Source organism: Lynx canadensis, chromosome A2 (genome assembly GCF_007474595.2).
Source record: "Lynx canadensis isolate LIC74 chromosome A2, mLynCan4.pri.v2, whole genome shotgun sequence".
NCBI classification, from domain to species: domain Eukaryota; kingdom Metazoa; phylum Chordata; class Mammalia; order Carnivora; family Felidae; genus Lynx; species Lynx canadensis.
Genome location: NC_044304.2, coordinates 136,572,859 through 136,644,947, shown reverse-complemented (window position 1 = coordinate 136,644,947; position 72,089 = coordinate 136,572,859). Strand labels below are relative to the sequence as shown.

The window sequence follows — 72,089 nt, the reverse complement described above, 5'->3', positions numbered from 1 at the left end:
AATAAGCTATTCAGTAGAACATTTTATCCTCCAAAGCAGGGTGGGGGAGAATACCATTTATGGTCTCATCTTTCACTTTCTTTACATATAACTGAATTTCAACCACAACCCTCTAATACTTCCCATATACTCAGTGACTCAAACAGTTTTTTCCCTGGTTTTTCTTCAAATTTTCCAGCTACTTTTAGGCATTGCTTCCAACTATGGATAATTACTTTCTGATTTTATCCCAGGTACTTTGCCACTTGCCATTAGCAGTCTTATTTGTCAAATGAACAATATATATTTATTCCAACTACCAAAGTATAGTCTATAAGTATTCAGATTATTGAAAGTAGATGGAATTTTACTAGCAAAACTGTAATAAATTTGATGACAAACAGTTAAGAGTGCCAGGAGCTATCAGATCTGAAAGGAATTATCTTATAGAGTATTTTGTTGTCTAATTCAGTACAGTGTACATGCTATCTAAATGATGCCAAACAACATGCAAACTCCAGCCAGGAAGGAACATCAGTGTGACATAATAATGTGTCCCAAAATATAAACTAAATAACATCAGGTTATGCCGTGATAACCATTTCAAGTTCAATTAACCACAAATAATAAATCAGGCAACAAGTCCTCCAAATATGTTCATGTGTATGGGATCAAATTGTGTGGGTGTACTTATTTATTCACCTGTCATTTTTCTTTGGCCTCAAAATATAGCATCAAAATTTTTTGCAGAAAATAATGCTGAGTGGGGTGCTTGGGTGGCTCAGTAGGTTAAGCATCCAACTTTGGCTCAGGTCATGATCCGAGGGGTTCGTGAGTTGGAGCCCCCCATCGGGCTCTGTGCTGACAGCTCAAAGCCTGGAAACTGCTTGGGATTCTGTGTCTACCTCTCTTTTTGCCCCTCACTCACTCATACTCAGTTTTTCATTCTTTCTCAAAAATAAACATTAAGAAAAAAAGAATGCTGAGTAATTTTGACCAAATATGATGTATCATAATACTCAGTTTAGAAAGCACCGTAACAATTTCAAGGGCAAAAAGTAAAGTCATCAAATCTTACAAAACTCTGCAAGATAATTCTGATCCTAGTGTTCTCTTTGTTGTAGTCAAACAGAAAACAGTCTTCATTATTAAGCATTCATCTATCATTAGCAATAATTACTTTTTTAATTAATAATTTTAAGTTAATTATGTACTACAGAATAAAAAGCAGACTGATGTCACAGTAAGTGACAAACTCTGCTGCCAGGCTCCTTTGTGTTATTATGCAAATCATGTACTTAATGCTAAAAACAGACTGTATGGTAATTGTAGAGATAAAATTTAATACACAAAAAGTTATCTTGACCATTTTATATTCCATTTACTGAAATTTTTTTAACAGAGATAATAGCAATTCTGCAATCGGTCTAAAGCATATAATTGTAGGAACAAGGCAGATCTTGAGAGAGCACTAATAAATACTCCTCCCCACAGAGAGAACTACATGGAAATAATTTCAGGAGTTGAAATATAACCCACTTTTAAAAACTTTACAAGCTCTTGGGGCGCCTGGGTGGCGCAGTCGGTTAAGCGTCCGACTCCAGCCAGGTCACGATCTCGCGGTCCGGGAGTTCGAGCCCCGCGTCAGGCTCTGGGCTGATGGCTCAGAGCCTGGAGCCTGTTTCTGATTCTGTGTCTCCCTCTCTCTCTGCCCCTCCCGCCGTTCATGCTCTGTCTCTCTGTCCCAAAAATAAAATAAACGTTGAAAAAAAAAATTAAAAAAAAAAAAAAAACTTTACAAGCTCTTTAAAACCTCTGACTTCCAAAGATTCTTTCCTCTTTGTCGTATCACTCACATTTCATATCACTAAGTATTTTTTTTAATTCCCTTTCAACAAAGTACTTTCATTTTAAGGAATTGTATTTTTTTCCCCAGCCAGATGATTCTAGTTCATCTGTTAGATGACTACAAACTTTGGCAATGGCTAAGAACTACAGAAAACACAAAGACCGCATATGACATAATACCTGACTTTGAAAAATTAATACTCTTGTTGAGGGCAATATGTATGCATATTAAGTAATAAAGATTTTTTTAAGCAAATCAAAGATCTATAACAGTCAATGTAATCGGATTCCAAATATATTTTAAATAAAACAATCTCTATGAAAAGTTAACAAGATGAGAAATATGTTGTTGGAAATTATAAAGGCAGGCTTTATGGAGCATTTGGAACTGTAAATAATCCTTCAGTAACCAGCAAATTACTTCTAAGTGAAGAAGGGGAAGAGAAAACATTTGACGTGTGAGAGGAAAGCAGAGACACACTTGAAGTTCAGAGATAAGGGATGATTTATTTGAATTTATAAACCATCATGGCTAGAATGTTGCTGAATAGTGAAAGTGCAGTAGGATAGCTTCAGAGAAGAGTTGAGTATGACTGGATTAAAGAGTATGATCTCATAGGAAATGAAAGATAATAGCAGGTTCTTAAATGAGAAAGTCACTCTTTTATAGCAATGCTTTTGGCATCACTTTATAGATTTCATTCCAAATAATTTCCACGTAATTAAAATTGAACCCTAGCTTTTATTAATTTCTGGTTGTGAAAAATACCCCCAAAAGGAAAATTAATTTCTTCTTCAATTATCTATTTAGAAACATCTATTTCGGGGCGCCTGGGTGGCTCAGTCGGTTAAGCGTCCGACTTCAGCCAGGTCACGATCTCGCGGTCCGGGAGTTCGAGCCCCGCGTCAGGCTCCGGGCTGATGGCTCGGAGCCTGGAGCCTGTTTCCGATTCTGTGTCTCCCTCTCACTCTGCCCCTCCCCCGTTCATGCTCTGTCTCTCTCTGTCCCAAAAATAAATAAACATTGAAAAAAAAATTAAAAAAAAAATAGAAACATCTATTTCAAGCATACTTGAATAAAATGAAAGACATGAGGTTCTATGCCAATTAATCTAGTATATAATCTTCTAAAGAAAGTTAAAAGTTCGAAAATTATATAATGAGATATATTTTTCATAAAATTGACAGAAAAACACATTAAAATGTATAAATGTGAATATTCTGAGACAGGGAGAATAAAATCAAAGTAAATAAAATATATCCTCAGGACTTCTTAAAGGAAGAGAAGAGTTTCCTTCAGAAGAGTTGTATAAGCAATGCCTAGTCATACAATATTCTGAATTGCCTTTAGATGTTATTGCTTGTGTTTCTGGAACTGAAACATTTTTATTGAGAAATTTTTTAATGGAATGACTATTCTGAAATATGATTATGTACTCTTTGGGGACTTTTTTTTCTTTTACAATATTTTATTCACCTATTTTCTGTCATTATTTTAAACACGTAATTACTCATTCCAATCTTAAAATGACAACATATATTAATAAAAAGTTTTTTATATAGACATTAGAAATAGATTTTTGACACATTGCTAAATGGCTCAAAAAGAAACATATCTAATGGACTGGCTCTCAAGGTATGGTCCTAAGACCAGCAACAGCAACCCCACCTATAAATTGCTGAATGAAAAACTATGGGGATAGGACCCACCAATCTGTTTTCATAAGCCTTTGTGGTAATTCTGATGTAAGTTAAAATCTGAGAACAATTTACATTAATCTGTTATATCTATATGCTGTTTTAGTAAGATATTCATAATGTCTCATTTAATGATGTTTTATCCCTTCTTGAAAAATTATTATAATGTGGTTGTAATCTATTAGTCTTTTTTCCATAATAATGCATTTTATCTGCTATACAACCCTTTTATGAGAAATTTCAATTGGCATTGTACAGAGTTGTTCTAAAAGTTTATGAGTAACAATAATATGCTAAAAATACAGGAAACGTGCAAGTTATAAGGAATACAACAATCTTGATCAACATATTACCTACACAGAAACATATATGATTCTCTTACAGAAGATAAATGTTGGCTTAAGCCAATACGACTAATATATATATATATATATATATATATATATATATATATATGACAAACATATATGATAGTATATATTTGCCAAAATTAAATCATATACTTGAAGTTGTTTAATTTTATCTGTAAATTATATCTCAGTAAAAGTGATAAAAATTTAAAGTAATAGTTTACCACTACACATAGCTCCTCTCTCCCATATTTATACATCTCCATAGAAATTCCTTTTGTCTTGAGTTAAATGTTATTTCTAAATTATATCATAAATTTATCAACCCAGTTAAGCCAAGCAAAGGCATCCCTGGAAACATTCCAAATTTGATAAATAATTTAGATTTGAATATGATAATAGCAAAGTAAGCTGACCTAAACAAGTTAAACCCTAGCCATTTCGGTGGAATCAGGAAATTTTTCTATCTCTTACTGATGCTATCATAATGAACCCATAAACAGAGAGATCAGCACTTCCCTTAATAAGAACAGAAAAGTTCTTACAGTACATAAATTGTTTAAGCATTGTTACCTACTTTGTGACACTAAAGATGTGCCTATAGGAAATGCATGGGCTTTTAAGTCAGAGGGACATGATATTTAAGACAATCTTCAACATGCAATAATTTTGGTTGAATTACTAAATCTCTTTCAGCCTTAATTTTCATATTTGTATGTTAAGACTAAATACATTAACATTAGTGTAGTACCTAGCATAACAGTAGGTACTCAACAAGTGGATAACATCACTATTTTTCTTCAGCTGGTGCCATGTGAGTCTCTAGTTCTTCCCATCTTCATTAATTCTGATATAACATGATTAGCAATTACATTCTATTCTTCTCCCACATCCCCAAATAGGGATGACCCAAAAACATGGACTGGTAGGCTTGAAGCAAGGAGGGGAGAAAGCAGGTAGGTAAGGACAGTTCTCTGCCTTCAGTATTTTCCGTGCCCGAATTCCAGTATCGGACCAATGAAATGGGTTACTGCTGAAATTGCTGCTGGGACCCTGGAAGTCCCTGGCAGTCACTGGAATCAGACCAGTTTCCTTCCAGAAATAAAAAGCTGCTTCCAGGCAATGCCCATAGATAGCCAGAACTTGAATGGATGTAATTCACCTAGCCAGACCCTTGGAAATTCCAGGGGATAGTTGGACAGGCTCACTCAGTCTTTTCATTAACCTTGCAATAACTGCATCTCCATATTTTACATAATGAAGCTTTGTGGACACTGCTTATTACATTATGATGGAGTTTTACTCTAGGTGATAATATATTAATCATCCCTTTTTATTTTCTGTTTCTCTGATGCTTTCACATCTTGGGGCCTTACTGACCCTAGAGAGACTGCCCCTCCCAGGACTAAGTTAATTCCTAGAAATGGTAAAAGTTCACCATTGAACATTGCTTTTATATGCAAAATAAACAATCCAGAGCCCATACTCATACCTCCGTCATAGGGTTGTTACACTCTAAACCACTATTCTTCTGATCTATTCACCCCAGGGCCGAGTACCAGAAAACTAGAGACAGTCTCTATACTGGGAGCACAGTGAAATTATTTAAACTAGCCAATCCTAACTCTGCTTATCTTGCCTTGCCTTACTTTTCCCAGGGAAACCACAATAACGGTTCTTGCCCACATTTCCCCCTCATTCCCTGTGCCTCCTGACTAATGCTGGTGCTTCCCCATGTGGTTTCCTATATGCCCTGGTATAATTCCTATTCTTGGGAACTGTGAGTAACAAACTTTTCAATGGCAATGATCTCATGATCTGCTGGCCTCACCATATCTGAATAATAATAAAATCTACATTTTAAAACAAATAAAGTGTGACAAGATATTTAACCAGTATCTCTCAAACTTCAATGTGCAAAAGAATCACATGGATATTTTGTTAAAATACAAATTCTGAATCAATAGATTTGAAGTATGGACTTGCATTTCTAACAAAGCGATGCCAACACTTCTAGTGAATAGACCACACTTTCTAGATACACCCAGTTTCAATATTCTGTTTTATGTGATTTGGGGGCTATTTTACCTCTTCACAAATGGTTTCCTTCCTTATACAATGAAAAAAAAAATTTAAGCCTACCTAAAAAGCTGTTCAAGGATAACATGAGGTAATATGGATAAAACAACAAACAATTATTAAATTCTAAATATACATAAAGCTATGAAAAGTATAAATGACCATGTAAATTATTTAAGAATATAAACTATGTCTTTTCACCCTTAAATTCTACTTCAATAGCAATTTACATTTGGAATGCTTGTTACAGATTTTTTAAATACCTGTTTATTAAAGTAAATATCCAAAGATCACTTCCCTTTGACATCGTTAATATTATTTGTTATTTTCAAATGAAGTTGAAACTAATAAAATTAAAGCTCTTGAAACAGATAGTATTGATAACCCTCAAATTCGGAAAGATCTTTTTAAAAATTAAATGTGTTTTTAAGGTTTTGTTGCCCAGAGCATAAAATGATTCAAAGTATAACTACAGTTAACCCTTGAACAATGCAAGGGTTAGGGGCGCCAAACCCCCACGCAATCAAAAATCCACATATAACTTTCGACTCTCCAAAAACATAACTACCAATAGCCTACTTGACTAGAAACCTTACCAATACCAGAAGGTCAATTAACACACTTTTGTATGTTATATGCATTATATACTCTATTTTTATAAAAAGATTTAAAAAACAAATTTCTAAAACATTTATAATATTACAATTATTTAATGAGTAAGTTCAGAAGCGCAAAGAGATTTTAAAATATTTTGTGCACTATGGGGTGGTTTTCTCCAAAATGTCTATAGTTCTGCAAAATGAAAACATTTAAATCTTTATGTTCTAGGTAGCAAGTATTAAGCATTACCCCATACTAACTGTAATGATTTAATTTTCCTGACTTGTTCTGTAATGAATTATAAAAGTAGCAGTAACATACTGCTCTTCAAAACAATGAGAGCATATTTATGACAGAGAAAACTGTTTAATTAGTCTCCCTTTCAAGATTAATTACCTGTCAATTAGTTAAATAATCCTTCTGAAAACACATTTCTTGTGGTAGTCATTTAAATTATAAGTATTATAAATTAAAGATACTAGGTACTATAAATCTTGAAAAAGTCAATGTCATATTCATTATGTTGAAAAGAAAAAAAAACAGTCTGCATTTCAAGAAAGTACTCAGAACCTGTATTCAAGAGAAAATATTTTGTAAAGGGTTTGGAGTCCCTAACTTTGATTAAGTTGTACATTAAGTTTAGTTCTTAATTAAAAGGTGAAATATTTCCTCTATAGTGTAAGGCCATTCTTCATTTAATATTGCTTAAAATATTGCTGTTTTGAGTTTTGAGAATTTTTTTCCTTTCTGATAAGAGGCCAAAGAGAGTATAGTGAATTCGAACCATCAAAGCATTGAATATTAGTGTTGTAACTCAAAGATGAAAGCTATTTTTAGATCTTCCATTTCAGTTCTGCTTAAAGTGATTATTAATTTTCAGTCTGTGGGGACTTCTATGCAATGTAAATGAATGTAAAACTCATTCATACTATTACAAAAAATTTTGCCTCTAGAAAATATAAAACATAATTCAATAAATACTAATATCATTACTAAAGCTTAAATAAGGTATTTTCCAATAATTCATTATGCATCAAGCCAGCTAAGTCTAATGGTAATTAGGTTCCAACTGCAAAAACTAAATAACAGATACTATTTACCCATTATGTTTTGTTCTGTTAAATGTTTAGGAAAAGCTCTTAAAATGATACAGTCAGAAAGCAAAGATCCCAAAGTCAGGTAAGGACACTACAAGAAAACTACAGGCCAGGGTACCTGGCTGGCTCAGCCAATTGTCTGACTTCAGCTCAGGTCATGATCTCACAGTTCGAGGGTTCAAGCCCTGGGTTGGGATCTGTGCTGACAATCAGAGCCTGGAGCCTATTTCACATTCTGTGTCTCCCTCACTCTCTGACCCTCCCCCACTCGTGCTCTGTCTCTCTCTGTGTCTCAAAAATAAATAAAAGTTAAAAATTTTTTAAATTAAAAAACAAGAAAACTAGAGGCCAATATTCCAGATGAATACAGAGGCAGAAATTCTCAGCAAAATACAAACAAACCAAATTCATTACTACATTAAGGTGGAGGGGAGGGCACCAGGGTGACTCAGTTAAGCGTCTGACTTCAGCCAAGGTCATGATCGTGCCATTCCTGAGTTTGAGCCCTGCACAGGCTGTGTGCTAACAGCTCAGAGCCTGGAGTCTGTTTCAGATTCTGAATCTCCCTCTCTCTCTCTCTGCCCCTCCTTCACTCATGCTCTGTCTTTCTCAAAACATTAAAAAAAAAAAAAAACTAAAAAGAAAAAAAAAAGGATCATATACCACAGTCAAGTGGGTTTTATCCCTGGATTGCAAGGATGGTTCAATATACCCAAATTAATAAATGTGATATACCACATTAATAGGATGAAAGATAAAAGTCATAGGATACTTTCAATAGATGAAAAAAAAAAAAAAAACATTTGGCCAAATTCAATAACCATTTATGACAAAAACTGTCCACACAGTGGGAACTGAAAAAACATACATCACCATAACAAAGGCCATATATGACAAGCCCACAGCTAACATCATAATCAATACTGAAATATCAAATCTTTACTTCTAAGATCAAGAACAAGGCAAGTATGCCCACTGTCACCACTCCTATTCATCCTAATACTCTAAGTCACAGTCTGAGCAATTAGGCAAGAAAAATAAATAAAAGGTAGCCAAATTAGAAAGGAAAAAATCACATTATCTTAATCTGCAAAGTGACATGACCTTAGATATAAAAAATCATGAAAGCTCCACCAAAACACTCTTAGAACTAATCAACAAATTTGATAAAGTTTCAGAAAACAAAATCTACATACAAAACACAGATGGAGCCATGGCCTACAAAATCCTCCAGGAAAGCTGGGCTGGTAGTTGGCTTACAGTGTCCTTTTCTTAAAGGTGGTGAGAAAGGTCATTTGCAGATAAGACAGGAATTTAAATTTTGATGGCCTCCTAAAGAACATAATTCACCCATCTTTATAAGTACTGTTCTTAAAATCTAGTGAAAGCAGCTTCCTTCAGTGAGTTTCCTAGTAATCTGAATGAATAGCTAAACAATAAAGGCTTTTAAAGATTCCATACAAGATTCATGAAGAAAACTTGTAGCAGAAGTTCAAACCTTGAAATTAATCAATTATTGGGATGACTGGGTGGCTTAGTGAGTTAAGCATCTGACTCTGGCTCAGGTCATGATCTCATGGTTTGTGAGTTCAAGTCCTGCACTGGGCTCTGTGCTAACAGCTCAGAGCCTGGAGCCTGTTTCAGATTCAGTGTCTCCCTCTCTCTCTCTGCCCCTCCTCTGTTTGTGTTTTGTCTCTCTCTCTCTCAAAAATAAATGAATATTAAGAGAAGTTTATAGAAATTGATCAGTTATTTATGGTTTATCCTTATAAAACAAATTCAAGAAAATCTATATAGATAATTAAGAACAGTACTGCATTTATGAAATAATCAGGAAGAAGTTAATAATGGCTGTTTTATAATAAAAGTAATCCTTGGAAATAATTTATGATAACAAGGAGGGATACTAGCAGGAAAATTTATCAAAGATTTTGTAAAAAACCGAAGAGATTACTGGATTTTTTTTTTCAGTGTAGTTCTAGAACTCCAACAGATGCTCTTAGGTAATATTGGAATGCATAAAAATGTGCACCATGATTACTCTTGTGTTGAGTAGGTTAATTTACATCTTTGTGATTTTCTTTCTCATTCCAAATTCCAACTGTTCATTGCTGGCCTATAAGAAAATAACTAATGTCTGTATATTAATCTTGTATCCTGCAACCTTGCTATACTTGCTTAATACTTAGGAGAGTTCCCTATAGATTATAGATTTTCTCATAGATAATCATGTTTCCTGTAAACATTATTTAATTTCTTTTCAATCTGCATGCTTTTATTTTTTTAATGTTTATTTATTTTTGAGAGAGAGAGAGAGAGAGAGAGAGAGAGAGAGAGAGAAACTAAAGCAGGCTCCATTCTCTGAGCTGCCAACACAGAGCCCAAAGCAGGGCTCAAACCCATGAACTGAGAGATCATGACCTGAGCCCAAGTCCAGCGCTTAACCAACTGAGCCACCCAGGCATCCCAAATCTGTATACTTTTAAAAACAGCCTCATTTTGTTATCGATTCCTTATTAATTGTGGTCTGAGAGCATATTTTGTATAATTTCTATTATTCTAATTTGTTAAGGTATGCTTTCTGGCTTTGAATGTGCCTTATCTTTATGAATATTCATGTGAGCTTCAAGAGATTGTGTATTCTTCCATTGTTTGATGAAGCATTCTAGAAATACAAATTGGATCAAGCTGTCTGATAGTGATGTTCAGTTCCACTACAGCCTTAAAAGTTTTCTACCTGTTGAATCTGTCAATAACCAACAGAAGAATGTTGAAGTCTCCTATATGGTGATTCAACCATTTTTTTCTCAGTTCTACCCATTTTTACTTCATGCATAGTGATTCTCTCTTATTAGTTGCATATACATTAAAAATTGTTGTGTCCTCTTGGACAATTGACCCCTTTATTATTATATAATGCTCTTCCTTATCCTGATAATCTTATTTGTTCTGAAATCTGCTTTGCAATTACTATACTTACTCCAGTTTTTTTGATTAGTGTTACCATGCTATACATTTCTCCATCTCTTTTCTTTCACATTATTTGAATATTCATATTTAAAGTAGGTTTCTTGTAGGTAAGATATATTTGTCTATGGTCAGTTGATCAATTCTGATTAAATTGGTGTAGCTAAACCATCCATATTTAAAATAATTATGGCTATATGTATATAAATATTTGTAATAGTTTACTTCTTGAATTTGATGCCCCCCATTTAACTGATATACGATTCACAAGTAAATATTGCATATATTCAAGGAGCAAAACATGATGTGTGTTGTGTGTGTGTATATATGTGTGTATATATATATACACTCACTCAGAAGTGAGTATATATATATGTATTTATATACATATATATATGTATGTTGTATATATATATATGTATGTATATGTACATATGTATATATGTATGTGTATATATGTATATATGTATGTGTATATATGTATATATGTATATATATACATGTTGTATATATGTATATATATGTATATGTGTATATATATACACATATGTATATATGTGTATATATATACAACACACATATATATATGTATATATACACTCACTTAGAAGAGTATATGACTGTTGAGTATATGGTCATGAGTTTGAGCCCCATGTTGGAGATAGAGATTACTTAAAAAAATAAAATCTTAAAAAAAATGTGTATCCTTTAATGAACATCTTCTCCCTTCTTTCAGCCTCTAACACCTGATAACCACCACTGCAGTCTTTGCTACTATGATTATGACTTTTTATATTTCATATGTAAGTAAAATCATAAATTATTTGTCTTTATGCTTGGTTTATTTCACTTAAGATAATGTATCCTAGATTATCCATGTTGTCACAAATGGCAAGATTTCTTTTTTAAAGACTGAATAATATTCTATCATTACTGTTCTTTATCCATTGTCCATTGACAGGCACTTAGGTGGCTGGTCATTTTCTTTATCCACTGTCCACTGACAGATACCTAGGCTGTTTCCATATCTTGGCTATCGTAAATTATCCTGCAATAAACATAGAAGTACATCTCTCTCTTCAAGGCATCGATTCTACTTCTTTTGCATGTGTACCCAGAAGTGGGACTGTTTTTTAGTTTGATGTAGCCTCACTTGTTTATATTAGCTTTTGTTACAAAAGCTTTTGCTGTCAAATCCAAAAAAGTCACCACCAATACCAATGTCAAGGAGTTTCTAGACATATGTTACCTTTTAGGAATTTTATGATTTCAGTCCTACATTTAATCACCTAATCCACTTTGTTTGGTTTCTGTATATGATGTACGATAAGGTTACAATTTCATTCTTCCACATGTGGATATTCACTTTTCCCAACACCATTTTTAAAAGGGACTATCCTTTCCCCTTTGTGTATTCTTGGCATCTTTTTCTGTTTAGTTAACCCTACATGGAAGGATTTATTTCTGCATTCTCTATTCCATTCCATTGGTTTATGCATCTATTTGTATGACAGTACCATACTATTTGATTAGTATGGTCTTGAAATATATTCGAAATCAAGAAGTGTGCTACCTGCATCACTGCTCTTCTAGCTCAATATTGCTTTTGTTATTCAAACTCTTTGTCATTCCATTCTATTCCATTTTAGGATTTCTTTTCTTTATTTCTGAGAAAAATGCCATTGGAATTTTGATAGAGATTATGTTGAATCTGCACATCAATTTAAGCAGTAAGGATATTTTAACAACATTCATTCTTCCAATCCATGAACATGGGAGATTTGTGTGTATGTGTGTGTATTATTGGAACATGGGATATATTATTTGTCTCCCGTCATTTTTATCATCAATATTTTATAGTTTTCAGCATACATGTCTTTCACTTTCTCGGTTAAAGTTATTCCAAAGTATTCTATTATTTTAAACATGTTGTAAATGGAATTATTTCTTAATTTCTTTTCTGGATAGCTCATCATTAGTGTAAAGAAATGCAACTGTTTTTTATATGCTGATTTTGCATGCTCAAAAAGATTTTTTTTTAATTTGGTAAAGGTTTTTTAAATTCAAAAAGAGAAAACATCCACACTAGAAAAGGCTGAATTTATTCGCTCTGAAGAAATATATTAAAGAAAATGGAAGATTAAAAAAGTAAATCTCAAATACTGATAGAAATAGATGTATCCTCTATAAAAACCTGGACTAACTGGCTGAGTCATTCATATCCATTCAGTATTCAGAGCATGAGATAAAAAGCAGAATATAAAATTTTTTAAATCCCAAGATTCTGTCATTTGAACCTTACTGACTCTATGAATTTGTTGGTTAATTTTAAGTTTTATTTTTATTATTATAGTCTTTACAGTTTTCTATATGTAATATGTCATCTGAAAACAGAATGTTACCTCTTCCTTTCCAACTTTGGTGAGTTTTATTTCTTTTTTCCGGCATAATTGCTCTGGATAAGATTCTGTACTACTACATTAAATAGAAGTGGTAAGACTGGACACTTCTGTCTTGTTCCTGACCTTACAGAAAAAGTTCTCAAGTTTCCACCATTGACAAGTAAGGTGTAATCTATGGGCTTGTCAATATAGAAGTATATTCCTTCTTTACCGCATTTGTTATTTTTTTTCATACAAGAGTGTTAAATTTTGTCAAATATTTTTTTTCTGCAGCTATTGAGATGATCCAAGGACTTTTTTTTTACTTCATTCTTCCATGTGCTGTGTCACATTTATTGACATGTGGATGTTGAACCATTCTTGCATCCCAGAGATAAATCTGACTCAATTGTGGTGTATGATATTTTTAATGTAAAGTTGAATTTGGTTTCTTAATATTTTGCTAAGGATTTTGCCTCTATGTTCATCAGGAATATTGGCACATAACTTTCTTTTCTTATTATGTTCATGCCTAGCTTTGGTATCAAGGTAATGCTGGCCTGGAAAAATGAGTTTGGTAGTGTTCCCTCTTCAATTTTTGGGAAAAATCTCAGAACTGATTATAATTCTTCTTAAATATTTGGTGGACTTGACCTGTGAAACCATGTGATCCTTAACTTTTATTTGGTGGGAAATTTTTGAGTAATAATTTAATCTCTTTTTTATTGTTCAGATTTTTCTGTCTTTATGATTCAGTTTTGGTAGGTTGTGTCTTTCTAAGAATTTATCCAATTCTAGGTTATTCAATTTGTTGGTGTGAATTATAATGTTTTATGTTTTATAATGTTAGTTTAATGTCTCTTTTTCATTTTTTATTTTATTATCTGATTAATTTTCTCTTATTTTTAAATTCTAGATTAAGATTTGTCAATCTTGTGGGGTTTTTTCACCTCAATTTCCTTGATCTTTTCTTTTTAAATTTTTTTAACGTTTATTTATTTTTGAGACAGAGAGAGACAGAGCATGAACGGGGGAGGGTCAGAGAGAGGGAGACACAGAATTTGAAACAGGCTCCAGGCTCTGAGCTGTCAGCACAGAGCCCGACGCGGGGCTCGAGCTCACGGGCCGTGAGATCATGACCTGAGCCGAAGTCAGACGCTTAACCGACTGAGCCACCCAGGCGCCCCAGATCTTTTCTATTATTCTAATCCCTATTCCATTTATTTCTGGTTCCTTCCTTCTTCTAAGTTTTGACTTAGCTTGTTCTTATTTTCTAGTTCTTGAGGTGTATAGTTAGGTTGTTTTAAGAACTTTTTTCTTAATGAAGCTCTTTATGACCTCTTAAAACTGTTTATATTGCTCTCTTAAAACTGCTTTTGCTACATCCCATGTGTTTTGCTATGCTGTGTTTTCATTTTAATTAGCCTCAACATAATTTCTTTTAATTTCCTCTTTGACCCCACTGGTTATTTAGGCATGTATTGTTTAATAACTTCATATTTGAGAAATTTCCAATATTTCTCCTGTTACTGATTTCTACTTTCATACCATTATGATCAGAAAAGACACTTGGTATGATTTCAATCTTCCTAAATTTATTAAGACTCACTTTGTGACCTACCATATGTTCTATCCTGGAGGACATTCTATAAGCACTTGAGAATGTACATTCTGCTCCTATTGGACAGATGTTCTGTAAGTTTATTAGGTCCATTTGGTCCAAAGAGTAGCTAAAGTCAACATTTTCTGATTAACTCTCTGAATAGCTATCCATTGTTGAAATAGGAGTACCGAAGTCCCTTAATATTATATCACTATTTCTTTTGTAGGCAGCATTAAGTTAGATCATTTTTTTAAACACTGTCCAGCCACTCTATGCCTTTTGATTGGAGAATTTAATTCATCTATACTTAAGTAATTATTTTTTGAGAGAGAGAGAGAGAGAGAGAGAGAGCAAGCAATCGAGAGAGGGGCAGACAGAAAGGGAGAGAATTCCAAGCAGGCTCCACACCCAGCATGAAATCTGACACACGGCTCAATCCTATGACCATGAGATCATGACTTGATTTGAAATCCAGAGTTGGATGTTCAACCGACTAAGTACCCAGGTGCCCTAAAGTAATTGGTTTTTAAAAAAAATAATTATTAATAGGCAAGGAGTTAATATTGTCATTTTGTTAACTGATTTTTGTCTGTTTTGTAGTTTCTTTCTTCCTCACTGTTTTTTGGGATTTTATGATTTTCTACACTGATATGCTATATACTTTATCTTTTATGTATCAACTATACATTTTTGCTTTGTTGTTACTATAAGGCTTACATAAAACACCTTATAACTCTATTTTATGCTGGTAACAGCTTAACTTCGTTCATATACGAAAACCCCTCATTTTTACTTCTCCCTCTTACATTTTATGATTTTGCTGTCACAATTTACATCATTTTGTATGTGTATCCATTTAAAAATTATTGTGGCTACAGTTATTTTTAGTACTTTTGTCTTTTCATCTTTATAGTAGAGTTAAAATTGGTTTACACAAAGTATTCTGAATTTGACTATCACTTATATTTACCAGTGAGTTTTATACCATATTTTTTCATGTTACTAATTAGCATCTTTTTGTGTCAGCTTGAAATACCCCTTTTTGTATTTCTTGTAAAGTAGGTCTAGTGGTGATAAACTGTGTCAGCTTTTATCTCTCCTTCTTTCTGAAATACAACTTTGCTGGGTAATACATTTATTTTTCTTTCAGCCCCTTGAATATATCAACCCATTCTCTCCTAGTCTGCAATGCATCTGCTGAGAAATCTGCTGACAATTTTATACGGGTTCCCTTGTATATGATAAGCCTTTTTTCTCTTTGCTGCTTTCAAAATTCTGTCTTTGATTTTTGAGTTTGGTCATAATGTGTCTTGGTAAAGTCTTTGGGTTCAACCTGTTTGAAGACTTTTAATCAAGTATCTAGATTTCTACATCTCTCCCAGATAAGGGAAATGTTCAGCCATTATTTCTTTAAATAAGTTTTCTCTCACTCTTTTGCTTTGGACTCTCCCACAATGCAAACGTTAGCTCCCTTTATGATGTCCTAGAAATTCCACAAGTTTTCTTCATTTTTGTTCTTTTTGTCTTGTTTCTTCTCTAAATAATTTCAAATGATTTCTCTTCAAGTTCACAGACTCTTTCTTCTAATTGCACAAGTTTGTTATTAAAGTTCTTCACTGCATTTGTAATGTTATTCACTGTACTCTTCAGCTACAAAATTCCTGTTTGGTTCCTCACAAACTATACCCTCCATCTATTTTTTTCCAAGGGCCCATTCATCTTTCCCCAAATCCTTTTACTCTCCCCAAAAGGTCGATATTCCCTTCCCCTTTTCCAATTAAGATGGTGTTTAAGTCTGAATTCTAAGCCACCTGAGAGAACTATTCATTTTTCCCTGGATCTCTCCTATGTAAACATGAAGTAAACATGTTAATAAATTTCTATTTGTTTTTCTCTTATTAATCTTTTATTATATGGGTCTCAGCTAAGAACTCAGAAGGGTAGAGGGAAAATTATTTCCCTCCCTTACACTATTAAATCTGTTAAAATGTTTTAAAAAAGAATCCTTAACTTGTTAAAAATGTATAATTAAGTGTAATATTAATTAATATTAATACTAAAGTGTATAATAAATGTATATTCAGAGGTGAAATAACATAATGTCTAAGATTTGTTATGCAAACATAAGAGAAGGAAGTGGGAAAAGGATAAAATAAAATGAACAAAATGTTGACACTCCTCTCCAGTTTTGGGGGCGTTTTTCAGTTACCAGTAATTGGCCTTTTGGTGTTACTCGGTTCAGGCTCCCTGAAGAGGAAATATAATTGACTGAGCCAAGCTGCCAGCCACTGGCTAGGGTCTGTGGTTTTGCTCTCATTGAGTTTACTCTATACCCACCCTGGGTCCGAAGAGCTGGGAGAAGTGGGTTATAAGGTAAAAAACCTGGCCACCTGGGTCTGTCCCTTCAAAAAGGGTTGAAGATGGAGGGCACTTGCTCGGAGTGGAAGACGCTGGAAGGAGACCCACTAATTAGCATCTCGAGCACTGTCTTCCTCAAAGTGAGAGAATGAGGTTTGAATAGGATCAGGTTTGCATGCTCGAGTTCAACTTCAAAAGCAATAATAGCAAGAATTTTGACTCATTATCTTGGCAGAGCCCCACATCTATTTGTATACCATCTCCTTTGATTGCTCACTGCTCACAAAGAGTGAATGGGGATCAGGAGTTACTGTCATACCTTTATAGGTAAGCAAGTGGCAAAGTGACTTACCCGAAGCACAGATCCGTTAGCTCTAGGGGAAACAAATAAATTGCATTTCTGTAAATCAACTAGACCCCATCATCAGAGAACTGTATCACATTAAAAGCAATTTTCTGGGGCACCTGGGTGACTCAGTCTATTAAGCATCTGATTTTGCTCAGGCCATGGTCTCACAGTCCGTGAGTTCAAGCCCCACGTCGGGCTCTGTGCTGACAGCACCCAGCCTGGAACCTGCTTCAAATTCCGTGTCTCCCTCTCTCTCTGCCCCTCTCTTGCTCCTTCTTCTGATCCTTGGATGCTGTAATTTCCCATTTCTTTGCTCCCAGGATCTCCCTGTCTTTCAGCTATGCCAGTCATCTCCAAATTCTGGGTAAGAGAAGAAAAATATGGGTTTCATGGGCATCATTCCATACAGAGTGGGAAACCCAAGTAATCACTCATTACACTCTCACCCATATGGGAGAAATTAAGGGTAGAGGATGTCTCCCTCGGCACTGATCTGTGGCGGCCTTAGGGTAAAGATATGGGTAAAGTGAAACTGTCCTTCCTCCCCTTTTCAGTACATGTATTCTCACATTTTTTGCTTCACTAACATGCTCAAACTTCTCTGCTAGAATCCCAGACTCCCAAAAAGGTATTCTGATCTATGAGTAGTTGTCAAAATCAATGTTCTGTGGAGGGATGACAATAGAAAACTCCTCTTATGCCATCTTGCTGAAGTCATTCCCTTGTTACCCTTCATTTCCCCTTTACCCTCTTTTTTCAGAATTCTCTGCATTTAATTGACCATTTTGTGTGCTAAATTAGCATATATACTGTCCTAGATTATAACGATTTCTTTTTAGCATTTTTAATGGATGTCCTATAGTTTACAATACATATTTTTAATCAATCTAATCTTTCAAGTAGCATTGTACTGCTCTCAATACTGACGTGTATCTTTTATGTAGAACCTTTTATTAGAGTATTTTAATCCCTGTCATTCATTTTATATATCCATATGCAAGAATTATTTAATATGCTATTATTATTGCTAAAACAAACAATTATGTTTTAGATCAGTGAAGTATAAAAAAATATTTTCTTTTACCTTCATTTATTCTCGTTTTTCCCTCTTTTATTAGATCCAAGTTTCTGACCCATATAATTTTCACTCTGCCTGCAGAACTTTTAACATTGCAAGTGAGGTCTGCTAGGAATAGATACTATTCACGTTGCATTCCAGTTTAGAAGGTTTCTATTAACCTGTCTTCAAACTCATTAATTCTTCCCTTGGCTACGTCAGGTCTACTGATGAGTACATCTAAGACAGTCTCATTTTCTGCTACAGAGTTTCTGCTTTCTAGTAAATCCTCTGATTCTTCATAAAACTATCCATATTTCTTATCTTGACCATGTGCTTTTACATGTTCTCTACTTTCCATTTGAGTCCAAAAGATATTAATCATAGCTTTTTAAATTCCCTGCCAGATAATTCCAACCTCTATGTCATGGTTCTCATGCCTAGTTCTCACAACTGCTTTGTGTCTTCAAAAGGGTTTTGTTTTGTTTTCCTTGTTAGTTGTGTGTGTGTCATTTGTTTTGCTTTTCAGCATGACTTATTTTGTTGTTGTTGTTGAAAGCTGGACCTGCTGTATGGACAACAGGGACCTAAGTTAACCTTTTTCTAAAACTGTTAAAAGGTGTGCAATGTGATGATTTAATATACATACAATGATCACCATAATCAAGTTAATCAATATCCACCACCTCACATAAATACAATTACTTAATGTGAGAATTAAAACAGGGTGCCTGGATGGCTCACAGTTGGCTAGGCATCTGACTTCGGCTCAGGTCATGATCTTATGGGTTGTGAGTCTGAGCCCCACATCAGACTCTGTGCTGACAGCTGGGATTGTGGAGCCTGGAGCCTGCTTCAGATTCTGCAATCCTCTCTCTGCCCTTCCCCTGCTCACTCACTCTCTCTCAAAAATAAACAAACATTAAAAAGGAAAATAATTTACATCAATCCAGGTAGAAGTTAGATTATGTTTATTTTAATGTTTATTGTAGCCTTAGGCTCCAGCAACTTCAAATTCCTGTAGTGTCCTTGTTCTTATCTCCACTGCTGATATTGGGCTCCCCTTTGTACTCTCAGAAAGAATTTGCTTCTTGCAGCTCTTTCACCTGCAATCCCCCACTATTACATTAGAGTTCTGTAGTCTGGTATAAGTTGTGGGTGAAAAAAGCATTCAATAATCACCTATTAAATCTCAGTTTTTCATTGGGCCTATATCTTGAGGTTCTGACCTTCACAAATGTTTGTTCAAAGGTATTGCTTTTATTTTTCCCCAGCCTTGGGTTCTCTTCTATGGCCCTAGCATTCTTGATTTATATTTCTGAAAACCTGACCCCTCTAACTATATTTTTCTTTTTTTCTCCCTTAGATGAGACAAGAAGACTGAAAGGAGCTAAACTGGGAAGGAATTTCCTTGGGATTCATGGTCAAAATTGAGCTGTGGCAGAGTCTTATTTTCTGGAGTAGGGACTTTCTTTCTTATTTTTTCTTTCTTTTGTTTTTTGTTTGTTTTTTATGAAGAAGGTTCTTGATGTATGTTTTAATGGTTACTCTTCCTGACTACCATAACTACTATTTTGGAGACCATAAAGATTTCTGTAGATACCTTTTAAACTCTTAAAAAGCAGTAAGGTCTTCATCTGCTCAATCATCAGCATCACAAAAAAACTAATAAATTAATGTAAGTTCACACACTAGCTTCATATAAGACTCTGAGCTCCTCAAGTTCAAAGATTTTATTTTATAATCATACCAACACTGAGAACTCATGTTAAATGAATATTTCTCTGAGCTATACTAGTAAATAAGAATCCAATTTTCTTCATGATGTTTAACAAGGAAATACCCTACATATGGTCATATAAAAATACAGTAGGATACAATAAGAATAAAGAAAAGCTAAAATACCAAGAAAAGGTTTTACATACTGAATCATCAAAAGGTTCACTTTATGTATTATTAATGTGAACCATATTCTTTATATGGAAATATAGGTCTACTAAAACTAAAAAAATTACATAATAGATGAAAGTCCAGGTACCTTGAATATTATCACAAAACTAAATCATGTTGAATTTGATCTTCACTAGCACTGCTGTAGATTAATATTATTTATTAAACATGTGACCTATAACATTTTGATTAATAAATATTTTTATGTTCTCCTTGATAAGGTTAGATTATTTCTTAAATTTAATTGCAAAATGAAACACATCATTCATTAAAACTATGTATTATAACCCTGAGGTGGAACAACTTCATACTTTTAATATAGATCTAGAGAAATAACTAATAAATTCAATGTGCAATACAAATAATTGAAGATAATATAATGAACTAAATAGAATGTTTAATTCACTCAATATAAAATAATGCATTGCTAAAATAACCTTGGGCTTACAGATTTGTTATATGCTCTATAACGGAAAGTGCAGTAGTGCCATCTCCTGGAAAATATAATGATCTAGAAGAGGAGGTGTAATTTAATATGAGCTCTTTATTTAATAAGTATTTCATATTAATCCAAACAATAAGGAAGGGAAGGAGAGAGAAGCCTGCAGATTTCTAACAGTTATTTTAATATCAATTGAATTTGAGAATAAATATTTCACCGTTACAACATTATGTCTTTATCCTTTAGAAACTTACATCAACATATATCACTAATTCCTTTGGTGTTATTATTATGAACATGTGTTGAGCTTACAAACATATAAGGTTAATCACCTCAGGTCATGAGATTAAAGCACCTGTCTAAAGTGAGTCAGACCTCTCACTTTGTAAAATCCCATCCCCCCTTTTTTAATCTTATAGCAATTATAAAATATTTTCAAATACAATTGGCCATAAAAGTAATTAGTCATGTGCTGAGAGTCTATGAGTTTATGGAGAATATTTCTCTTTACCTCCATGTCATTCCCAAACCTGAGATTTCTGTCGTTTGAAATTTTTTTTTTAATTAAAAAGACTTTAATAGCTTCTTTCGAAAGTTATTTTTGTGTATCATATTAGAAAAGTCATTTATCAACACTTGAATCTTCTGTGCTCAATGTTTAATCCCCTTCTTCCTAATTTTTTATCAATGGAGTCATTATTCAGAAATTCATTTTATTTTTTACTTCCCTTAATGTCTTCTATAATTTTTGCCATTCTGTACAGAACTTTTTAATCTTTTACATTATCTTAAAAAATATCAAACTACATACACAATAATTTTTTCAAATTTTTATTTAAATTCTAGTTAGTTAACACACATGGTAAAATTGGTTTCAGGAGTAGAATTTAGTGATTTCATCACTTACATATAGCACTCAGTGCTTATCACAAGTGCCCTCCTTAATACCCATCACCCATTTAACCCATCCTCCCACCCCCCTGCCTTCCAGCAACCCCATTTGTTCTCTATAGTTAAGAGTCTTTTCTTGTACAAATTACTATTTATGTTTCACTGTCAGTTTTTTGGATGGTAGGTATATTATTCACATTACTCTTAAGAGTATTACTTTTGGATAAATATCCAGTGATGGAATGGATGGATCATAAGGTAGGAGTATGTTCAGCATACTGCAAAATCTTACATAGATAAATCAGCAAAACAGACCCTTCTTTTTTCCCTGAACTCTCATTGCCTGTTATGTACATCTAATTTGTGGGAATGATAAAATTCAGTCCTGGGAATTAGTTATGCTTTCTTTATTCTGTAAATCTCTATTAAAAACCATATGAAAACATGGATCTTTTCTTATTTTTCTCTTTTACATCAGTGTCATGTCCATTATGAATGTTTAATAAATATGTGTCTCACAAGAAAATAATTTAAATACAGAAGTATTTTCATATATATTAGTTTGGCCTCTCATCCCTCTTAGTGATATGAGGTTCTTACCACTCTACCTCCTGCTGTTTTCAATATTTTCTGTACTGTCTCAGAGGAAAATTCAGTATTGCTTTTAAAGGACATGTGAATGCTAAAAAGTGAAGTCAAGTTGTTTTTCCAATGAAGAGAAATGAGACCATAACATGTCACCAGAACAATGGAGGTATTAAAATAAATAAACTTAATAGGTGGAAAAATATTTTAAATGCCAATTTTGAAACAACAAATACATAACAGATTTTATTGTGAGATAGAAATGAAGCTAAAAGGGAAGTTCTTACCTGATGCAAATCATCACTGAAACTTCAACATTTATTGTCCTTACTACCTGCTTTGAAGGTCAAGACCACATCCTGACCAATAAGAGATGGTCTGAAAGATAAGAACACATTCACCAAAAATAAGCTTAAATGTGTTTTCACAATTATAAAACACCTTTTAAAAAGTCAATGTACTAATTACAAGTATTTTTGGACATGAATAAGCCATATATATATCTCAGCAATATTTATAGACACAATCCTTGCATTAAACAAGCCAAATGACATATCCAGTATACCAAGAATCTTTCTTTCCTCACCAGATATTGTGAATAGGAATTATCAAACCCCTTTGGAAAATGTACTCTTCTATGTCAACTAGCAATTTTCAGTGTACATGAGTGTTTTAAAAAGTCTTTTGAGGGCAAAGATACTACCATAAGACACTATGCTTTGAACTATGATGCTACAGGACCAAAATCATATTTATTTAATTAATCATTATTAATATTTCATTATTTTAATAATTAAACTTATGTCTAAAATGGATTCATTTCTACTATTTCAAATAGTTCTGTTTAAATCATTTAATGGAGTGATTAAAAAATCTACTGAAAATCATGGCAGTTTATTTTTTATAACACAAGAGAGATGTCAACACCTTTAAAATTATTTTTAAATGGAATATGAGAAACACAATTATTTTCAAATACATAAAAACATCTCTAACATGTTTGCCATGTAATTTTTTTAAAAAGTGATTGAAGGTTAGTATCAAAAGTATTTAAATTGAGAAGCCAAAGTTTAATCAAATTTTAATTATTAAATATATATTCCAGATAATGGAATTAATATTAATAAATTAAATATGTATTATCAAAAAACACACAGTTTACGTTAGAGGCCATAATTCCTATGAAAGAGATGAGAAAAAAAGAATTCTATAAATCCAACATTTCAGAGTATTCCTTTAGATTATCGAGGTGAATATAAAAGGCGAATTTCAGGAGGCGCAGGAAGATGGCGGCATAGGAGGACGCTGGGCTCACCGCGCGTCCTGCTGATCACTTAGATTCCACCTACACCTGCCTAAATAACCCAGAAAACCGCCAGAGGATTAGCAGAACGGAGTCGCCACACCCAAGCGCAGACGAGAGGCCCACGGAAGAGGGTAGGAAGGGCGGCGAGGCGGTGCGCGCTCCACGGACTGGCGGGAGGGAGCCGGGGCGGAGGGGCGGCTCGCCAGCCAAGCAGAGCCCTAGAGTCCGGCTTGCAAAAGTGGAGGGGCCTGACGGACTGTGTTCCAACAGCAAGCGCGACTTAGCCTCTGGGAGGTCATAAGTTAACAGCTCTGCTCAGAAAGCGGGAAGGCTGGAGGACAAAGGGAGGGTGAGCTGCGGAGCCCCCGGACGACAGAGCTCAGTTTGGTGGGGAACAAAGGCGCTCGCCAGCGCCATCTCCCCCACCCATCCCCCAGCCAAAATCCCAAAGGGAACCGGTTCCGGCCAGGGAAATTGCTCGCTCCGCGCAAACACCCAACTCTGTGCTTCTGCGGAGCCAAACCTCCGGCAGCGGATCTGACTCCCTCCGGCTGCCACAGGGCCCCTCCTGAAGTGGATCACCTAAGGAGAAGCGAGCTAAGCCTGCCCCCCCTGCCGCCGTGCACCTTGCCTTCCCACCCCAGCTAATACGCCAGATCCCCAGCATCACAAGCCTGGCAGTGTGCAAGTAGCCCAGACGGGCCACGCCACCCCACAGTGAATCCCGCCCCTAGGAGAGGGGAAGAGAAGGCACACACCAGTCTGACTGTGGCCCCAGCGGTGGGCTGGGGGCAGACAGCAGGACTGACTGCAGCCCCGCCCACCAACTCCAGTTATACACCACAGCACAGGGGAAGTGCCCTGCAGGTCCTCACCACACCAGGGACTATCCAAAATGACCAAGCGGAAGAATTCCCCTCAGAAGAATCTCCAGGAAATAACAACAGCTAATGAGCTGATCAAAAAGGATTTAAATAATATAACAGAAAGTGAATTTAGAATAATAGTCATAAAATTAATCGCTGGGCTGGAAAACAGTATACAGGACAGCAGAGAATCTCTTGCTACAGAGATCAAGGGACTAAGGAACAGTCACGAGGAGCTGAAAAACGCTTTAAAGGAAATGCAAAACAAAATGCAAACCACCACAGCTCGGATGGAAGAGGCAGAGGAGAGAATAGGTGAACTAGAAGATAAAGTTATGGAAAAAGAGGAAGCTGAGAAAAAGAGAGATAAAAAAATCCAGGAGTATGAGGGGAAAATTAGAGAACTAAGTGATACACTAAGAAGAAATAATATACGCATAATTGGTATTCCAGAGGAGGAAGAGAGAGGGAAAGGTGCTGAAGGGGTACTTGAAGAAATAATAGCTGAGAACTTCCCTGAACTGGGGAAGGAAAAAGGCATTGAAATCCAAGAGGCACAGAGAACTCCCTTCAGACGTAACTTGAATCGATCTTCTGCACGACATATCATAGTGAAACTGGCAAAATACAAGGATAAAGAGAAAATTCTGAAAGCAGCAAGGGGTAAACGTGCCCTCACATATAAAGGGAGACCTATAAGACTCGTGACTGATCTCTCTTTTGAAACTTGGCAGGCCAGAAAGAATTGGCACGAGATTTTCAGGGTGCTAGACAGAAAAAATATGCAGCCGAGAATCCTTTATCCAGCAAGTCTGTCATTTAGAATAGAAGGAGAGATAAAGGTCTTCCCAAACAAACAAAAACTGAAGGAATTTGTCACCACTAAACCAGCCCTACAAGAGATCCCAAGGGGGACCCTGTGAGACAAAGTACCAGAGACATCACTACAAGCATAAAACATACAGACATCACAATGACTCTAAACCCGTATCTTTCTATAATAACACTGAATGTAAATGGATTAAATGCGCCAACCAAAAGACATAGGGTATCAGAATGGATAAAAAAACAAGACCCATCTATTTGCTGTCTACAAGAGACTCATTTTAGACCTGAGGACACCTTTAGATTCAGAGTGAGGGGATGGAGAACTATTTATCATGCTACTGGAAGCCAAAAGAAAGCTGGAGTAGCCATACTTATATCAGACAAACTAGACTTTAAATTAAAGGCTGTAACAAGAGATGAAGAAGGACATTATATAATAGTTACAGGGTCTATCCATCAGGAAGAGCTAACAATTATAAATGTCTATGCGCCGAATACCGGAGCCCCCAAGTATATAAAACAATTACTCATAAACAGAAGCAACCTTATTGATAAGAATGTGGTAATTGCAGGGGACTTTAACACCCCACTTACAGAAATGGATAGATCATCTAGACACACGGTCAATAAAGAAACAAGGGCCCTGAATGAGACATTGGATCAGATGGACTTGACAGATATATTTAGAACTCTGCATCCCAAAGCAACAGAATATACTTTCTTCTCGAGTGCACATGGAACATTCTCCAAGATAGATCATATACTGGGTCACAAAACAGCCCTTCATAAGTTTACAAGAATTGAAATTATACCATGCATACTTTCAGACCACAATGCTATGAAGCTTGAAATCAACCACAGGAAAAAGTCTGGAAAACCTCCAAAAGCGTGGAGGTTAAAGAACACCCTACTAACGAATGAGTGGGTCAACCAGGCAATTAGAGAAGAAATCAAAAAATATATGGAAACAAACGAAAATGAAAATACAACAATCCAAACGCTCTGGGACGCAGCGAAGGCAGTCCTGAGAGGAAAATACATTGCAATCCAGGCCTATCTCCAGAAACAAGAAAAATCCCAAATACAAAATCTAACAGCACACCTAAAGGAAATAGAAGTAGAACAGCAAAGGCAGCCTAAACCCAGCAGAAGAAGAGAAATAATAAAGATCAGAGCAGAAATAAACAATATAGAATCTAAAAAAACTGTAGAGCAGATCAACGAAACCAAGAGTTGGTTTTTTGAAAAAATAAACAAAATCGACAAACCTCTAGCCAGGCTTCTCAAAAAGAAAAGGGAGATGACCCAAATAGATAAAATCATGAATGAAAATGGAATTATTACAACCAATCCCTCAGAGATACAAACAATTATCAGGGAATACTATGAAAAATTATATGCCAACAAATTGGACAACCTGGAAGAAATGGACACATTCCTGAACACCCACACTCTTCCAAAACTCAATCAGGAGGAAATAGAAAGCTTGAACAGACCCATAACCAGCGAAGAAATTGAATCGGTTATCAAAAATCTCCCAACAAATAAGAGTCCAGGACCAGATGGCTTCCCAGGGGAGTTCTACCAGACATTTAAAGCAGAGATAATACCTATCCTTCTCAAGCTATTCCAAGAAATAGAAAGGGAAGGAAAACTTCCAGACTCATTCTATGAAGCCAGTATTACTTTGATTCCTAAACCAGACAGAGACCCAGTAAAAAAAGAGAACTACAGGCCAATATCCCTGATGAATATGGATGCAAAAATTCTCAATAAGATACTAGCAAATCGAATTCAACAGCATATAAAAAGAATTATTCACCATGATCAAGTGGGATTCATCCCTGGGATGCAGGGCTGGTTCAACATTCGCAAATCAATCAACGTGATACATCACATTAACAAAAAAAAAGAGAAGAACCATATGATCCTGTCAATCGATGCAGAAAAGGCCTTTGACAAAATCCAGCACCCTTTCTTAATAAAAACCCTTGAGAAAGTCGGGATAGAAGGAACATACTTAAAGATCATCAAAGCCATTTATGAAAAGCCCACAGCTAACATCATCCTCAACGGGGAAAAACTGAGAGCTTTTTCCCTGAGATCAGGAACACGACAGGGATGCCCACTCTCACCGCTGTTGTTTAACATAGTGCTGGAAGTTCTAGCATCAGCAATCAGACAACAAAAGGAAATCAAAGGCATCAAAATTGGCAAAGATGAAGTCAAGCTTTCGCTTTTTGCAGATGACATGATATTATACGTGGAAAATCCGATAGACTCCACCAAAAGTCTGCTAGAACTGATACATGAATTCAGCAAAGTTGCAGGATACAAAATCAATGTCCAGAAATCAGTTGCATTCTTATACACTAACAATGAAGCAACAGAAAGACAAATAAAGAAAATGATCCCATTCACAATTGCACCAAGAAGCATAAAATACCTAGGAATAAATCTAACCAAAGATGTAAAGGATCTGTATGCTGAAAACTATAGAAAGCTTATGAAGGTAATTGAAGAAGACTTAAAGAAATGGAAAGACATTCCCTGCTCATGGATTGGAAAAATAAATATTGTCAAAATGTCAATACTACCCAAAGCTATCTACACATTCAATGCAATCCCAATCAAAATTGCACCAGCATTCTTCTCGAAATTAGAACAAGCAATCCTAAAATTCATATGGAACCACAAAAGGCCCCGAATAGCCAAAGGAATTTTGAAGAAGAAGACCAAAGCAGGAGGCATCACAATCCCAGACTTCAGCCTCTACTACAAAGCTGTAATCATCAAGACAGCATGGTATTGGCACAAAAACAGACACACAGACCAATGGAATAGAATAGAAACCCCAGAACTAGACCCACAAACGTATGGCCAACTCATCTTTGACAAAGCAGGAAAGAACATCCAATGGAAAAAAGACAGCCTCTTTAACAAATGGTGCTGGGAGAACTGGACAGCAACATGCAGAAGGTTGAAACTAGACCACTTTCTCACACCATTTACAAAAATAAACTCAAAATGGATAAAGGACCTAAATGTGAGACAGGAAACCATCAAAACCTTAGAGGAGAAAGCAGGAAAAGACCTCTCTGACCTCAGCCGTAGCAATCTCTTACTCGACACATCCCCAAAGGCAAGGGAATTAAAAGCAAAAGTGAATTACTGGGACCTTATGAAGATAAAAAGCTTCTGCACAGCAAAGGAAACAACCAACAAAACTAAAAGGCAACCAACGGAATGGGAAAAGATATTTGCAAATGACATATCGGACAAAGGGCTAGTATCTAAAATCTATAAAGAGCTCACCAAACTCCACACCCGAAAAACAAATAACCCAGTGAAGAAATGGGCAGAAAACATGAATAGACACTTCTCTAAAGAAGACATCCAGATGGCCAACAGGCACATGAAAAGATGTTCAGCGTCGCTCCTTATCAGGGAAATACAAATCAAAACCACACTCAGGTATCACCTCACGCCAGTCAGAGTGGCCAAAATGAACAAATCAGGAGACTATAGATGCTGGAGAGGATGTGGAGAAACGGGAACCCTCTTGCACTGTTGGTGGGAATGCAAATTGGTGCAGCCGCTCTGGAAAGCAGTGTGGAGGTTCCTCAGAAAATTAAAAATAGACCTACCCTATGACCCAGCAATAGCACTGCTAGGAATTTACCCAAGGGATACAGGAGTACTGATGCATAGGGGCACTTGTACCCCAATGTTCATAGCAGCACTCTCAACAATAGCCAAATTATGGAAAGAGCCTAAATGTCCATCAACTGATGAATGGATAAAGAAATTGTGGTATATATACACAATGGAGTACTACGTGGCAATGAGAAAAAATGAAATATGGCCCTTTGTAGCAACGTGGATGGAACTGGAGAGTGTGATGCTAAGTGAAATAAGCCATACAGAGAAAGACAGATACCATATGGTTTCACTCTTATGTGGATCCTGAGAAACTTAACAGGAACCCATGGGGGAGGGGAAGGAAAAAAAAAAAAAAAAGAGGTTAGAGTGGGAGAGAGCCAAAGCATAAGAGACTGTTAAAAACTGAGAACAAACTGAGGGTTGATGGGGGGTGGGAGGGAGGAGAGGGTGGGTGATGGGTATTGAGGAGGGCACCTTTTGGGATGAGCACTGGGTGTTGTATGGAAACCAATTTGTCAATAAATTTCATAAAAAAAAAATAAAATAAAAGCGAATTTCTTTTGGAATATTTAATCAATATTAATTTAACATAACAGTCATTTATACCTTATGGTGAATTAGGTCAAAAACAAATAATCTTACCCTTTATTTATTGTCTATTTTTATTACTTATTATCTCTATATTCATCTATTACTATCTTTTTTCCCTTTATTTATTCTATCAAAATATATATACTCTTTCAAGGCAATGACTTCAGGTAGTTGTCAAAAATATGTATTTGTTCTGGTATTATGGTTAATTTTATGTGTCAACTTGAATAGCCACAAGTATATCCTACTGATTGTTTCTTTTTTTTTTTAAGATTTTTTTTAACATTTATTTATTTTTTGAGACACAGAGAGAGCATGAATGGGGGAGGGTCAGAGAGAGAGGAAGACACAGAATCTGAAGCAGGCTCCAGAATCTGAACTGTCAGCATAGAGCCCGAGGTGGGGCTCGAACTCACGGACCGCGAGATCATGACCTGAGCCAAAGTCAGACACTCAACCAACTGAGCCACCCAGGCACCCCCCTACTGATTCTATCTCTGTGGCTAACCCTAATACACCTGACTTGAAATGTATGCCAACTCATACCTAAATAAAATTGTAAAGCCTTCAAATTCACCTACTATTAAGAGGGCCTCTCTCTTTAGAAACATCAACACCACAGTGATCACCATTTGCTATCTGCATTCAAGCTTAAAAGCAAATCAAATAGCCTAATAGATATCAGTTCAAAGCCTGAGTTGAACACTTAAGTAATTGTGTAATCTTAACTTCATTATATCACCCTCAAGCCAGTTTCTATGTCTATAAAAAGAGGACAGGAACCATTGCTTTTGTGGCTTTATTAAAGGTTATACATTATTTAAGAACCTGAAATCCAATAGTGGTATGATAAATAATATTTTTTAAGTTTATTTATTCATTTTCAGAGAGAGCGAGAGAGAGAAGGCGAGAGAGAGAGAGAGAGAGAGAGAGAGAGAGAGAGAGAGAGAGAGAGGGAGAGCATGCACACAGGGGATGGGCAGAGAGTGAGGGAGAGAGAGAATCCCAAGCAGGTTCTGTGCTGCCAATGCAGGGCTTGATCTCATGAATCACGAGGTCATGACTTGATCCAAAATCAAGAGTCAGACACTTTAACCAAATGAGCCACACAGACACCCCTAAATAATATATTTTATTCATTAGTTTAATAATAGAATCATTATATTGCCAAAAACCCAAAGTTATTCTATTCCAAAAGGATGGCATTTTTAATCCACAGATAGTAAATATCATCAGATTTTTATGTAACATAGCCAGAATATATGTGCTAAGGAATTTTTTAATAAAGAATTATTGACACATTGAAAATTATATATATGAGATATTTGTATTCCCTAGATCATACGCCTCTCAAGTAAAATAAAACAATGTTTATAATTTGTTGCTGTAAACAACTTAAAAAATTTTATATTTCCTAATAATGAATCCATTGACCTAAAGAGCAACAATCAAGTAACTCCATTTAAATATGTGATAATATTCCACAGAAAATATTGTGACTATTATAATTAATCCATTCTTCTACAGTGTCATTGAGAATCTATGTTTTCCAAAATTGCTAAATGTTCACTCTTTACATCAAAAGAATTTGCATGATTTATGCATGTGTGCAGTGTCTAATACGGCTTCCTCCTAGATTTATGTAACTAATTTGAGACTTAAAAGCACAGTTACAGACTACCTATGTGAACTTCTCTTTGTGCTAAAAGTCTGGTGATACAACAGCACATGTTGTATACACTTTAGACAGTTTCATCCATTTAGCTCTATAAATTAATTGTGTAGCACCCCCTCAGAAACATTATTTTAAAGTATTCTGGAAATCTTTAAGGTTTTCTAGATTTTCACATATCTAAATCACACAGGATTTCCAATGTTTCCTGTCATATCTCATTCCCATCTACCTAAAACATAAGTTGGTGGTATATTTTCATCAATCTTTTCTCAACATACTTCAGAATAAGCTGAAACTATTTCTCCATTACTTTCATATGTGAGTTTAGGCAATAAAACATTGACTCTTAGAAAATCAATGATTTTGACCTGTGGGGGTTAGGGTATATTATAAATACAGAGACTTCAAATAAAAATATATAAGTAAGTATGTATATATGTGCAGATACCTATACACTAATTAAGATATAACTTTGTAAACATCAAGACTAGCGTATTCAATTGATCAATGAATGAGAATAACTTAGTATCTCTTAATGTTTACATATAGCAATTATTATATAAACCAAATTTGTTCATTCATTATGTAAATTTTTCTGTGTGCTTAACATGTACAATATACCATAATAGGCACTTTATGTATGTAAAGCTTAATAAAGTAATTTCCAGAAACCCATAATATGTAAGAATAAACAGAAATCTTAATAGTAATCAATAACAATCAAAAGACAAAAATTAGATTAGTATCATAAATCAGAATGATTAAGAAAAATTTTCACATAGTCTAATTGTCTCAGAGAATAACAGTGTGCAATAAAATGAGGTCAGAAACCTAGAAGGAAATCAAAGAGGACCACATTTTTTTGAGAACCTTGATAATCCAGTTAAGTCAGGTTCTATAAATCAGGCAATGAAAAAATTTCAAAGGTTTATAAAAACACAAGTGACATGGCCAGTATGGATCTTGCATAAAAATGGAGTATCTTGAGTTCAAGAAGTAGACAAGAGTTGAGACCAAAGAGAAGGAAGTCATTACAGGCTTTTTAAAGTATCTAAATGAGAAGGAGTAAAGGATTAATTCCATAGTGGAGCAATGCAAATCAAGAGAAAAAGACAGATTTGAGAGATGATATGAAGATAGAATTGAGAGGTTTTGGCAACTGATTACCCATTGGCTATCAGCCACATCCTAATTCTGTAAGAAAAAATATAATTGTGAAATACTAAATAGCAAAGCTATTAAAATCCCTACCTTCATTGAAGATACATGTTAGAGCCAAATGTATTCTTGAGGAAGATTATAAGATAATTTTAGGAATGCATTTACTTCATTAGGCTTTATCTACATTTTTTATGCAGATGATTCACTCAAGTGTTCCACATTTCTATCAAGAGTTTCCCAAATGTTTTTCAAACATTTAAAGCTGGACACTTTGCTCATATTTTAAACTCAAGAATCCCAAAATTTAGTTTTTCAGCACCCAACAATCTGCTCAGTGGATAATGCTCTCTAGCCCAATGAATTTTTTCACTGTAAATGAAACCATTTACATGTGTGCTTCCCACACGTGAACAAAACCAAGTAACAAAACTTCCAGTCATCAGTGATGAAAACTTGAGTGCTCTCTTAGACTTAACCCTCTACCTTCTCAAGAACTTTTAAGGGGCTGAGATTTTACCCTACTTTTAAGCTAACAGAAGACATGTTTCATGGTAACTTTGATAACAACAGAGGACAAGACTTCTTATCATTACTCACATCACAGCAAGCAGCATGAGCTTTATGTCCATTTTGGTCACCCATGCCCTCCAAATACAACAGAGATGACATGGAGTGACCCAGTTGGTAGCTGTATACACAGTAAATCTGTGTCATGGCTGAGCAATTCCAAACTGAGGAAATCCTAGTGTTTCAAGGAACTATTAGAAAACCTTGCTCTAAATCTGTGTCACGGCTGAGGAATTCCAAACTGAGGAAATCCTAGGAACTATTAGAAATCAAGGAAACTATTAGAAAACCTTACTCATCTTTGCATATAAAGAAGATACTATCTTCATTATCATGGTCAGGGATCAAATCTTTCCTCTGTCCTGGAGGGGGAGAGTATTTCTATTTTCTAAGGTTGCTTGCTTTACAAGCATCATAGTAAAGACAGTCCAGAACAAAAGCCGACCCAAGACATGCAGAAATGTCATGAAGAATTGTTTCCCAACACTACTTATCTGCCATGTCTGGTTTCTAATCCTTTCAATTAGCTTAAAAAATATAATTTCCTAATTAAGAAGGAAAGGATTAAGGGAAATATGGCAAGAGAAGATGAAGAGGTTCATAGAGAATATCAGCTACATGCTTTTGAATTTTATTCCAGCCTTAAGAATCAGCCTAAATGTGATCTTATATATCCCAACTTAATGATAAAATACCTCTTTGCTTGTTAAAACTTGTGGCTTGGTGAATTGAGTGATATCCAGCTCACTTATGGGCTATTAAGAATGCAGATTTCGTTGGTGTTCTATATATAGGCATTTAGTTTCTACCAGGGCCCAGATATGAACTACTGGCCAAAAGCTTTACATAGAAGTAAACATTGATCATAACTTGCAGGAACATAGTAGCACATTGTAGCACAGTGCTATTAAACAATGAATCTTAAGACTAATATCCTTGTTCTGATTCCATTCATTGTAGGAGTATCCAAGCCATTCAGTATAGCATGCTTAATACTACTGAATGCACTGGTTTGAGCAACACAAATACCTAATTCACTTTTACATTTCTTATTATAAATGAACAAACTGAAGTCCTGATTTTGTTTCTCTGTTTAGGTTTTTCTGACCTTTGACAGTACATTAGCTTCCCTGAATACAATTACTTCTAAGCACACTAATATTATAGAGTATCTGAATCTTGACACCTGAGAGTCCATATCCGTAAAGTGAAGACTTCGCAAGGTGAACACAACTTACGGACTGAAAGGATGAAAAGTCAGATCTCTCTAGGAGACATACCACTTGGCCTTACCACAGGTGCTTTTCCTCTCACTGCATGCGGTCTTCAGTATGGAACAACCTTCATTTTGCTGCCTTTTAAGGTTCAGCTTAAGAATAAATCAATTAAATCATCCTTCATATTCAAAGTCAGTATTAACAGCATGACTCTGTATTGGCTTAGCACTTTATGTTTACATCTATTTCTCTGTTTATATTATAGCCAGTTTTAGTTAAGAACTATGCCATATTCAGATGCATCATCCAAACAGCATCTTGAAGAGTGCTCTGTAAATAAAAGTATTTTCAAAAACATACATTGAATCAATTCGAAAATAATTCAAGCTCCACTATTAAATCTTGACTCATGTAAAATTGTAGAGAAACATGAGATCAGGCATGTTCCCATTAATATGTATTATTCTTACCAATAAAAAAGGAAAAAAAAATAAAATACATACTAAATGTATAAATCCCAAACAGGCAACTCATATATGCACAGAAAAAGTTATAAAATATGGAAACCTCAATTTAAGTTTAATTATAAATAATAAAGCACTGCTTTCACCTAAGTATTGGCAAACAGGAAAAAAAGACTCTTAATACCTTGACTGGGGGAAATAGACATGCATGTGAGAAGATATATATACTGTTTGATAAGCATACAATTTACCATAATCTTTCTGGATAGAGATTGCACAATATGTACGAAAAGCATTAAAATATGTATACATAATAATTATACTTCCGTGGGTTTACCTAATTGAATTGAGTACAAAAGTATGCTTATAGATTTTCAACACAGCATGCTATATCCTTTTCTCATATAACATTAGAGCATGAACATTTTCCATCTCAATAAGATATTCTTCTTACAAATATATTTATTAAAAGCTACATAATACTATTTCATATTGGAATACCATACTTTATTTAGCCACTCAAGTATTGAATATCCAAATTATTTCTGCAATTTTATCATTATAAATAATATTGAAATGGATATCTTTCTTTGCATTTTTCTTTAGGCTAGAGTCTTAGAAAAGAATCACTGGGTAAGAGTGAGTGCACTTAAAATACTGATGCATATTTCCATTACCTTTCAGTGTTACAAATTAACTTTAAGTGTTACACTTCCATTAGTAGTATGTATGAAACTATCTTACCATGACTTCATTAACATTATACCATTCTTTTAAATGTTTACTTATTTTTGAAAGAGAGAGAGAGTGTGTGCATGAGAGGGGCAGAGAGAGGGAGACTGACAATCCCAAGCAAACTCCGTGCTGTCAGCGCAGGGCCCAACACAGGGTTCGAACCCACAAACCATGAGATCGTGACCTGAGCCAAAATCAAGAGTTGGTCACTTAACTGGCTGAGCCACCCAAATGCCCCTAGCATTATTATATTTTAAGCACATTTTTAATTCAGCAGACATTTTTAAATCTTACTATTGCTTTTTATTTTCTGTTGTTCATTTTAATCTTTTACTGCATTTGTGGCAAATTTTCATGTATTTATTGGTAATATGTATTTCTATTTTTACAATGTTTCTGTTCATTGTCTTTACGGTGTCTACATTGGTCCTTAATGGGTTTTGTCTTATTGATTTGTATGAACTTTATATATTAAAAATGTCAACTTTTGAAGCACACTGCTTTATAACTTTATGTAATTACAACTACATATCTTTTCCTCTTTGAGACAGAAAAAAGGATTCCATATTTTAAAAATACTGTTCACAGATTAAGTATTCATCTATATTGCTGTTTGTTGCTTTACATTCAGTTACTTAATATTAACTTGAAATATACTATTTTCATGAGAGAGGCATGATTCCAAATATTTTTCCAATTTTCCTAATGTCATTTATTTTAAAAACCCTATTCCTTCCATTTCTAGCTAATGTACAGCTCTTATATCAATTTCTTATTCCTCCTTCTATTACAAATTACTTTCCTATACACTTCCATTCTATTGTCAATCTGTCCTTATAAAAGTTCAATAAAATGCCTCATTATTTTCTTCTTTTTAATATTTTATGTATCTGGTAGTATAAACATTTCTTTATTGCACCTCCTTTTCAAAATAGGCACAGAGTTCTCTTAATTCTTTAAATAATCACTTTGGCTACAGTCCATAGTATCTCTTGGGAAGGAATATTAACCTAAAATACCATGAAATTCCCAGATGCTATGTTTTTAGGTATGAAAACATAATTCTTCCCTCAGGATCAGTCTTTAAATCAAAAAGCCATCTGTGTCTGGTATGGGAGGTTTGTTTAAAGATACTGTAATGAATAATGTCTGAGGCTGTAGGAAAGGAGATAGAGTGATTTAGAAAAAAATTTATCAGGTTGGAGTTAATGTCCCCTCAAGTGCCTCCTACAATAATGAGAGATGAAAGATAAAGTTTCTCAGACAGCAAAATACTAAGGACTAATAGACAGTATATACAATAAGAGTTGTTAATAACAAGGTTTAATAGCCTTCAGTGGACTCTGAAGAGCTGACTTTGCTAGAGGTTTGGAAACACTGGAGTCTTCAAAACTGAGACATATCAAGGGCTTAACTCTAACTACCAACCTTACTCATTCACTAAGCAAGGATCTGCTTCCTGAGATGAGACTAACCTCTTTGGAGAAAAGTGGAGGAAAGAGCTATAAATTCTGTAGACTCATACAAGTGTGAAGACAGCTCACCTCCTAAGGTTAAAGGCATTCTAGCCTGAAGCTCAGAAGTTCACAACTGGATTGAACGTCAATCATGTTTTGTTTTGTTTTTGGAAAAATTCTGCTGAGATGAACTATAAAAATAAACACAAATGGGATTTATGATAGTTTTTAGGAGATGCCTTAGGCCAACTTTCAGGATCAATGAATTTGCTTCTGACTTTAATGCTTAGAATGACTCCTTTATATACCTCGGAGAAAATAGCTTGTCTAATGTTATCCTTTTGGAACATAAAGTAAGTGGAATTTTCTTCATCAAAACAAAGTGTTTATTATTAGAATCAAGTTAAAGTTATTGATTCTTCTCCACAAAGTTGTTATAAATCCGAAGATAGTACTGAACTGCATAGGTCACAAAGGACTTCTTTTTTGAAATATCATATATCTATTTCTCCATTGGAGCCTAATTTGTAGAAATAATCTTCAGGTGTCAAGACGCAATGACAGAAGCTATACAATCTATCAAAGTGATAGTAAATGGGAGGGCTTTAGAAGCACCCAAAGGAGAGCAAATCACAAATGCCACAATCTATTTTTACTTGATAAAATATTCCTAAAATCATCTCTTATTAAATAAAAAGAGTATATTTAAAAAATAATTTTAGGAGGATTGAATTAAAATTAAATTCCTTCATATATAATCACTGATGCACATATATATAACCCTCAATACTTTTCAGTTGGTGTATATTAATGTGAAAACCAAATATATTGTTCTAAATATCACATAAGTATACATTTGGTAGAGAATGAACTTCATACTGTTTACATAATAATGAATCACAGGCAAAAGATATCAATGATACATACATAAATCTATTCACTTAGAGGAAATTACTAATACCGCATAATAGAAAACTAGGAAAATCCCAGAATGTCACTCCAAGTGAAATGTATTTATTTACTCTTTCCTTTAATAAGCATACATTGTGTACCCAGTATGTTCCCAGGTACTGAGCTGGTCATGCGGATAAAGATGCATATGAAACAGTTTTGGATTTTATTGTGACACAGCTTAAAAAAAAAAAAAAAACTCACAAACCAAGCTAATTACAGTCAAGTTTACACTACTAAGAACTAAGATTCTTTTTTCAAAAACACTGGGAAAATTTATTTTCTTATAAAAGTAAAGTCTTTCTTGGAAAACTTAAAATCATGGTATTGAAAACTGGTAGTAACACAAAGGGTCACTTCACAGAGGAAGAAATTGAATGCTTACTTGATGGCCTAGAGGTCATGAAACCAGAAAGTAGCCAAGCCAGGTCTATAGTTATGTCCTTTCAACTATTCTTTCTGCTGGATCCGAAGGTCCACTCGGTACAGCATACACAGTTGTTTCCCACTATTGCGCAGAGGCTCACTCATGAACCTTTTAGAGGTATGGCGCTAAACTTTTGTTAACACTTAGAATTTAACTTTACTAATATTGAAAAAATATACTGCCATAGTTCAATACAAGTAAGAATAATAAACAAACCAATACTTAATGTAGAAAAGCATGTTAAATGTAGAAGGGGATACAAATTTCCGTGAATAAAAAAAGTAAACAACAGGTATAGGGGAATCATTTGCAGTCTCTTGTTAGCAGACTTTATCTTGTAAACTAAGTAAGAGAATTCTGAGTGGAACATTTTATGCCATCACAATATTTCTAACAAGAACAAAAACTAAGGGCAGAAAGAGAATAAGACATTTCCACTATGATTTTTAAAAAGTGACCAAAACAGTCCTTCAACCACCATCCATAACTCACCTCCAACCTACATAAAAAGATTATTTAAAATTGACAAAATAAATCAGGGAATTCATAGCAGCAAGGTATCAACCCAAAAAGAATATGGTGGTATTTTCCTTTATCCTACATGAAGAGGATTATTTCCTACCAGACTCAAGTAAGGAGACTCCAAGCAAATTACTCATAGAGGCTGAGGGCCCTACAAGAAGGAACACCTTGCATATTTTTCCTAGGGCATAAGTAAAAATATAAATCTTCATTCCTGGAGATGTGTGAATGCAGGTGGAAGACCAAAACATTCTATAATGGAAAAAAGAGGCATCATTATGGTAAACTGAATTATTATTATTTGCTTGACAAGGATATATTAATTTCCTGCGAGACAAGTTAACAATATGGAAGATAGCAATGCTGGATCATCTAGAAAGTAACCACTTCTAAATTGTGTCCTATTACAGGCAGAGAAGTGGTAAGAGACACAAGTATATAAAGCTGGAAGCAAGAATGTAAGTCTTCCCCTAAAATTTAGGACTGTACGTTGCCTCTGCTTATACTGCACGGTGCAAAGTTCCCCATGGGGAGCATAGGAAGATCACTTAGGCCTCACACAAGGATCCACGTTTAGACATCTATCAGACTGATGGTTGCAGTAGATACCACCTTAACAAGATCTTCACCCTTTTCTGCTAATAGCCAATGCCCAAAACTAAAGGGGAAATGGAGGCATACACTGGACTGCACGAGATTGATGTTTTCATACAGATTAGGCCAGAGATTTTAACAGCTGGAAGTATGTCATAATTATCAAAGTAAGTTATTCTTATAATCCAAGGTCACCAAAACCTTACAGAGTATGTCTGATATCTTGCCAAAAGAAAAGGAATACTTGATATACAAACTTAAGTCTTTTTCTTACTATTTTTAACCAAAATGAAACTGTTCAATTAATGAGACATACTAATATCTTTACGCAGCTATCAAGATTTTTCCTGACATTTTTATTTTTTTAAGTTTATTTATTTATTTAGAGAAAAAGAGAGCGAGAGAAAGCACACGCAATCTCACGCACACGAGTGGGGGAGGGCAGAAAGAAAAGGAGAGAGAGAGAATCCCAAGCAGGCTCTGTGCTGTTCACTTGGAGCCCAATGTGGGACTTTAACTCACAAACTGCAAGATCATGACCTGAGCTGAAATCAAGAGTCAGACACTTAACCAACTAAGCCTCCCAGGTACCCCTTCCTGGCATATTTAAATATGAAATTTTCTATTATTTGTAGCATAGAAAACCTACGCATATAAGCAAGATTATACACGCTTTCTGAGAAGAGAGGTATCAAAAAGTTTTCCATTTTCATTCTCAAAACAAGCAGCTAACAATTTAAATGAGTGGCTAGAGCCCAACATGTAGAACCAACAGGCAAGTACAAAATTAGTAGCCCAAAATGCCATCACCAAAATGCCATCTCTAGACTGCTAAAATTTTTATTGAACTCCTGTTTACATCCTTGTTATGCTCATGTTTTCCTTTCTAACAGTTCTCTTGAAAATGTCCAAAAAACAATATATTTATCAAACTACTAAGGTACAAAAACACAATTTTATTCTAAATACTAGAACAAAAAATATTATAATTTACAAGAGGATCAAGTCCTAAAATACTTACAAAATATGTGTGAAAGACCTCTACACTAATAAAGTAGATTTTATTTTCCCAAATGAATGCAATAATGTATCTGACACTACAAGCACTTCTTACAATGTGATTTAGACCACTCCTTCCACCAAAGGAGAATCTGTGCTTCCTTCCTACAGGCAGTGAAACTTCCTAATAGATTATGACAAAACTTCTCTAATAGAATATGATAAAAATGATGGCATGTGACTTTCATAGATAGGTCATAAAAAGGCATCAACTTTGACCTAGCTCTCACTTGAAACTCAGCCACAAGTTAGTGAGGAATCCCACAGTACACAGACAGGATGTGTGCCAGTGCTCTGGCTGACAGCCACAGATGACATCAAGGTGACTGCTAGTACCAACTGCAAGATCTATAGTGATGAGCCTTCAAATGATTCCATCCTCCTGCCTTTAAGATACCACAGCTCATACTGAGTGGAATACTGATAAACTCTCCCCTCTAAGCCTTGCTCAAATTGCACATTCATGAACAAAATAAAGTCTGCTTTAAAACTTCAAACTCTGAGGTTTTTATACAGCATTAGAATAAGTGAACAATCTGAACAATTGAAAAATATACATTGATAAGACAAAGGAAGGGTTCTAAATAACCTGAAAAGACAATATTCATAAAATTGAAGTTTCGATTGTGGCTAATAGATTAATTATTCTGAAAATTACTATATAGATTCAATGCTATCCCAATCAAAATTTCAGCAATTTTTGGGGGGATGTCTAGGTGGCTTAGTCAGTTAAGCGTCTGACTATTCATTTCAGCTCAGGTCATGATCCCAGGGCCGTGGGATACAGCCCTGCATCAGGGTCCACGGGAGTGTGGAGTCTGCTTAAGATTCATATTCTCTCTCTCTCTCTCTCTCTCTCCCTCCCTCCCTCCCTCCCCCCCCACTCTCCCCCTCCTCTTGCTTGCATTCTCTCTCACTCTCTAAAAAAAACAAAATTAATTAAAAAAAAATTTTTTTTTAAGTTTATTTATTTCTGAGACAGAGAGAGACAGAGCATGAGCGGGGGAGGAGCAGAGAGAGAGGGAGACATAGAATCAGAAGCAGGCTCCAGGCTCTGAGCTGTCAGCACAGAGCCCGACGCAGGGCCCAAACCCACAGACCGCGAGATCATGACCTGAGTTGAAGTCAGTCACTCAACCGACTGAGCCACCCAGGCACCCCAATTTTTTCAAAAAAATTGACAGACTCTTTCTAAAATTATATGTAGATAAAATTAGTAGAAAGCCAAAAATAATTTTGCAAAAGAACAAAGTTGGACTTATAGTATCTAATTTCAAAAGTTAACTTCAAATTTGTAATATTCAAAACATTCATATCCGGGTAAGGATAGATATCTACATAAAAAGAACATTACTGAGTCCCAAAATAGACAGACACAAAAACATCTATTCATTTTGGTCAAAGATGTCAATGTAGTTCTATGGGGAAAGGACAATTCCTTTCAAAAATGTACCATTAAAATGAGTAGGTATTCATAAGAAAACACCAAGCAAAAAAATTATATTTAAACAGACAATAGACCTAAATATAAAAGCTAAATTACCTAAACATCTAAAAGAAAATATGAGAAATCACCTTCACAACCTTAGGGTAGACAAAATACACTAACAGTAAAAAAAAGAAAAATTGATCGATTGGATAGCCTCAAATTTAAAAATTTCTGCTCTTTAAATACACCACTGTAAGAATGTAAAAGAAAGCCACACACTATGACAAAACATGTATATTGTTTGTGAGAAGGTCATAACCACTCTGTGAATTTCTTTCTTATAAATGTAAACATAAACTTAGTACATATGACCCACTAGTTCTATCCCTACTTATTTACCCAAGAGAAAGAAATGTTTATGTATATACAAAAACTTGTAAATGAATATTCACAGCAGCTTTATTCATAATAGCCCCAAACTGGAAACAACCCAATTCAAAAGGTGAATGGATAAACTGGTCTATTCATATAAAGAGAGACTACAGAACAACAGAATGGAATATTAATGCATATAATACCATAGATGGATATCAAAAATACTGTTGAGTAAAGGAAGTCACACATCGTATGAATCCATTTATTTGTAATTCCAGAACAAGTAAAACTAAGTGACCAAAAAAACAGATCACTGGTTGCTTGGCACTGGGGATAAAAAAGGATGACAAAAAATGAACACAAGGGGACTTTGGGGATGATGGAAAGGTATGTAAAGTATTGTTCACAGGGGCCACACAGTCATATAACGTGTCAAAACTTATTCAGCTATACATATATAATCTATGCATTTCATTCTATGTAAATTGTACTTTGGGAAAATCTGATGAGAAAAAATACACCTGGTGACAACACTAAACTATTAACACCTTGCAGTGTGTTTACAAAATGCCTGGAGAAGTGACATGTGACACTCTGAGTATACTATTTAACCCTAACAAATCGTGATGACATTATCTCCTTGTTCTAGAATATCCTACTATCCTGTGACCCAATTTTAGCTTTGTGGATGTGATTAATTAGCTTCATTACAAATGAAGAGGTTTTAAGCAAGCAAACTGCTGCATACTAATTGCTGATTTCTAAATGAGGTTTACCTGCTTGTCCACATAATGTCTAAATGAGATGAAAACTGTATGGATAATTCTATTACTATTTTTTTGTGTGTGCATGTGTCTACAAGTCTCACAGCCTGTTTGATGAACTAAAAAACTGAACCTTTTTGGAGGTTTTTATCTAATCAGGATATTTACTTTCTTACAGAATCCCAACAAAATTGCAGTGTGTTTGAATCTCATTATATAGATTCTTCTTTCTAAAATATATATAAAATCAAAATACCTCACACATACTTCAAAACTATTGATAATTCATTACATAAAGAAACAGTAACAAACACACAAAATGAGATAACAATAATAAACATTACTTCTTTGGCTTGCTATGTGTCAGGCACAATATTAAGACTACATTTATTCACTGATGTAATCATTATAATAACACCTTGAAAAACTTATCAGCAGCAGAAGCAGCATTATTACTTACAAGTTGTGTGAATGGGGACATAAATGCTGATTATATTTAATAACACCATGTACAGTATTTTTAGTGATTAAGAACCAAATCAATACAGTAATTATGTTTTGACTTTTTAAATCTGACGTACGGATTTTTAAGAATAATCCTCTGAGACACAAAATTGATAACTGTTAATTCTGTAAGAAGATAAAAAAAAGATATTTATGTCATATTTACTTGGGTTAACTAACCATGTAGCTTATCAGATTTAAAAGTCAAATCATCAACATGGCACTTTTATGGTCTGTCTCCTAAAATTCCACATTCAGCTGCTTTTATCCCTGAGGAAACATGGAGTTTATTAGTTCTGTACTTCTGCTCACAGGGGAAACAACATTCACCTGGAAAGCTTCCCCAGCAGGGCAAAGGAGCTATATATAATGCTTTCATTTATACATTAGTTCAGAGACACTGCATTCCATATAGTTTTAGTAGAACTCCTACACCAGGCATAAGAAAATTAGCCTAAACATATGCCAAATAAAAATATGTAAATGACAGATTGAAAACATTTCAGACTGCAACAGCCTTTAACGTTCTGGCATACTTTCTATGATTCATATAGCATCACTATAATACTGAGAAACAATTTTTGAAAATATTTGGCAACTTTTACTTCAGGATTATGATCTTACAGTTCATGGCTTTGAGCCCTGCATCAGGCTCTGTGCTGACAGCTCAGAGCCTGGAGCCTGCTTCAAGTTCTGTGTCTCCATCTCTCTCCCCACCAGCAACCCCCCCACCCCCACTGCCAGCTTCCACTTTGTTTCTCTCTCAAAAATAAATAAACATAAAAAAAAATAGAATATAGAATCCAGAAACAGGAACATATAAATATATCAGTTTCATGTCTGATTAACACACAAAAGATATTCAATAAAGGTATGTCTTTTCAACAAATAATGTTGGACCAGTTGTACATAATTTGCACAAAATGTATCTCAAACTATCCTTACATTTTATATTAAGATTAACTCGAAAAGAATCACAGATCTAAACCTAACACAGAAAACTAAAACTTTTAGAAAAAATCATTTAAGAAAATCTTCATGATTAGGTGAAGAGTTCTTCAATATAACACAAAGCAAAAAGAATATTGATAAACAGAATGTCATCAAACTTAAAAGTTTTGTTCTGTGAAATACCCTGTTTAGAGGAAAAATAAGCATCAAACTGGAAGAACATGTTTACAAAGAACTCATATCCAGTGTACATCACAAGTGGTCAAAATACAACAATAAGAAAGCAAACAATCAATTATAAACTGTGAAAAAGACATGAAAAACTTCACCAAAGAAAATACAAAATGCCAAGTAAGGTGATAAAAATATGTTTAACATGATTAGCCAGTAGTGTAATGCAAATTAAAACCACAATGAGATACTACTATACACCCTATGAGAATGGTGTATAAAGTGACATAAAATACTGACAAATCAAGTGCTGGTGAAAACACAAACTAAATAGGATCCCATATATTGTTGGTGGGGATGAAAATATTACAGGCACTGCAGAAAACAGTTTATCTTTTTCTCATTCAGTTAGACATACCCATACTATATAACCCAGCAATCCATCTTTTAAATATTTACCCCCCAAAAATGAAAACTTACTATATTAGTCTGCCACGGCTACCACAATAAAATACAAAGATTGAGGGGCTTGAGGTGCCTGGGTGGCTCTGTCTGTTAAGCATCCAACTTCAGCTCAGGTCATGGTCTCATGCATTGTGAGTCTGAGCCCTGCATAGGGCTCTCTGCTGTCAGTGAGGAGACTGCTTCAGATCCTCTGTCCACCTCTCTCTCTGCCCCTCCCCTGCTTGTGCTCTCTCTCCCTCAAAAATAAGTAAACATGAAAAAAAAAAAAAAAAGACTGAGGGATTCAAGCAAGATAAATTTATTTCATCACAGTTTTGGAAGCTGAAGTCCACGATCAAGGTACTAATAGGGTTGATTTCTGGTGAGATCTCTCATCTTGCTTTATATACAACCCCTTTCTCATTTTATCCTCACATGGCTTTTTCTTCATATATATGTGCATGGATAGAGGGAGTTCTGTTGTCTCTTCCTCTTCTCTTAGAAACATTATTCCTATTGGAGTAGGGCACTACCCTTATAACCTTATTTAACCTTAATTACCTCCTTAAAGGCCCCATGTTCAAATACAGTCATGTTGGAGATTAAGATTTCAACATCTGAATTCAGGGAACACGATTCATTTTGTAACATTCTACCCTCTGACCCCCAAAATTTATGCCCATATTACATTCAAAATACATTCATCCATACTAACAGCTCCAAAAGACATAACCCATTCCAGCATCAATTCCAAGTCCAAAATGTCATCTAAATATATCTAAATCAGATAAGGGTAAGACTCAGGTTATGATTCATCCTGAAGCAAAATTCCTCTCCAATCATGAATCTGTTGAAACAACAGGTTACGTATTTACACATTACAATGGTGAGACAAGTACAGTATAGACATTCCCATTCCAAAAGGGAAAAATGGGCAAAATAGGTGTTAAGCACCAAGGAAGTCTAAATCCTAGCAAGGCAAATTCCATTACGTCTTAAGACTTAAGAATAATCCTCTTCAGCTCAATACTCCGCCCCCTCGTACAACTGGGATGTCAGTATTACTCTCTCGGCTCTAGGTGGTGGCCTATCCCCTTGGCTCTGCAAGATGACCTTTCCCCTAAGGCATTGCATGGAGGCATCTTGGTCTGCTGACACCAAGAAGGCAATTTCTTTTGGATGTAATATGATGAATATTATAATTTTTAGAGTATCAGAAATCCTCTTAATGGAAGAACATACATGTTTTGGAAAATACCTTAAATATCTGTCTGACTTGAGTGATCAAAATGGAAAAGAAAGGGGATCTAAGGAACTTGTTAGTGTACAAAAAAGGTAAGTTGTTTTGACATGAAGCAAAAAATTAATTAATTAATTAATTAATTAATGGATATTGGAGGAGAAGAAAGGAAGAAAAGACAGAGGAGCTTTGGGACTAAAGCTACTGTTAAAAATATGCCAAAATCTAAAGGAATTTTAATAGTAATCAGGTGAAAGTTATGTTCTTATAGTATAAATTTCTTTGCAGTCCACTCATTTCCTTAGAAAAATCTGCTAATATCAAATGCTTTATGGGGAGAGTATTTTGGTGAGGAAGGTAATGAGTTTCACTTTAGACTCAACCTGGCTTGAAAGAGAAACAACAGTCACAAGATTGAAAACAACCCTCTCCCTGGACAACCAGTAAGTTGTTGGAACCAGAAGTGACCACGAAAAAGAAATCATAGTTCAGACGGTAAGCTCAAAGAAGTTCTGGCTGGGAAGGAAAAATTAAGAATTACTGAGGTTAAATATAAATCCATAGAAACTACTCAACCAAAACAAACAAAAAGAAAAACAATTGAATAAAAAGTAATAAAACCTCAGAAATCGATGGGAGAACATAAAAAAGGCAAAGAGAGTTCAAAAATGAAAAGGAGATGGGGCGCCTGGCTGGCTCAGTAGGTTGCACGTCCAACTTTGGCTCAGGTCATGATCTCACAGTTCGTGGGTTCGAGCCCCGCGTCTGGCTCTGTGCTGACAGCTCAGAGCCTGAAGCCTGCTTCCCATTCTGTGTCTCCCTCTCTCTCTGCCCCTCCCCCACTCACACTCTGCCTCTCTCTCCTTCAAAAATAAACATTAAAAAAAACTTAAAAAAAATGAAAATGAGAAAAGAATGCAAAAAAAAAGATCTGAAGAAATGATGTTTGCAAGTTCCCTAAAGTTATGAAATAAACTTTAGCATATAAATTCAAGAGACTCAACTTATACCAAAGAAAAGAACCACAAAGGAAACCATAGTTAGGCTCATCAATATCCAACTTCTGAAAACCAATGATAAAACAAATCTTGAAAACAACAAAAAATAGTATCTTTTATAGGGCATGTGGTTTTTAAAATGTTCACAAATTTGGGTTTTTTTTCTAAATGTTTATTTATTTCTGAGAGAGACAGAAACAGAGTGCAAGTAGGGGAGGGGCAGAGAGAGAGGGAGACACAGAATCCGAAGCAGGCTCCAGTCACGGAGCTGTCAGCACAGAGCCTGACACAGGGCTCAAAATCACAAACCATGAGATAGTGACCTGAGCCAAAGTGAGATGCTCAACAAACTGAGCCACCCAGTTGCCCCACACATTTTTTTAATATCCTTCCCCTTAAGGAATAGAAAGAACTAACTGTCTCCTCTTCAGTGTGGACTGCACTCAGGAACTCCTAAGGGACAGAATAAAGTGGAGGTGATAACGTGTAACTTCAGACATTACGTCTAAAGGGACTGTGGTTTTCTGCTCTGTCTTCACCTCTTTTTCTCTGCCTCTATCAGATCATTTGTTTTGGAAGAATCCAAGTGTCATGTCATAAAGTTACTCACTTGTGGAGAAGCCCACACAGCAAGGAGCTGAGGCTTCCCTCTAAGAGCCATCAAGGAACTGAAGCTTCCTGCCAACAGACACACGTGTGAGCTTCAACACAGATTTTCCAGCCCTAATCAAGCTTTCATATTATTGTAATCATAGCTGATCACTTGATTGCAACCTAATGAGAAACCTTCACCAGAACTACCCAGCTAAACTGCTCTAGAGTTCTGATCCTCAGAAATCTATGGAGATAATAGATGTTTGTTGTTTCAGCTACTAAATTTTGTTATAATTTGTTACATATCAATAGATCACTATTATAGACATTGGTACCTGGGAATGGGCTGCTGTCAAAAACTTTAAAATAAGGGACTGAGTAGCTATGGAATGAGGAGTAGGTGGTTGCTGGAGAATTTTGAGGCAAGTTTTTAGAAGAAACAGATTAACAGGAATGCTGAAAATTTTCACTGAAAGGGTCAGAGACAATACAAAATGAAAAGAAACCTATATAGCCCTAAAATTCTACTGGTAAGAAGCAGGCTTATACTAGCCAAGATACAGAAGCATCTTAAGTGTCAATCGACAGATAAAATAATAAAGATGATGCGGTATATCCATACTGTGCTCCATGTGGGACTCCATGTTCATCTTTGCATCACCCATTTTCTGCAGAAATACTATCAAGTCAGTTTGGAAAGAATCCCCACCTTCTAGAGCTGGTTGAATTCTTCATGCCCTACCATCTCCAGGTAATAGTTTACCATCCTGGCCTGCCTTCAAAAAGAATCTTGTTAGAAAGCCCCAGCTCCTTGACCATAAATCCTTGCTTTTCCTTGTATTAAAAGTTGAGCCCAATCTCTTCCCTCTTTCAAAACCCCCAGAGCTACAGTCCCTTAAATAAAGTCTTCCTAACACTTGAAAATAAAATAGAAGCCCTCTGGGAATTCTCAAAACTCTAGGGAAGGATTTTGGAATTCCACTGGCCAAGGAATAGAGAAGGTGGTATCATCAGGCAATCTCATCCAGGTCCCAAATGGCAGGAAGGGAGACGCCAGCTCAGTTATAGAAATAACAGTATTTTCTGTAACATGAGAACTGCTATTAAAATTATTGCTCACTTGTAGTATACATATGGTTCATTAGTTTCTAGATTTTAAATCTTATTCTTGGTTCCACTTTACATCTCCATTATAGGTTTTCCTTGTGCTACTGTGCTACTCTTTATTATTACTACTTACATCCTACTCTTTATAATTACTACTTTTAAACTGTGTTAATTGAACTGAAGTTGCATTTGTAACATGACTGGGAAGGAAAGAAACAAGAGAAAGAGGGAAGAAGGGAGGAAAGAAGGAAGAGGGTTTCAAAAATTGGCTTATTATCTTTCACATTTCTGATTTTATTGTTCTTCATCAGTTTGCCATCAACAGCTCTTTGCCATCTTGATATGTCTTGTAACATACATACTTAAAATCCTTACGATAAGTGAGTTCACATCCATCCATCTATGAAGATGACATAACTAATATTCAGTATAAGCAGAATGGAGCTTACTGATCTCTCAACACTCTACAACCCTTCTTACAAACAAAAACACATACTGACAAATGATTTGCTAGCATTTGGAGTTCACTTTTTAGTTAGGAAACCAAAAGTGCTGCTGACCAGAATAGGAATAAACTGATGGGCTTATAATCAGTAGTAACACAATCTAATCAAGGAAGGTCATTATTCTTATACTGTTCAGAAATATGTAAAGTTTATTTTTACTGTTTTCTGTCTTTCCTTTTGAAAATCTCTTCAAACTTTTGGTGTCCTGATGATTGTTTACACTGTTCCAGGGTTTTTCTCACCTCCAAATAACTAGTTGCATAGTGAATACAAATGATTAGCCCTCTCTGTGTTGTCCTTCATTGCAGACCTCATCTCCACTGGCCTTACTCTGTCTCCCTTCCCACTGATAACAAAAGTCTGTTTTTCCAAGTTCCAAGATCTCAATTCCACTCTTCTCAATTCTAAAAGAGAGAATGGAAGGAAAGGAATCTTTATAGAATTACAACAGCCTAAGTGCCTCATTTCCATCATAAAGGTAGGAAATATGTAGCATTCACAGTAATTCAAGGATAAAAGAAGCTGAAATTCACATCCATTGACCGTCTCAGGACCTAAACCATCAGGCTTTGGCAGCCAGGGTGTGGCTAGTCCCCAGAGTTATCAAGGGAAATATAATAATATTTTATAATCTGAAGGCACCTTGACTGCCAGGACTTGAAATTCTCTTCATTCAGTAGAATTTACATCATCTTTAACAAAGATTCTCTGCCTTGATTTCTTTTTGCTCAGTAATATAACATCTGCATTACTCTCCTCTGACATCCTAAGAAGGTCTCCATAAATATGCATTTTCCATTGAATTTATGATACAACCACACTGAGTGCATTCTTGACATCATGTCACTTCCTTATTCGTGCACTGACATTATAATGTTATTTACTACAAAGTCGCATTGACAGCATCTTGGGAACACTGTGACAGCATTTTAGTTGCCATGAGAATGAATACCGAAAGCACATTTGAACAAAAATCACTTGCAGAAAAAAATATATACCAAAGAGGACCTAGATATAATCATCATAGTTTTTAAAAACAATTTAACAACCTGAACACTCACTAGAAGTTTGTTCTAGTTCAGTGGCAGATGAAGAGAGCAAACGTTGCTCCTTTCAAAATATTGAAAAGAACTTTTGTCTGAAACAGAGAAGCAGAATAGAATCTAGAAAGAGTTTTTTCTGAATGCAGGATCCTTTTGTTATCCAACTATTGTTTTTTTATCAAATGACTGTATCAATAAAATGACAATCTACATTAAAATGGATATTTTAGAAGTGTATATTTAAAATATATACTTAAGTTTAAGTAGTACAGACTATCTGTAATCCAATGATTCATTTTAGATAGTTTTCATGCATCAGCTATTAGTATTACCTATTACATGTATTTTTAATTGCCTTGATAGAATATAATAGATGCCTCTAGGTAATCTTTGCAGGAAAATGAAAGGAGAAAAAATAAAATAATGACTAACATTTAATAGTGTCCGCTCAGTGCCAAATACTGCAAACGAAACATTTTTGTACCTACATGCATTTAGTCATGACAAGAATCCTGTAGGGTACGTGTAATTATAATTTTCTACCAATAAGAAATAGCTTCCAAGAGGTGAACCATTTTTTGAGGGCCCAGAGCTACTAAGTAATGGAATTAGAACTAGAACATATCTGACTCAGTGACTATGTTGCAATGCTTCTTGAAAGAAGAGAAAGGGAAAAAATGGAACCAAAAGTCTGCACATGGTGGGGTGTGCCAAGCATATCCAAAAATGCTTCTAGTTCATGAATACAGTGTTTTCATTTGCCATTCCTGCCTGCAGAGAGGCTGGTGGAAGGCAAGTGCTTCTGACATACAGCAAGGATTGATAAACCCAGTGTAAGATGTCCAGTAGGGTCATGTCTGACAAGAACTGTTGAGTAAGAATGGGCTCCTCTAGAACCACACATAGTACCACCAGGTCCTTTGAGTTTTAGGCTGCTGTTACTAGTATTCTAGCAATTAATGCAAATAATTCCATTTTATAAATTATTTAGGTTTAGGGTTTAGTGGGGTATCTAATCCCAGTTTAGGTATTAGCCATTATGTATTCAGAGATATTAAAGTCATTTCCATCCTGCATTATTACTTTAGGTGCAGCTATTTATAGCTTATTTAAAATTTAACTTCATATTTTGACTCCCTTAAACATACTTTTTGCTAAATGTTACTAGCTTGCATTAATCATATTACCAAAGTGGCAGACAAAAAAATTACCAACCCTTAAATACAGTGCTTCAAACAGATCATTAGAGCAAGGGAGCATGTAATACCTACCAAAAGCTTCATGGATGGTCTAAGAGTCAGAAAGATGTGGACATCTGGACATAGATCACCCTGAATATGTACCAGAGACAGCAGCAGCTGGACTCTCTAGTCAGGTAATTTGGGCAAATACATATAATGCTTAATAGCATTTAAATCTATTTTATTTCAGTAACTAGTTTTTGGGTTTTTTATTTGTTCGTTCATTTGTTTGTTTTGTTTTATCATTAGCCAAGATATTTGTTAGGATCTACTATCCACAGTGAGATCTTATCAAACAGCCTTCATATTTAGTTCAAGACGTCAATGAATAGTTTTCCTAAAATGTCACTGTGTCTCTGCCTAATCTTGCAAGCAGCCTTAGTAGGGACTGGTGCCACTCCAAAGTGACTTTTGCCCTGGAGAAAGAAGACGACAACCACTTGCGTATCAGTTTGGCTACAGCCCCAGAAGCTAAACTTTATAACTGACAGTGTAGAAAGAGTGCCATATGCAGTCCCAGCAAATGAACTAGGGACAGATATCCGTTCTGAATGCCAGCCCTGCTCACCAAATAAAGCCTCTCAGGAAACAAGGTAGGGGGAGCACCCTATAGATCGGCACTCCTACAGCCAAAACAACAAACTAAGGGCTGACATCTGGTTTCTCTGCAGGTCCCTCCCCCCAACAAAAGCCTTTCAAAGGACAAGGCAGCAAGATTACCCCGTAGTTCCATACCATCACAGCACTGGCAAACAGGCTGAAAGCTGGCATCTGATCTGACAGCTGGCAAGGACCAACTACAAGCCCATGAAAGCCCCAGACTGACCCCTTAACAGCATAGAAACCAAAGCCAGACCACAAGAAGCAAAGTGGGCCACTGCAGATGACTGGACTGAAGGCAAATGAAGCTCAGCCACAACAGCAGAGCATAAACAACTCACACAGAAGATACCTCTGAAGTACAGAGGTACTTTGTTCTAGTGAACAAAGGACATTGCACGACAGGACTTCCAGGGCCTCTTCTTCATAAGCCACTACTTTCAAGCAGACATAACTGAGTTTCCTAATAAACAGAAAAAAACACAGAGTTAGACAAAGTAAGGAGACAAAGGAATATGTCCCAAATGAAAGAATAGGACAAAGTGACAGTAAAAGAGCTAAATGAAATGGAGATAAACAACATGCCTAAGTAAAGAATTCAAAGTAATCATGAAGATACTTACTAGATTTCAGAAAAGGGTGGAAGACCTCAGTGAGACCCTCAACCAAGAGACAGAGTATACTTTAAAAAGTCAATCAATATGAAGAACTCAACTGAAATTAAAAATACACTAGAGGCAAATAAACAATAGACTAGAGGAAGCAAAAGAATGAATCAATGAGCTGGAAGAGTAATGGAGAGCAAACAGGCTGAACAGAAAAAAGAAAATAGAATAAAAAATGAGAATAGGTTAAAGGAACTCACTGATACCATCAAGTATAGTAACATTTGCATTATAAGGATCTCAGAAGTAGAAGACACAGAAAAGGAAGAGGAAAATTTATTTGAAGAAATAATAGCTAAAAACTTCCTTTAATCTGGGGAAGGAAACAGATATCCAGATCCAGGAGGAATAAAGAACCCCCAGTAAAATTAACCTAAGGAGGTCCATACCAGGACACATAATTAAAATAGCAAAAAGTAGTGATAAAGAGAGAATTTTAAAGCAGCAAGAGAGGAAAAAAAAATGATTTCATACAAGGGAAACCCCATAAGGCTATCAGCTGATATTTTAGAAGAAACTTTTCAGGCCAGAAAAGAGTGACATGATATACTAAGTGCTGAAAGGTAAAAACCTGTAACCAAGAATATTCTACTCAGCAAGGCTATAACTCAGAATAAAAAGAGAGATAAAGAGTTTCCCAGGCAAACAAAAGTTAAAGGAATTTATCACAATTAAACTAGCATTACAAAAAACACTAAAGGAAATTTTTGAGTGGAAAGGAAAGACATTAATCAAAAGCAAGGAAATGAGGAAAGAAAAAGATTTCACAGGTAAATGCAAATATAATAAAAGTAGTAAATTAATCACTTATAAAACCAATATAGAGATTAAAGCACAAAGCAGTAAAATCAAGTATATCTACAAAAACCCATTAAGGCATTCACAAAATAAAAGGATATAAAGTATGACATTATATACATAAAATGTGGGAAGAGGAGGAGAAAAAATATAGTGATTTTAGAAAGGACTCTAACTTAAACAACCATATCTAGTAGTAGAGACTACTATACATACAACATCTTATATATGAACATAATGGTAACCACAAATCAAGCCAGAAATAGATACCCAAAAAATAAAGAGAAAGGAATAGAAGCATATCTCTTAGAAAAGCTATTAAACCATGAGGGAAGAGAGCAAGAGAAGAAAGCAACAGAAAAGAACTACAAAAACAACCATAAAACAAGTAACAAAATGGCAACAAGAATATATCTAATTATTGATAGATATGTAATGTAATGGACTTTTTAATGTAAATGGACTAATGTAAATGGACTAATGTAATGGACTAAATGCTGTAATGTAAATGGACTAATGTAATGTAATGGACTAATGTAATTAGTAACTGGATTTTGTACATTAACCTTGTATTCTGCAATCTTCCTAAAATTGCTTCCTAGTTCCAGAAAGTTTTTTGTTTGTTTGTTTGTTTGGTTTTGATTCTTTGGAGTTTTCTAAATAGATGATCATGTCACCCTGGAAAGATAGCAGTTTTAGTTCCTCCTTCCCAAAATGCATACTTCTTATTTCCTTTTCTTGTCTTATTGCATTAGCTAGGTCTGCAGTATGATGTTGAAAATGAATGATTACAGGGGACTTCCTTGCCTTTTTCCTGATCCTAATGGCAAAGTTTCTAGACTTCTATGATTAAGCATGATGTTTGTTTTAGTTTTTGTTTCATAGATATACTGTATAAAGTTGAGGAAATATCCTTTATTCCTAGTTTACTGACAGTTTTTATCATGAATGAGTAGTGATTTTATGAAATGCTGAATTCTGCATCTATTGGCATGGCCATTTGATTTTTATTCTTTAGCTTATTAATGTGATGGATTTCATCATTGATCTTGAAATGTTGAATCAGCCTTTAATACTTGTAATAAATCCCTTGGTTGTGGTACATATTTCTTTTTATAAAATTATACATTGCTAAATTTGATTCAATAATGTTTTGTTGAGTATTTTTCATGTATGTTCATGAGAAATATTGGTATGCCATTTCTTTCTTGTAATGTCTTTGGCTGTTTTGGGTACTAGAGTAATACTGTTTTCATGGAATGAATCAGGAAATATTTATTCTGTTTCCATCTTCTGAAAGAAATTATAGAGAATTTGGTATAATTTCTTCCTTATATATTTAGTAAAACTCACCGGTGATTCCACCTGGACATGATGCTTTCTCTTTAGAAGGTTTTGGATACTGTTATTTATCAATTTCTTTAATAGATATAGGGCTATCCAGATTTCTTTCACATTCCTTCTTCTGTGAATTTTGGCAAATTGTACCTTTAAAGGAATTGGTCCATTTTCAATTGGGATATCAAATTTGTGGGCACAGGACTGTTTATAGTATTCTATTATCCTTGTAATATTCATAGGATCACTAGTGATGTTCCTTCCTTCATTTTGGTATTAGCAATTTATATTCTCCTTCTTTATTTTTCTTAGTTGGCCAGTAATGTATCAATTTTATGAATCTTTTAAAAATACCACCTTTTGGTTTCATTGATTTTTCTCTTTAAATTTCATAGATTTCTGCTGTAGTTACTATTTCTTTTCTTCCATTTACTAGTGATTTAATGTTATTTTTCTAGTTTCCTAACGTACAATGTTTGGTGACTCATCTTTCATATTTCTTCCTTTCTAATATACACATTCAATTTATACATTTTTCTTTCTAAGCACTGCTTTTGCTGTATCTCACAAATTTTGGTAATTTGTATTTTCATTTTCATTTAGTTCAAAATATTTTTCTAAATTTCTCTTGCAATTTCTTCTTTGATCTATGTTATTTAATAGTGTGTAATTTAATCTCCAAGTATTTTAGAATTTTCCAGGTATCTTTCTCAATCTTGATTTCTAACTTAATTCCATGATGGTCTGAGAGCATTGTATGATTTCTATTCTATTAAATGTTTTAAGTTGTGTCTTTGGTGCAGAACATGGTCTATCCTAGTGAATGTTTCATGTGAGTTTGAGAAGAATGTGGGTTCTGCTGTTGTTGGATAAGTAGTCTACAGATGTCCATTATGTCCAGTTGACTGATAGTGTTGTTGAATTCAATTAGGTACCTACTGGTTTTCTGCCTGTTGGATCTGTCCATTTATGACAGCAAGGCATGTTAAAGTATTCAACTATAATAGTGGATTCATCTTTGTAACCTTGCAGTTCTACCAGGTTTTGCCTCTTTGACACTCTGTTGTTACATAGATTTAAATTAAGTTCCATTATGTCTTCCAGCCGAGGCTAATTTCTCAATTCACATGAATGATTGATTACAACAATGGAAAAATCAAAGACTCTCCAACTTAAGGTGACAGAGGAAAGAATGTGTGACTGGAAAATTGAAAATTTAAGAAAATAAATATTGAAGGAAAGAAAAAAAAACATAACAGAGATCCAAAATCTGAGTAAAAATCCTATCCAAATCCCCAGGCTAACAACTAAACTATATATGTGCAAACATGACACAAGGGGGCTAACGAAAACATGCCCAGAATAGAGTCTAACCTTAAAAGAAAGGGACACCACATGAGGTTTGTAAGTTTCCTATACATATTTTAAAGAAACTGAATGCATTCTCCAACCTATTCTCAAGAATCAGAACACTGACTCCTCACTGACTTCTGGCACCAAGATACAGAAAAGTGTAAGTCTTACAAAAGAGCTAAAAATTCCCGGAATCTAAAAATAAAATCTGCCTAAATCTTCAGCTGATTATCAAACCAAACAAACACAGCAAAGACCCTTTGGACCAGGATAAAAGAGCACCAGCTGGAGTCTGTCAATACTACGTAGAAATAGCTGCTGTACACTGTGGGAGAGCAGAGATTGCAGTTTAAAAACAAGTTGACTAACTAGATCAAAAACAATAACAAGTCTTCAGAATACAACCAAAATCCAGGGTTGACACAATCTATCGTCTAAAATACCAAGTTTTTAAGCAAAATTTCTGTGGAGGAAGAGAAACAACAAAGTAGGACATATACTCAGAGAAAGGTGTATCAGTTAATAGAAACTGACTACAAGCAGTTGAATCTAACAGACTAAGACTTCAAAGTAACTACTGAAAAGAATGTCAAAGAATTAAAGAAAAATGTTTTCAAATGATTAAAGGATAAAATAGTCTTATGGTGAACATACAGGAAATACTAACAGATGAGTTCTAACTACAAAATGGAAATTCTAAAATTGAAAAGAAGAAAATTTTAAGAAAGCTTTACAGATATGTGGGGGACAATATCAAGCAGTTCAACATACATGAATATTTAGTTACAGAAGATATGAGATGGGAGAAAAAAGCAAAGTATTTGAACAAATAATGGTCCAAACCTTCCAAAAATAGACTGGAAATATTTACTTATACATCCAAGAAACACACAGAAACATACATGATAAAAGGAGTATGTGTTTAAAATTAAAGTTATGGTAATTTAATATTGGGTTTATAAAATTAAAAGATACAATATATGCCAATAGTGGCTCTGAGTATAATAAATAGAAATGCATTGTGGTGAGGTTCCCATATTATACCTGGACTAGAATATTAATTCAAAATAGACTGTAACAAATAAGTTAAAGGCCTATACTGCAATATCCAAACCAAGCACTAAAAATAATGCAATGGTATATAGCTAAAAAAAACCCAATGGAGATATTAAAATGCAACATTGTGGGCACCTGGTGGCTCAGTCAGTTAGGCCTCCAACTTTCGCTCAGGTCATGATCTCACACTTCAGGAGTCTGAGTCCCACATTGGGGCTCTATGCTAATAGCCTAGGTAACAAAGCATGCTTCGGATTCTGTCTCCCTCTCTCTGCCTCTCCCCCACTAATGCTCTCATGCTCTCTCTCTCTCTCAAAAATAAAGAAACATTTGAAAAAATTTAAACAAAAAACAAAATAAAATACAAAATTCTATTTATTAACCCATAAAGGCAGAAAAGAAAAAAAATTAAAAAAATGGATGAGGCAAATATAAAACAAATAGCAAATGACAGACTGAAATACAACTATGTAAATAATTAAGTAACAATAAATGTAAATGGGCTAATATCTGTATTAAAAGACAGCAACTGTCACACTGGATAAAAAGCAACATACAGCTAAAAGCCATGTAAAGAACATTATAAATATAAAAAGAAAAATAAGTTTAAAATAAAAGGATGGGAAAAGATTAATCATGAGCCAGTAAGGCTAAGAAAGCTCAAGTGTTATATAAGGGGGGAAAGCCTTCAAAAGAAGTAGTACTACATAGAGACTGTGACTTGAGATATATATATTCATTATTTACATTTCATGAATACACATACACACAGACACATATATATGTGTGTACATGTATATATGTATATATACATATGCATGTATACATATACATATGTGTATATATACATATGCAGGTATATATATGCATATGTATGTATGTGTGTGTGTGTGAAGTTGCTAATTTTGTTTACATGAAAATATTTGTATTGCATAATTATTTTTATTCTAGGTTGACCTTTTTTCAGAACTTGGAACATGCCACTCCAATATCTCTGGTGTCCTTTTTTTTTTTTTTTCTGATAGAAGTCATTCATTGTTATACTGTTCCTCTAGATATATGTCATTTTTCACTGCTTTAGATTTCTTCTTTTTATTGTTGGCTTTTACAGTTTGTCTATAATGTACCTAAAGTGATGATTTTTACATAATACTTGGATTTTTATACAATAACATTTTGCTAAGTCAGTGGACTAAAGGTTGCTGATAGTAATAAAAGAAATAAAGCATATAGTGTAGACAAAGAAGAAGCAGATGAAGACTTTCTAGTGTAACGTTTTCATGTGAAATGCTTGTTCTTAAAAATGGAGTATGTGACATTTGATGTTTTGTTAAATCCATCATTGTGCTGAAGCTAGCTCATAACACTGGTTTACCAGAAAAAGTTTTAAGTATCTCACGGATTGTTAAGCTTATTTTTTAAACCACTGGCAGATTAATTTGATAACTGGGGAATACTTATGACATGGAAATTGGCAAACACTACCAATCAGTTCTCCTCTCTCAGAGCCAGCTAAACATTTGCCAGCATACTGCTACTCAAACCTAAAAATGTAATTCATAGTATTACTGCAAAAGATGGCACTAGTTCCAGTAAAACCGGATGCGCTCGCTCTCTCTCGCTCGCTCTCTCTCTCTCTCTATATATATATATATATATAACCAAGTTTCCTTTACATCAAATGCATGTAGAATTAACATAATAACCTATATTTTATTATTAATCAAAGTGAAATCTATGGAATATATATACTTTTACTATTTTTCTCAAATTTTTATATTAGTCATAAAAAAATATAGAGTATATAGTTTCAAAGTTAATAGAACCATTCTAGTAAATACTTAATGCAAGTAATCTAATACTAATATATTATTATTATATTACTAATAGTGCCAATCAGTATCCATAACCTACTCTACAATCTAGGACAATTTAGACTTCCACAAAATAGTAGAAACATTTTGTTAGAGTCCATCTGCTTCTTAATAAATAAAGTGGAAAAATAATTGTTACTTATAATTCAGAAATGTAGCAATTTCATGCATTTATACAAAGGTAAATCCATATAGTTTTCTTCTAAGTCCAACACATCATTTTTATAAAAGTTAGTTTGATGATACATAATTTTTTTTTTAATTTTTTTTTCAACGTTTATTTATTTTTGGGACAGAGAGAGACAGAGCATGAACGGGCGAGGGGCAGAGAGAGAGGGAGACACAGAATTGGAAGCAGGCTCCAGGCTCTGAGCCATCAGCCCAGAGCCCGACGCGGGGCTCGAACTCACAGACCGTGAGATCGTGACCTGGCTGAAGTCGGACGCTTAACCGACTGCGCCACCCAGGTGCCCCATGATGATACATAATTTAAGAAAATACTTTTTATCTCAGACCTTCAAATCAAAAGAAATTCACCATGGATGAAGAACAGGTTCCACTAAAAGGTGAGAATAACATTGACTGAGAATGCTGTATGACAAGCAATCTGTTATGCTCTTTCACTACCTGTATAGCAATTTTTTAAACATTGCAATTTTACCGCTTTGGAGAGAAAAGGAATTGAGAGTCATACAGAATATATTTAGGTTTCAATATTAATTTATTTTAAGATGTACTATTTTGGCTAAATGAAGTAGATATAAATTGAGTAGAAATTTACTGACTAGTACCATAAAAAATATCTATAATTCAAATGCCTTAATTAGGAATATTATTTAGTCTTCAGAAGTAAAATAAAACAATTGAGTCGATAGTAATAGACCCCTGATTCACTGAAGGAGTCTTAGGGAAAAAAGAATCTAATAAAAGACACCATTTCTGACATAATAAGTTTCAGAAAGGTTACACAGTTTTTGATGGTAAAAGAAAGGAAATGAGCAATAGCATAAGAGTCTAGCCAGAAATGGAGAACAATGCACTCATCATATACTTCGCATTTAGACAAAAGTCTGAAACCACCCAAACCAGTCAGTATTTCTTAGGATCCTTGGCAGGGAAGAACTAAGGAAGACTTAATATAGTCTTTATCTCAAGAGGAGTTGAGAACATCTCAGCCACACCAACCTAGAAGAAGACACTCGGGCCAAGAAACTACCATGCTTTTGGAGAGGGCCAACAGGTGGTTAGTCCCAACTCTGTCTACATACAACACTCTATAAATACATCTCTTTCCTTTCTTTTTTTATCTAGACACATAAGGTAAGTTAAAATAAGATCTTCCCAAAACCTTAAAATTTACATCTAATGATTAAAGACTCCTTAGAGTCATAACTTCTGGAACATTACTCGCAACCATTCTGAATTAACTTGCCAAGGTAATACTCCAAATAAAGAGCAAGACCAGGGGGGTATGGAACCTATGGCAGCCTAACTCTAAAGGTCATGTTCTAACATTCCCTGATGAATCTCAACAGCACAGAAAATTATAATGACATTATTTAGATAAGGAGCAAATGCCTTACTTTCTCCTGCTATCCCACTGAGTATGTCATGAAATGCTCGCTTTTCACGTTCACTTGATTTTATATCTTGCAGTGTTACATGCAATTTCTTTTAAAATATGTAGCAATCACTCAAGTTATTAACTATGGTTAAACTCCACAAGGGAGCATTTCTTCTGCATCCATGGCTCCTTTTGAACTAAACGTTAGTCTTGAGCAGAGGAAAGGGCAGAGAGGAATTTCCCTATGTGACTGAGCTGAAATATCAAGACACACGTATGGGCAAAGATACAGAAAAGCTAGAATTGAGATAACAAGATGATAAATATCTCTATTATCTGGTAAGTATCTTTACTAATAAGTTCAAAGTACTAAAACTTCTATATATTAGATGTTATATTAGAGAAGAATCGCAAATCTTTTAAAATTAATCACTCATCACTTTATGAAAAATTAAATACTGTAGGTATGCATCATAAAGTTATGCATTCCAGTATTATATGCTGAATGCTTGTTGCAAAGAATGGAAAAGAAAGGAAATACAAAGTAGTGCAAAAATGGCAAGAAAAGTCATGGCATTATTAAAAATACCTAATGGTATTTCATCCTCCTAGATTTTAACATAATGGAATTTTATAGTAAATCTTTAGCCATACCTAGTATACTTAATTCACATCTTAAATTTAAATTCTAGATTTGTGCCTATGGGACCGATGAGTCTCATTGACATTCAGCACCACTCTCATCTTGGCTACAAAAACACAGTATTATTAAAGATAAAATGCAAAAGTCATATTCAAGAAAATGATTTATTGTATTGAATAGACTTTGGATAAATAGAAAATGCATAACCCTTGAGATTCTAGGATGTGAAAAGTTTTTCTAATTGCTTATTTGCCTTTTGTTTAGAATGAAATGTTCAGAAGTGATCATAGACACTTAATTGACTACTAAAAGTATCATGGTACTATTTCCTTTCCAGAACTTACAAATGGCTGAGAGAAGCAGAAGACTACTCATTAGAGATTACCCTGGAAAGTAGGAAAAGGTACCCTCCTGTCCTCCCTAAGATAAGAAACGTTCATTATACTGCCATTCTACACTAGAATGAGCATGATATGTTAATTTAAAAACATACTAATACTATTTTCCTATTACATTTTAAGCTGATAAATCTGGTAAACATCTAACATTTACTGACTTCCTATTACGAACCAGAGCCAGAACCAGTGCACAGTCTGAGGAATCAGAGATGAGCAAGAGAGGATCCCTGCCTTAGTAGAGAAAGCAATCTAGTAGGATAGAGATCCTATAATAATGATAACAATACTGTTAATATCATATGCTTAAGATGTGTAATGCATTATGTGAAAGTACTTTACATGCATTAACTCACTGAATCCTGTATGCAATAAGTACCATCATTATTATAAGTATCCCAGTTTACAGATGAAGAAGAGGAAGCTTAGAAAGGTTAAGGTTACTCAGATAGTAAAGGCCAGACTATAAAATCAAACCCAGTCCTGTCTGAAGCCAAGACTATCAATCATGCTTGTTGCCCAGCCAAACAAAGAACTGCTAAGAATCCTGTGTAAACCTAGTTCGGGGTGCTTATCCCAACTGGGATTCAGGAAAGGTTTCCTGAAGATGGGGCTTAAATTAAATTAAGTCAAGTGAAGGAAAAACAAAGACTTTCCAGAAGAAAAGAAAGAGCAAGAAGGTAGAAGTATGACATAATCCCAGTAGTGTCTCACTACATCATGAATGATGAGGCTACTAGTGAGCAATGGGGTAAGTCAGGGAATAGTTCGTGTCCTGTGCTATATAGCTTGGACTATGCTCTGGAAGCCTTTAAAAGATTTCCAGCTTAAGATAAATAACAGATTTAGATTTGCATTAAGAGGGATCAACTAGATAGCTGTGTGAATAGTGATTTTAAGTAAGTAAAACTAAAAGGATAAGAGATAATCAGTACAGAATTGAAGCAGGAAGAGAAGACAATGTTAACTTTCATGTTTACAATCTCATACATGGTGAATGCTAAGAACTTGTTAAAAGATTACAACTCCCCGCTAAACAACTTCACCCTTAATAAATAGCTCATTAATTTAAACACAGAACATTTGCTACTTCTGAGCAGATATTTACCTAAGTCCAATATAGATAACTGATATTCTTTCAAATGGATGGAAATATGAGATTTTTCTTCCGTTAATTTTCAAGACTGTAGAGAAAAGCAAAAGCCTAGAAACCCAATGACTACTCGGTTATCTCAGTGTTAGTCCCTGCCTCCCTGGCAAGAAACAAAGCTCATAAGTTTATAAGCATAGGGATTCTGGATGAATGACTAACCACATCAAAAAAATTACAAACTTAAAGTTCTAAGTAAATGCTAATATTTTACCACAGTCTGTATATTAAATATTTATACTCACCACCTCTTCTTTGATCCTCCTTGGTACATCTTAAAAGAATAGTGGAAAAAGTAACTGGAAAATTTGTTTAATCAATGTGGGAATCCTATAAGATGTGGGCTTCAAATTGTAACACAAAAATACAGTAGCTGGAGAGCATGCTTTTAGGTTGAATTTCTAAACCTGCTGAGTTATTAAGACATGTACAATTTAGATTCTATCAAAGTTAAATGAAACTTGTGAAAGAAGCTAAGCTTTCACACATATAATTCTTATTTTCTTTTAATCAACAACAGCAACATTTTTATTGCTACCAAAATAGCAACAATGAATTCTAATTATTTCATTTTGAAATCACCAGCTTAGCTTGGTTAACAAAGGATATCTTCTTTTTGGACCTCTTTTATGTTAATGAAAATTAAAATTATTATAAATTACTTAATTTACAAAATATAATTGACTTAACTTAAACGTTGATATAAACAAAGTATGGGCTACTTTACCTAGGCTCATATTCCTTTTAACATAAAACCTAATTATGAAAATCATATCATTTTTAGATAAGTAATTGTAAAATGTACATGTTTCTGTACATCTTGAACTATTGCTGTTTTCTATACAATCTTTCAGGAGTTCAGCTGGGTCAGGACAAAGAGAGTTGAGCCATCAGGTGGAGGAGGAGCCAATGAAAGCAATAAACCATAAGTGAGTTAAGCCTTTACTCACTGTAATGAATAAACAAAAGTCTAAAACTAAAACCTGAAGGGGGCATCTGGGTGGCTCAGTAGGTTAAGAGTCTTAACCTACCTGACTCTTGAAGCCAGCTCAGGTCATGATCTAGTGATTTCATGAGTTCAAGCCCGATACTGGGTGTGCAGCCTGCTTGGGATTCTCTCTCTCCTTCTCTCTCCGTCCCTTCCCCACTCATGCTGTCTCTGTCTCTCTGAAAACAAATAAATAAAACTTAATTTTTTTTTAATCTAAAACCTGAAGAAACACTGATCACACTATTCCCCCACAGATCAGACACACTGGTGAAGGATCAAGTGGATCAATAAAGATGTGGGGTTTGCCTCACTGTTGAAGGAGCCCAGAATGAAAAGCTAAGGCAATTTTACAGGCTGGAAGGGGCATAGGGAGAAGGGCTAGGAGTGAGAAAGTACTAGGTACTGAGTCAGAACGGAGAAAGGTGTTTTTAAGGTTCCTCTCTTCCCCCTTAGGGAAACCTCGGGAGATGCTTGAAGATGACCTCCTCCCCAAGGCCTCAGATAAAAAGACCTAGGAATGAGGCACCTGTGCTAGAAATAAACTATATGAACGAGCATGACCAGCCAGCAGGACCCGAGGCCTTCATTACAACTCCCTTCAGAGATTACAATGACTATGCACCAAATCTGATGTCTGAAATGCAGTGTTCCTCTGAGGCCTGTGAGGTAAAGACTTCAGAATTCCTTAAGGTCAGGGTTGAAAATTACCCATATCTTTCTACTAAAATTTAGTGTGGAAAACAGCCACATCAAATAAAACATCTGCCAATTTAATACTTCTAGATGGCTTACAAAATGGATCACTTTCTACAAATTGACTTTAAAACATCAGTATATTGGGGCACCTAGATGTCTCAGTCTATTCAGCATCTGATTCTTAATTTTGGCTCAGATCATGATCCCAGAGTTGTGGGATCGAGCCCTGTGTCTGTCTCCATGCTTAGCATGCAGACTGCTTAAGATTCTCTCTCTCTGCCCCCCTCCCCTACTTGAACTCTCTCATGCTCTCTCTAAAAATATAATTAAAAAATAATAATAAAATAAAATAAAATAAAATAAAGTAAAATAAAATAAAACAAAACATCAATAAATTGGTAACCCCATGGACATATGGCATGTAGCAAAACACTTATCTATTTGATGAACTGATTTCTTTTATTCCCCAGCTAGGATGCTATTTTCTTGTGTGTGAAAATTACTTCTTCAATGGTCCATTTACAATATTCTCACTACCCAAATTCAGGTGCAGAATGAATAATCATCAAGAGACTTAGTGGGGTATCAGTGGACATCTACTTATTAGAATCAGATATCCCCTTCTGCCCTCTTCTCTTACTATGGATATATTAAGAACACAAATAAATGTAACCATCAATTTCCAAAAGTAGCAATATAAAAAAGCAAGAATCAAGAACTTGAAGAGCCATAAAATAAAAACAATATTTTCTTTTTTAACAAATACCTCATAGAGAGTTATGTGGAAAGACTGCATAGAGGTTGGTAGATGGAACTAAATTTCAAAGTCCAAAATTCACTAGCTAAAGATTTGTATTAACTAAAGATGTGAATTAGAAAAACAAAACAAAACCAGAAAGCAGATAAATATCATCTGCAAGTACTCAAAGGTGAAAGCTACAGGCAGTTGGATTCACTGACAGAAGCAAAAAGGAAATCAGGGTGATTAAATATATGAGGAAAAAAATTTACAAATACACGTAGAACAGGAATAAGGGTATGCCGAGAAATTCGAGTGGCAAGGTCAAGAAGATAGGAAAAAACAAACGTCCCTATAACACACCATGAAAGGAGATATTTCCTTCAACTCCTAACTTGTTCAGCAGGTAGTACTTCTAAAAGTACTCACCTTCTAAAAGTCACACCATTCCCAGGAAATGCACATTCAATTTTTCTGTTCTAACCATTTCAGAAATTCTTTCATATATACTTGTTAAATAAATACAAAGCAAAATCTAAATGTCACCTATAACTGTGCCAAAAAAAGATTAAAAAATACTCAGTAGAGATAGTACAGCCAATTATTTTAGAAAAGTTGTTCATTAAAAATCTAAAAATAAAAATGCCCCAGAAAAGTTATGTAAGATTTGTATAATAAATTTTCCTTTTATTTTTTCCTCAGTTCTAATACAAATCTTTATATAGTTAACTGTTTAAAAATTGTACAAGCAATGGTGATGAACACCTTTATTTCTCCCTTACTAAATACCATAAACTGTGCAAGGTATATTCCTACATCACCCTATTTAAGAGTACTTACTTGAAAACTATTAGGAGACTATGCTTCTCAACTCCCGAAACTGAGACATGATATTTTGCAGTTCATGATTCATAACTGCTATAGGCAATTTTCTTTGGTGATAAATGCTCATACTTATGACCTGCTTAAATCACAACTTATTTTTTGGCTGTGTTTAACTCTGTTACTCCCTGTGGTTTTAGCAAAATGATGCAAGACTACATAATTTAGTTAATCTCAATTCATGACCAGTTAGTTCAATTTCAACTAATTTATTGTTTACATATCCCTGACTATTTTACATTTGACTACTAAGAAATTATGGGCTAAATGCATCCAAAATAAGAGTAGTGATTTAGTGAATAAGGAATGAACAGTTCACCATTCTGGGAGCATATATAAATACAGAGGTTTTTTTACACATTAGTTAATTGATTCAGATCCTAAAACCTGTTTGTGAAGTTAAAAAATACTTATCCTAAGCCATTTGAATTTAATTTTTCACTTGTGTGTGTTTTAATTATAGTTTGCAACCCAGATCTATTTCCCTTTACTCCCTCAATATTTTTGCTGTAATAAAAATGAGTCATTCAGAATTTTTAAAAAATATTTATTTATTTTGAAAGAGAGATAAAGAGCAAGCAGGGGAGGGGCAGAGAGAGAGAAGAAGAATCTCGAGCAAGCTCTGTGCTGTCAGCACAGAGAGCCCCCTGACATGGGGCTCAATCCCACAAACCAAGAGATGATGACCTGAGCCAGAATTAAGAGTTAGACACTTAACTGACTAAGCCACCCAGGTGTCCCAGGGTCTTTCATAATTTTATGTTTTCTTGTTGTTGTTTGCCTTTTGGAAGGAATACACGTTTCCTGATGATGAGAAAAGTAAATCAGAAACCATAACTTATAAATCTTACTTTTAACTGAGTTACTTATATGATGTACATATTAAAAATTGGGGCGCATGGTAGGCTCAGTTAAGCATCTGACTTCGGCTCAGATTATGATATCTCAGTTCGTGGGTTTGAGCCCCATTGGGCTCTGTGCTGACAGCTCAGAGTTGGAGCCTGCTTTGGATTCTGTATCTCCCTCTCTCTCTGTCCCTCCCCTGCTCGCTTTCAAAAATAAACATTAAATTTTTTTTTAAAAATAAAATATGTCACCTAATTTCTTTTTTATCTGTTTATTTACATATGGATAACAATGTCTTACAATAATGTTAGGTAGGGAACATGTATTTCCTTTGTAATATTACCACGGATATTTGTTCCAAATAAATTCCACCTAAACTGGTTAGCAAGCAAGAGAAAAAATAATAATCTTGAATCCACATAATAAAAGAAAATGGCTTTCAAGGTAGGCAGCACATAAAAACCAAAATTAACTACATGATTCACATTTTTCAGGAGACAGGTCATTTCTATCTACCAGGTTCCACATTTTAGCATCAGACGTCCACTTTATACCAACAGTTTATAATGTAAATCTTCCCTCAATTAGATCAAAAAAGTGTAGAATGTGTCTCACAATTCCCCCTTAAGGTTACAACTTAGAAGAACCCTTTGGCCTCAGTTGCCTAAAAGGATTTGTCAGTAAAAAGTGCACCCAAATAGATAAACCAATTAATCACAAACATAAAGAAACTCAATTTATAATAATACAATAATAGTAAGGGACCTTAACACCTCACTTATACCAATAGACATGGCATCTAGCAGAAAATCAACAAGGAAACAACGGCATTGAATGCTACACTGGACAGGATAGAACTAATAGATATATTCAGAACACTGCATCCTAAAGCAGCAGAATACACATTCTTCTTGAGTGTACATGGAACATTCTCCAGAATACATCACATACTGGGTCACAAATCAGCACTCAACAAGTACAAAAAGACTCATTACATACCATGCATATATTCAGACCACAATGTTATGAAACTTGAAATCAACCAAAAGAAAGTATTTGGAAAGATAACAAATACTTGGAGATTAAAGAACATCCTACTAAAGAATGAATAGGTTACCCAAGAAATTAAAAAGGGAAATTAAAAAGTACATGGAAGCCAGTGAAAATGAAAACATGAAAGTCCAAAACCTTTGGGATGCAGCAAAGACAGTCATAAGACAAAAATATATAGCCATCCAGGTCTTCCTAAAGAAGGAAGAAATGTCTCAAAATATACAACCTATCCTTACACCTAAAGGGCCTGGAAAAAAGAATGGCAAATAAAACCCAAAAACAGCAAAAGAAGGGAAATAATAGAGATTGGACCAGAAATCAAAGTTATAAGAATCGAAAAATCTGGAGAACAGATCAATGAAAGCAGGAGCTGATTCTTTGAAAGAATTAACAAAATTGATAAACCCCTAGCCAGACTGATCAAGAAGAAAAAGGAAAGGACCCAAATAAATAAAATCACCAATGAAAGAGGAGAAATCACAACCAACACCTCAGAAATACAAACAATAATAAGAGAATACTATGAACAATTGCATGCCAAGAAGTTTGGCAAACTGAAAGAAATGGATATATTCCTAGAAACATATACATTACCAAAACTGAAACAGAAAGAAATAGGAAATTTTAATACACCCATAACCAGTAAAGAAACTGAATCCATAATCAAAAATCTCCCAACAAATAAGTTTAGGTCCAGATGGCTTCCTAGGGGAATTCTACCAAACATTTAAAGAGCTAATACCTATTCTGTTGAAGCTATTCCAAAAAACATAAATGGAAGGAAACCTTCCAAACTCATTCAATGAGGCCAGCATTATCTTGTTTCTAAATCCAGACAAACACCCCACTAAAAAGAAGAATTACAGACCAATTTCCCTGATGAACATAGATGCAAAAATTCTCAACAAAATACCTGCAAATCAAATCCAACAATACATTAAAAGAATTATTCACCATGATCAAGTGTGATATTCCTGGGATGCAGGGCTGGTTCAATATCCACAAATCAATCAATGTGATACATCACAATAAAAGAAAGGATAAGAAAGAACCACATGTTCCTCTCAAAAAATGCAGAAATGAAAAAATGCATTAAAAGCATTTGACAAAATACAGCATGGTTTTTGATAAAAACCCTCAAGAAAGTAGGGATAGAAGGAACATACCTCAAGATCATAAAGGCTATTTATGAAAGACCCACAGCTAAGAACATCCTCTATGGAGAAAAACTAAGCTTTTCCCCTAAAGTCAGGAAAAGACAGGGATGTCCACTCTCACCACTGTTGTTCAACGTAGTACTAGAATTCCTAGCCTCAGCAATCAGACAACAAAAAGAAATAAGCATCTAAATCAGCAAGGAAGAAGTCAAACTCTCACTCATGAATGACATGATACTCTATGTGGAAAATGCAAAAGACTCCACCAAAAAACTGTTAGAACTGATACATGAATCCAGCAAAGTTGCAGGATATAAAATCAAGGTACAGCAATCAGTTGTATTTCTACGCACCAACAATGAAGCAGCAGAAAGTGAAATCAACGAATCAATCCCATTTATAATTACACCAAAACCATAAAATACCTAGGAATAAACCTAACCAAAGAGGTAAAACGATCTATATCCTGAAAACTATAGATAGCTTATAAAAGAAACTGAAGAAGATACAAACCAAGCTCATGGACTGGAAGAACAAATATTTTTAAAATGTCTACACTACCCAAAGCAATCTACACATTCAATGCAATCTCTATCAAAATAACACCAGCATTTTTCACAGAGCTAGAATAAACAATTCTAAGATTTGTATGGAACCAGAAAAGACTCCAAATAGCCAAAGCCATGTTGAAAAAGAAAATCAATGCTGGAGGCATCACACTTCCGGACTTCGGGCTATATTACAAAGCTGTAATCATCAAGAGAGTACAGTACTGGGAAGAAAAACAAACACATAGATGAATGGAACAGAACAGAGAACCCAGAAATGGACCTACAAATATATGGCCAATGTAGTCTTTAACAAAGCAGGAAAGAATATCCATTGGAAAAAAAAAAAAAAGATAATCTCTTCAGCAAATGGTGATGGGAAGACTGGACAATGACATGCAGAAGAATGAACCTGGACCACTTTCTTACACCATACACAAAAATAAACTCAAAATGGATGAAAGACCTAAATGTAAGACAGGAAACCATCAATATCCTAGAGGAGAAAACAGGCAACAAACTCTTTGGCCTCAGACGCAGCAACTTCTTTACTAGACATGTCTCCAGAGGCAATGGAAACAAAAACAAAAATGAACTCTTGGGACCTCATCAAGATAAAAAGCTTCTGAACAGTGAAGGAAATAATCAACAAAACTTAAACACAGTCTGGAATGGAAGAAGATATTTGCAAATGACATACCAAAAAAAGGGTTAGTATACAAAATCTATACAGAGCTTATCAAACTCAACACCCAAAATACAAATAATCCACTGAAGAAATGGGCAAAAGACATGCACAGACACTTTTCCAAAGAAGACATCCAGATGGCTGATAGACACATGAAAACATGCTCAACATCACTCATAATCAGGGAGATACAAATCAAAACTACAATGGCTGATTTCAGAATGGGTAAAAATTAACAACTCAAGAAACAACAGGTATTGGCAAAGATGCAAAAACGGGGAACCCCCTTGCACTGCTGGTGGGAATGCAAACTGGTGCAGCCACTCTGAAGAACAGTATGGAGGTTCCTCAAAAAATTAAAAAATAGAACTATACTATGACCCAGCAAATGCACTACTAGGTATTTATCCAAAGGATACAAAAATGCTGATTCAAAGGTGCACATGCAACCCAGTGTTTACAGCAGCCCTATCAACAATAGCCAAATTGTGGAAAGAACCCAAATGTCCATCAACTGACGAATGGATAGAAAAGTTGTGGTATATATATATATATATATATATATACACACACACACACACACACACACACACACACACACAATGGAATATTACTCAACGATGGAAAAGAATGAAACCTTGCCATTTGCAACAATGTGGATGGAACTAGAATGTATAAGCTAAGCAAAATAAGTCAGAGAAAGACAAATATATGATTTCACTCACATGTGTAATTTAGGAAACAAAATAGATGAACACAGTGGAAAGGAAAGAAAAATAAGATAAAAACAGAGATGGAGGCACACCATAAGAGACTCTTACATACAGCGAACAAACTAAGGATTGTTGGAGGGGAGGTGGATGAAGGGATGGGCTAAATGGATGATGGGTACTTTTTGGGATGAGCATTGAGTATTATATGTAAGTGATGAATCACTAAACACTACTCCTGAAGTTATTATTATACTATATGGTAACTAACTTGGATTTAAATAAATTTTTTAAAAAGATAGAAAAAAAAGGGATTTGAGGATTAGTTCAAGGTTTACTGAATGTAGTGGATTTCACTTTCAATATAATTTGAATAGCATTTAAAGGTGGTATCTTCTACTTCTGCTTTGTCTTTTTTTGTTGTTGTTTTCGGTGTTTTTGTTTGTTTTTGCTTTTTGTTTGTTTGTTTTTAGAAATTCATTGATAAACCTCTTTGAGTGTGGCAGGCTACTGTTCCATCAGTACCTCCATTATAGCCCAAGCTATGGTTTGAAAAAAAGAGTAAAACAAAGGGAAAGCTAAAATGCTCTATGTAATTAAGAGGAGAAATCTTGAATTTCTGGAAACAACCCAAGAGGGAGGATATATAGAACTTCACT

At 34.8% G+C, this 72,089-nt stretch overlaps 1 long non-coding RNA gene, 1 other non-coding gene and 1 pseudogene across 2 annotated transcripts; 1 reads left to right on the top strand and 2 right to left on the bottom strand.

Annotated features, from left to right (window-relative positions):
- Window positions 1-4,363: 4,363 nt before the first annotated feature.
- LOC115509528 lies at window positions 4,364-4,477 on the top strand (annotated as a pseudogene).
- A 25,402-nt stretch (window positions 4,478-29,879) lies between these two features.
- Window positions 29,880-29,964, bottom strand: TRNAQ-UUG. Its single transcript has one exon. It is a non-coding gene; the product is annotated as a tRNA-Gln (tRNA).
- Window positions 29,965-33,122: 3,158 nt separating this feature from the next.
- Window positions 33,123-53,402, bottom strand: LOC115502243. Its single transcript, XR_003965025.1, has 3 exons — window positions 53,323-53,402; window positions 39,543-39,552; window positions 33,123-33,132 (listed from the first exon to the last, which is right to left on the bottom strand). It is a non-coding gene; the product is annotated as an uncharacterized LOC115502243 (long non-coding RNA).
- Window positions 53,403-72,089: the final 18,687 nt, after the last annotated feature.